This window comes from Musa acuminata, chromosome BXJ2-11 (genome assembly GCF_036884655.1).
Source record: "Musa acuminata AAA Group cultivar baxijiao chromosome BXJ2-11, Cavendish_Baxijiao_AAA, whole genome shotgun sequence".
Taxonomy (NCBI): domain Eukaryota; kingdom Viridiplantae; phylum Streptophyta; class Magnoliopsida; order Zingiberales; family Musaceae; genus Musa; species Musa acuminata.
In genome coordinates, this window is record NC_088348.1 from 11,766,863 (window position 1) to 11,838,951 (window position 72,089).

General features: G+C 38.0%; 1 protein-coding gene across 1 annotated transcript; it reads left to right on the forward strand.

Moving 5' to 3' along the window:
- Positions 1 to 14,819: 14,819 nt before the first annotated feature.
- On the forward strand, positions 14,820 to 16,140 carry LOC135626338 (LOB domain-containing protein 40-like). Its single transcript, XM_065131567.1, has 2 exons — positions 14,820 to 15,219; positions 15,311 to 16,140. Exons 1-2 carry the CDS (start codon positions 15,030 to 15,032, stop codon positions 15,931 to 15,933), a joined length of 813 nt encoding a protein of 270 aa, XP_064987639.1. The 5' UTR covers positions 14,820 to 15,029; the 3' UTR covers positions 15,934 to 16,140.
- Positions 16,141 to 72,089: the final 55,949 nt, after the last annotated feature.

Genomic DNA, 72,089 nt, shown 5'->3' on the forward strand with positions numbered 1-72,089 from the left:
ACATCCATCTGCCAGATCTCATAATCATAGTGTGCTGCAATAGCCAATAGAATTCTGATGGATTTTAGCATTGCTACGGGTGAGAAAGTTTCGTCGTAGTCAACACCTTGCCTTTGACGATACCCCTTAGCCACTAGCCTTGCTTTATAGGTCTCTACCTTTCCATCTACTCCGATCTTTTTCTTAAAGATCCATTTGCAACCGATGGGTACAATACCTTCGGGCGCATCAACTAGGTTCCAAACCTTATTGGAGTACATAGAATCCATCTCAGAATTCATGGCTTCTTGCCATTTCCCGGAGCCTATACTCATAATAGCCTCCTCGTAGGTCTGAGGATCAATATCCTCAACATCCTCTCCTCTAATATGTCCCACATATCTCTCAGGAGGATGAGATACTCAATCAGACCTACGTAAAGTTGAAACTTGTGTATTAGGTACCTGAACAGACTCGGGCTGTAGAGTGGTGCTTGAGCTTAGTTCTCTAACTTCACTCAACTCTATCATTCTCCCACTGTCTCCGCCAAGAATGTGTTCCTTCTCAAGGAACACTGCTCTCTTAGCTACAAAGACCTTTTGGTCCTCGAGATGATAGAAATAATACCCACAAGTTTCCTTGGGGTATCCCACAAATATGCATCGCTCTGTCCTTGATTCTAACTTATCGAGATTGTGTCTTTTAACGTGGGCTGGGCAGCCCCAAATCTTAACAACCTTAAGATCAGGCTTCTTCCCTTTCCATATCTCATATGGTGTAGACACTACCGACTTAGTTGGAACTCTGTTCAGAAGGTAAGTTGCGGTTTCTAGGGCATATCCCCAGAATGAGATGGGTAGGTCAGCGAAACTTATCATGGACCGTACCATATCTAATAAAGTACGATTTCTCCTTTCAGAGACACCATTGAGCTGAGGTGTGTAAGGAGATGTCCATTGGGATAATATCCCATGGTCCTTGAGGAACTGAGTAAACTCTATACTTAAGTACTCACCTCCTCGATCTGATCGAAGAGTTTTGATACTCTTTCCAGTCTGGTTCTCCACCTCATTCTTATACTCTCCGAATTTCTCAAAGGCCTCGGACTTGTACTTCATTAAGTACACATATCTATACCTTGAGAAATCATCAGTAAATGTAATGAAGTAGGAGTAGCCTCCAATGGCATGAGTTGACATGGGTCCACATACATCACTATGTATGAGTTCCAACAACTCAGTGGCTCTCTCTCCAGTTCCACTAAATGGAGAGTTGGTCAATTTTCCACGAATGCAAAGCTCACAAGTTGCATAAGACATATAGTCGAATGGATCTAGATATCCATCATTTAGTAACTTTTGAATCCTTCTTTCATGGATGTGACCTAGCCTACAATGCCACAGGTATGCACTGTTCAACTCATCTCGTTTCCTTTTGGACACATTTACATTCATGATATGTGGAGTGGTGTCTAACATAAATAAACCATTATGCAATGTTCCTTTCGTGATGATCTTATCATCTAATAATATCGAACAACCATTGTTCTCAAAAACAAATTTATATCCACTAACTGTTAAACATGAAATGGAGATAATATTTTTGATAATAGAAGGAACAAAATAACATGCATCTAATGCAATAAAAGCTCCACTAGGCAGATGTAGGGCGACCTCGCCAACAGCTAATACAGCAACTTTTGCTCCATTACCCATCTTGAGGTCCATCTTGCCTCTCTCTAGTCTCCTAGGCCTTGCCAGAACCTGCAACGAATTGCATATATGATAAGCACTACCGGTATCCAATACCCATGTGTTATCATAAGAGTCTAACAAATGGAGACTGATCATGAATGTACTTAAGCTTCATCAAGCTTTTGTTTCGCCCTTTCTGCAAGGTACTCTTTGTAGTTTCTCTTCCAGTGCCCATCTTTACCACAGTGGAAGCACTGGCCTTTTGTCCTTTGTTGGGTCTTTCTTAGCAACCTTTGCTTTACCTTGTTTGCCCTTGCCCTTTCCCTTCTTAAGGGACCTTTCTGCTTTCCTTTTCTTTCTGGTCTCACCAGTGTAGAGAACTGGCTTCTCTTTCTTAATAGTACTCTCTGCCTCCTTCAACATATTGAGGAGCTCTGGGAGAGTCACCTCAAGCTTGTTCATATTAAAATTCATTATGAACTGTGAAAAGGAATCTGGTAGGGACTGAAGCACAATGTCCACACACAAGTTATCCTCTAGGACCATTCCTAGACCTGTGAGTTTCTCTATCCACTCAATCATCTTTAGGACATGGTTCTGAACCAATGTCCCCTCAGTCATCCTAGCGCGGAAAAGGCTCTTGGATATCTCATATCGTTGAGTCCTTCCCTGTTCCTCAAACAATTTGCGGACATGTAGGAGAATGGATCTGGCATCCATCTTTTCATGTTGTCTCTGTAACTCTGGAGTCATAGAGCCCAACATATAGCACTGAGCAAGAGTGGAGTCATCAATGTACTTCACGTAGCGAGCGATCTCATCCTCGCTTGCCCCTTCTTCGGGCGTAGGCATCACTGTATCAAGGACGTACACGATTTTCTCCGCTGTGAGAACAATTCTCAAGTTACGGAGCCAATCCGTATAATTTGGACCAGTGAGGCGGTTGACATCAAGTATGTCACGTAAGGGATTTGAAAGCGACATTTTCTGAAAATAAAGATGTAGCAGAAATGAATAACATGCAGATTTTGCAAGAAATAAACTATCAAGATATGGACTTCTATCTTAATATGCTCCCACTATTTTACTAACGAGTCACGCAACATCCTCAGCACGTGAAACGGAAGTCTCCGGCAGACTTCTAGTGGGGATCATGATCCAATTAGCGTCTTAGTGTAACCTCGAGGGACTCGACCAATCACACTAAGCCTAAAAGGTAGGCAACTCTTGCCGATCACAACTCCTTGTGATTCCCGTCCTGTTCGGCCTCCGAATCACCATGGCCTCGAGGGACTCGACCAACCATGATGCTCGGTTAAGTCAACACCTTCGTTACAAGATGAGTCTGATTTGATGATATACCCTCGAGGGACTCGACCAAGCATACCATGCCCTCAGGTCACCGGTGACATCTCTATGTCGTAAGCAAGATAGCGAATCGCGATATAGGCGAGTCTCGAGGGACTCGACCAACTCAACCTACACCGGGAATCGGTTCCTACTCATAACGATGGAAGGCCACGTGGGTCAATCTAATTGTCTCACGTTTACCGACTTAATATTATCGAGAGATGTTTCTATGATTTGGTCTCCTAATATGACATGTCACATATATACATATTTAATATATATCTACATCGCATGCAAATATATATACATATCTAGTATGTGTATAAGCAATCACACCAGATGATCATGGACCACAACCTAATATGATTAGGCCCGAGCCAATAGGCCTAATCACTCACATCAAGATCTATGTGTGCAACGGTGCATCTCCATGCCCTGTGATCATCCATCTCGTCCTCGTCAGTTCCGTCGATATCTTGATGCATCTCCATGCATCACGATCGTCCGTCTCGTGGGTCCCGCTATCGCATCCACGCTCCCGCTGCGCCTCCTCGTGTGATTACAACTTAATCATAGGCACGCAGGCCCGACAATAAACGAGAAATATAATGAAGGCTCGCAGACCTCAATAATAATAATCACAAGTACACACATCACACGGTCCATGATCATCCGTCCACACATCATACATCACATGTATAAATAATCATCATCATGTAGACTACTAGATAATAATAAAAATAATAATCAACTAAACCTTTTAATTAATTAATATTTTCTGAAATCAGGGACATGTAGGGAATTTCTCAATTCCTAAGGGTATTTTCGTAATTTGGATAAAAGACAGAAATTGGAATTTCTCAAATTCCGAGGGGCAAAACTGTCTTTTGCCCAGAAAACCCTAATACCCTTTCCCCCATTCGCTGCTGACGCCGCCGCCACCCTACCGGCGGCGACCTGTGCGGCGGGGCGAGGGCACTGCCCTCGCCTGCAGGCGGCACGCCCGCTGGCGGCGATGCCGCTGCGGGTGGGCTCCCCCTTCGGGCGCCGCTGCCTCCGCAGGCGGTGCTGTCCCGCCGGGCGGCCGCCCCTGTGGGGGGGTTTCGCCCGCGGGAGCAGCGGCGGCAGGCGTCGCGCGTCGTTGCCCTGCGGCGGCAGGCGCCGCTTCCTTTCGGCGGCAGGCGCCGTTGCCCTGCGGCGCCTCTGCCCGTGGGTTGCCAGCACCGCCGGCAGCAAGCCTGCTGCAAGCAGGCCGCCGGCCGGCTGCTGCAGACGCAGCCCTTGCGCTGCCCGCCTTCGGCTGCGCTGCACGCACGCAGATCGAGGGCAGCAACTGTTGCTGCCCTTTCTCGCTTTTGCGTCAACGATTTTGACGTCAATATTCTTCCTAAACACAACACACGCAGTTCAAAACCAATCATTCGCACGAACATGATACCACTGTTGGGAAATCATTGGGGGCGACATCATATGCGCAGCGGAAGAACAAGAAAACAAAAATCCCCGATTCCCAAAAAGATGTTCGTCATCGAGCGAAGATTGGTGCGCAAAAATCCGCAAAACACAAAACTGCGTATAGAGATTGTGTTACCTAGGGAGATCGTATATCCCTGTTTCCTTGTAGATCCTTAGGAGAGGGTGAAGGAGGTCAAGCGTTCTCCTCTCTAGCGGTGATCCACACAGTAGGGTTGCGACGACGCTCCTCAAAACTCCATGCCTACTCTGAGGTGGAGAGGGAGAGGAGAATAGGAAAGGCAAGCAAAGACTCTAGCCTATGAGGCTGTGAATCCCTCCTATTTATAGAGATCCCGTGTCAAACCCTAATGGGTCCTTCCCTAGTGGGTATTGGATCTGCATCCAATAAGACAAGGGCTCCGTCGGATATCTCATATCCGAACCTCTACTCATCGCAATGCCTACCATATGTGTGTGACCCTCTAGGCCCAATATCGAGCTGGCCGTGAGTCATACCTATCAGAACTCCTTCTAACTAAGTGAATTATTATCTCTGTAATAATTCACTCGACTCATCGATTACGGACGTACTAGGCCACTACGCCGTAGTCCCCAGACGATACAGGGGAATCCAATCCATTGGACCTGTCTGTCCTTAGTTACCATGTACATATAGTCCCTCATCCATCTAATATCCCAGAGACCGTATATCGAGCATGGTGCTGTCAGACCCATACGGTTTCTACTCGAGTCTCGCTCTAATCGGATTCTCCCGGAGAACTCTTTCTCTCTCAACCCGAATAACCCTGGCCAGGGATTTGTCTGAGCAAGAACACATAGGATATTCCTCTCATGACGCCGAGAGTGGATGATCCTCTATTGACACTCAATAGCCCTCGTAAGGTCGACTACCACTCCCAATGACCAGCTGTACTAGATCTGGGGACAGCCAAACCTATAAGTCTGGTATCAAAGAGTGGAGCACTCATACAGGACATCCTTGGTGTCTCAAGTCTAAGGACCAGATACACCACTAGGACTACGGAATCGCTGTCTGACAATAAGGCATCATCAACCATCCAGCATTCCGTAAGCGGATCAATCAGTGAACTCATTCTCCAATGAGCACCTGTACTGTATCCCTAGTGTCCCTACACGAGCAGCTATGAGACCAGCTGCATCCATCATATGGACGGGTATACAGCACACCAGTCTATCCGGTTATTATGATGTCCTTCTCGAGTAACCTATGACCGGGATTACTTAGGATATGTGTTTAAAGGTGAATCGATCTCATTATCGTGATCTCATCACGATCCGATTCCCATTGCACAAATCCAAGGACATCACAATATATATATGCATTTATGCAATAGTTATAAAGTGATATACGTCAAAATATAATAAGCAAAAAGATTCTGTATCAAGTCACACGTGCCATCACTCACGTGATTGGCTTGCTGGGCACCTATGACTAGTAGCTTCGTCAGTAGTCCCACATGAGGATATCAATGGACCGACGGATCCAGCAACTAAGGCTTAAATAGATTGAAGGATGAGACGATCTTGATGCAGCCACAATTTATGAGCCGGATTTGGTATTGAACTAGGTTCTCCAGGGATGTTGAGCATGGCTGGCGGACAACTGAAGGAGCTGTCAACGTAGCCGAGCAAGTCGTATCCAAATAAGAGATTAGAATATTGAGCCCGCCAGGATGTATAGTTACCATCCTTTGATAACTTGAAAGGGATTAGCATGGCAATATTGACGAAGATAAGCCCCATAGGAGAAGTACTATAAGTCCCTGCAGAAATAGTAATTGGAATATCAAAAGAAGATAAGGAAGACATCCCAAATATTTTTGCCATTTTTTTTTTTACTGAAGGGTGATCTGAAAAGGAGGGCGGGAGGAGGCTTGTGAGAAGAGCAAGAGCATATCACTGCTGCTGCTGCTGCTGCTGCTGTTGTGGCAGAGGAAGATGCTGTAGGAGGAAGCTATAGCGATGCTGGAGGATGAAAAATCTGCAGCGATTAGGTGGAGAAATCTGTAGCGAGGTGGAGAAATCTGTAGAGTGGTGGAGAAATCTGCAACGAGGTGCTAAAATCTGCAGTGAGTAGGTGAAGAAATCACAGTCGATGAAGAGGGCCTAATCGTGGTAACCGACGAGGTAAGGGGAGCCCGCGATGGTCGCCCACTAGTTCTTTCCGTTAGGTGACCAAGGAGACGCTCGACACGGTGGCGAGCCACATAGTAGTGCCTAGCCGCCGCCTCCGTCGTTGCCTAGTACTCACTGGGCCGGTGTCAGGTTCTGCCACTCGTTTGAGTGGGTGGTGCTCGGGAAGCCAGCAGAGGTGCCACAACCGGTGAAGAAGAACTCGGTGCTCTCGGTGGGGCCATGTTTGCGCCGGTAGAGACCGACCGAGCGGAGATCGGACTGGCGAATGGGGAAGCGGGTCTGGCGGGGAAGCTGGTTCACTTCATTAGTGCATTTCTACTAAAGGCACCAATAATGATGTCGTGGACGTAGTTTGCGTTAATGTAGTCGATGATGGCCTTGGAGATATCACTGTCTTCCTGAAGACCGCGGCTTTGATACCATGTTAAAAAAGGATAGAAGATATAGATTATGGAGAAGTTGTTGTGTATTGAAGCTGTTCTCTCCCTATTTATATAGGTTAAGAGAGAGAATTTTCCTTAATAGAGTAGAGAGATTTCCTCGTACAATTATGAAAATCTTATCTGCTATCACCACTAATGACACCTACGATAAAGCATATAAGTGCTCATGCAATATGATGATCATATGATGATCCAATCCTAAATTTTATAAATCATGATTGTTTTAAATGAGCGTAATGCATTCAATTTTTAATTATTAATTAAGTATTTTATTTAGTTAGTTGGTGATTGATCGAACAGATTCGATAAGAGTGTCATAAAACTTGCATACAATAAGTTAGGTGTGTGGTAAATGCCAGTATCACTAGGGTAATTTAATTATTGAGTCATCATAACATTAAAACAATATGATCTGTATTAAAATAAAATATTTCAATAACCATTTTTATTCATAATTTAGAAAATATTCTTTAACAGCTCGATCCTTTTTATTCTAACTTCACAAGAAGGGTTCCTTGCACCATAAAAACAAAAAATTATACGTTTTGTATGCTATTTTCTTACCTCAATCTAATCGAAGGTACTTTGATTTAAGTACGAGAGAGCAATCTCATCCAATATATTTTAAGCACCACCTGTAAAATTTACAGGTTTGAGTGTACTCATTTAAACATTCACCTCAGATCGTTTTATCTTGTTAAATCTGACTCAACAGCTAGCATCGTCTACCTCAACTTCTCCAAAATTTCGCATACGATCCAAATTTGACATCGTAAAAATGCTTTCCTGGGGTTGACATCTCAAAGCTTTTCAAGTCGCCTTACATCATGAATCCATCCATCCATCCAAAGCTCGTCACTTAGTTTAGTGTCCTCAGCACAACCTTCCATATTAATTCATCATCACGGATTCCATGCAGGGTTGACATCTCAAAGCTTATCCTTATATATACGCACACTTGTTTAGCATAGTTTATTACATATGTTTAGATAACCTCGTCACCATCCCCATAATACTAACACTAGGTCCATGTAAGAAATCACTAAAACCAACTTATATTTCTAAATCATCATAATAGAAACATAATAAAAACTGATGCGGAAACAAAATAGCATACCTCTAGCCATTGTCGCCAAGAATTTCTACAGAGGTTTCTTCTTGAACTTTGGTACTTCTCGACTCAGAACTCTCGCTTTAGATGGTGTAGGAAAGTCTTTCGCTTCAAAGAGATGATTAAGCCCAGGGACCAAAATTCTTATATATATAAATGTTCTCCCATCAAGAACATTTATTATCACCAAATCATAACGTTCAAAAATTAATTCAAATTTGTAACGTTTGGACCATAATTAAGAACTTTAATGATATTAAATATTCAATTTAATAATAACGGTTTCATGCATAAAGAATAAAAAACTAAAATCATTTAAATCATAATAAATGAAGAAATTCATGATAATGAATTATGAATCATAATGAGAACAGTTATATTATTATTAAATTAAATATTTAATAATAACGGTAAAATTCTCCCACTTAGTCCATACGTTTATCTTAATAATTTGAATTAATTTTTCTTGAACAACTTTTTTAAGAAATAAATACACGGATCATAGCGATAAGTCCTCTAAGAGCGAGTATTATCATCCATGTATCACGATGTATTTAGTTTCTTAATCTTAATATGGTAATATTACTTAATGAATAAACCTTATGTTTATTCTTGGTCCAGTAACAATATATTTTCTCAAAATAATGTGCATATGAATGAGAAAATTGCATAATATATAAGAGTTTCAATATAATTACAAAGTGGAACCAAGTCCCATTTTCTCTACATGATCCTTGAATTTCAGAGGTGGCATGCCTTTAGTCAAAGGATCAGCAATCATCAATTCAGTGCTAATATGCTCAATGACCACTTTCTTTTCCTTTACACGTTCTCTTATGGCTAGATACTTAATGTCGATATGTTTACTTCGACTTCGACTTTTATTGTTTTTAGTCATAAAGACAGCAGCTGAATTGTCACAGAAAATTCTTAATGGCTTAGAAATAGAATCCATGATTCTAAGCCCATAAATGAAACTCTTAATCCATACACCATGTGAAGTAGCCTCAAAACAGGAGACAAACTCAGCTTCCATGGTAGAAGTAGCAATCAAGGTCTGCTTAGCGCTTCTCCAAGAAATAGCTCCACCGGCCATCATAAAAATATATCCTAATGTTGATTTACGAGAATCAACACAACCGGCAAAGTCTGAATCTGAGTAACCAATCATATCTAGATTGTCTATATGTATATACATAAGCATGTAATCTTTGGTTCCTTGTAGATACCTCATCATTTTCTTTGCAGCTCTCTAGTGGTCCATACCTGGATTACTCTGATATCGACCTAGCATCCCCACAATAAATGCAATATCAGGTTTTGTACAGACCTGAGCATACATAAGGCTTCCTATGATAGAAGCATATGGGATGTTTTTCATTGATTCCCTTTTAAAGTTGTTCTTTGGGCATTGGTTCAAATTGAACCTATCACCTTTCACAATGGGAGCAACACTTGGTGAACAATCCTTCATCCGAAATCTTTCTAAAAATTTATCAATATAGGTTTCTTGTGATAGACCAAAAATGCCTCGAGGTCTATCTCTATGGATCTTAATGCCAATGACATAAGATGCTTCACCCATATCCTTCATGTCAAAATTTATAGAAAGGAATTGTTTCACCTCATGCAGCAAACCCTTATCGTTGGTTGCAAGCAAAATATCATCTACGTATAAAACAAGGAAACATATTTTACTCCCACTAACCTTCTGGTATATGCATTGATCCATGGGATTTTCAACAAATCCGAATGAAGAAATCACTTCATGAAATTTAAAATACCATTGGCGGGAGGCTTGTTTTAAGCTGTATATAGACTTCCTAAGTTTGCAAACCAAGTGTTCACCAACACTAGAGGAGAAACCTTCAGGTTGTTTCATATAAACCTCTTCCTCTATATCTCCATTTAGAAATGTCATTTTCACATCCATTTGTTGCAATTCAAGGTCAAAATGAGCAACTAATGCCAAAATTATACGTAGAGAACCTTTCTTACATACAGGAGAAAACGTCTCCGTATAATCGATTCCCTCTTTTTGAGTAAATCCCTTTGCAACAAGTCTTGCCTTGTATCTCTCAATGTTGCCTAACGAATCTTTTTTAGTTTTAAAGACCCATTTGCAACCAATAGCCTTTGCTTCATTAGGCAACTCTACAAGATCCCAAACTCCATTGCTCATCATGGAATTCATCTCTTCTTTCATGGCATCATGCCACAAATTTGACTCTTTGCAACTCATGGCTTGTGAAAATGTTTCAGGATCATTTTTGGCTCCAATATTATAATTAGATTCTTGTAAATATACAACATATTCACTAGGAATTATTGATCTTTTATTTCTAGTAGATCTTCTTAATGTTGTACCAATGGTTCCTTGAGGAACTTGTGGTTCAACTAGTTGTTCAGAAGCTTATTGTAATTCCTGAACTGCTTGATCTATTAGAATACTATCAACAACTTGTGGAATTTCAATGATTGGTTGTTCAGCACTAGTTTGTACTTAAGGAGTGCTATGAACTATAACCAATCTGTCATTTGATGTGGAAGGTTGAGATTCTATATGATCATGTGCGGAAACTATGTTCTTGAAATGATTGCTCCCACTAATCACATCATCCTCAAGAAATTTAGCGTTTCTTGATTCCACAATACTAGTTGTGTGAGATGGACAATAGAATCTATAACCTTTGGACTTTTCGGCATATCCAATGAAATACCCACTAACAGTCATCGGGTCTAGTTTCTTCTCTTGTGGATTATATATCCTGACTTCAGACGGACATCCCCAAATGCGCATATGTCGCAAACTCGGTTTCCAACCTTTCCATAGTTCAAATGGTGTCTTTTGGACAGCCTTAGTTGGAACTCGGTTTAATATATACACAGCCGTCTTTAGTGCCTCAGTCCACAAGAACTTAGGAAGACTGGAGTTGCTAAGCATACTCCGCACCATGTCTAATAAGGTTCGGTTTCTTCTTTTTGTAACACCATTCTGGTTTGGAGAACCAGGCATAGTGTATTGGGCAATAATCCCATATTCTTGAAGAAACTTAGCAAAAGGACCAGGTGCTTGTCCATTTTCAGTATATCTACCAAAATATTCTCCACCCCTATCTGATCTCACAATTTTAATTTGCTTACCACATTGGTTCTCAACTTCAACCTTAAAGACTTTGAAGGCATCCAATGCTTCATTTTTGTTATGAAGCAAATATATATACATATATCGTGAGTAATCATCTATAAAGGAGATAAGTATTTTTGACCATGTATGTCCATGTTTGGACAACATATATCAGTATGAATTATCTCTAATAAGTCTGAACTCCTATTAGCATCCTTTTTGGACTTATTGGTCTGCTTTCCCTTAATACAGTCCACACAAGTCTTAAAATTAGTAAAATCAAGAGTACTAAGTACCCCATCTTTAACTAATCTCTTAATTTTCTCTATGGAGATATGTCCTAATATCCGATGCCATAATATAGAGGAGTCCTCATTAATATTACACCTCTTAATGCCAGCGTGAACATGCATTGAACTTTGAGTATTATCATTTTGTAATAAAATACGGTAAAGACCATCAGACAAAATACCATTCCCAACACAATCAGATTTATGTAATAAACAAAATGATGTTTCTTTAAAATTAAAGGAATACCCAAATGGTACGAGTCTGGAAATAGAAATTAAGTTTCGTGAGAAACTTGGTACATAAAAGGTTCTTTCCAATTTTAAAACAAAACCACTACTTAAAGTTAAAATGCATGTTCCAATTGCTTCCACATGTGAGCCCATCTTATTTCTTGATAAGATGCTTTGCTCACTTCCCACTGGCTTCCTTAGGTTTTGCATACCCTGCAAAGAGTTTGCAATATGGATTGTTGATCCAGAGTCAATCCACCAGGTGTTAATATTAACATTGACCATATTAGATTCATAACATACATATGAGGTTGGTTTACCTTTCTTTTCAAGCCATTGTTGGAATTTCGTGCATTCTTTCTTCACGTGTCCCTTTCTTTTACAAAAGAAACACTTTACTTCTTTCTTGATATCATCTTGGGGTGGTATTTTACCTTTTCCCTACTGATGAGCTTTCTGATTGGCTTGATGTTTGTCAGTTTTGTTTTTCCCTCGAGTGGTTACTACTAATGCATTCTCACCCAATTCCATCACTAGCCTCTCTTCTTCTTGAACACACATGGTCATTAATTCATTGATTGACCATTTGTCCTTATGTGTATTGTATGAAATTTTAAAAGGGCTATATTGAGGTGGAAGGGTGTTCAGAATATAGTGCACCAAGAAGGATTCTGACATATTAACCTCAAGTTTCTTAAGTTGAGCCGCAATATCTCGCATTTGCATTATGTGCTCACGCACACCCTTTATGTTGGTGAGTCTAAGGGATGAAAATTTCATAATAATGGTACTTGCTAGTGCCTTATCCGAAGTGACGGATTGTTCATCAATAGCTTTTAGTAAGTCTCGGACATTTTCATGCTGGTCAATAGAACCACGTATGCCAGCAGTCATCTTAGTTTTGATAAACATCACGCTGAGCCGATTGGATCGCTCCCATCGCTCATATAACATGATCTCAGTTGGAGTGTTGGTATTAGTGACTATAGGTGGTTCGTCTTTCCTGATAGCATAATCGATATCCATCCACCCTAAATGAAGGAGAACCCTCTCCTTCCATATCTTATAGTTATCATCACCATTAGGTTCATGAATATCACATCGAATATCAGAGAAATTAACAGTTTGAGAAACTACATAAAATCAAACATGCTTATGTCAAAATTTGAAGCTTAATAGACTAAATTACATGTTTTACCAATGTGAAACATGCAAAAAATATGAATCTCATGACATAAAAATTGTCTATCGGCTAAATTCTTAATTCAAATAGATTCATATGGTCTTTATGATAAAACTATCGAATTATATTCCAATTCATAATCTTATGGGTAAATTATGAAAATAATATGATATTTTATCCTGATTAATTATATTAAATATAATAAAAGATCCTATGGGATAACAATTATTATATAAAATATAATCAGTCACAATATGATGTCTAATTATTTATATGATCCTTATTTTAACTTTATATATAATTTTAATTAATTAAGGATGTTGTGGCTAATTCTTAATTAATTAAGATTATATAGATCACTAGACATTTTAAACATAAAAAATTTGCTCATAAGCATAATTTAATATAACTAAATATGCATACATAATATGAGCATTTTACCAACTAAAATGTTGAAAATGATATTTCCTTATGATTTTCAATAAAAATATATCAAGAAGTTTCCAAGAAGAAACCAAAATCAAATCATTTTCATGGCATAAAAAATGAAAACTCTTTCGTATCAAGGCAGAGGTCAAAAGGCTTTGATACCAAATGTAAGAAATCACTGAAACCAACTTATGTTTCTAAATCATTATAATATAAACATAATAAAAACTGATGCGGAAACAAAATAGCGTACCTCCAGCTATTGTCGCTAAGAATTTCTACAGATGTTTCTTCTTGAACTTTGGTACTTCTCGGCTCAGAACTCTCGCTTTAGATGGTGTAGGAAAGCCTTTCGCTTCAAAGAAATGATTAAGCCCAAGACCAAATTTCTTATATATATAGATGTTCTCTCATCAAGAACATTTATTATCACCAAATCATAACGTTCAAGAATTAATTCAAATTTGTAACGTTTGGACAATAATTAAGAACTTTAATTATATTAAATATTTAATTTAATAATAATGATTTCATGTATAAAGAATAAAAAAATTAAAATCATTTAAATTCCTGATAATGAATTATGAATGATAATGAGAACAGTTATATTATTATTAAATTAAATATTTAATAAAAACGGTTACAGTCCATTCCCACGGTCAAGAGTGTGTAGTCAAGCTAGATTATGCATGTATCTTAGGAAAGAAAGGAAAGATTGGAGGACGCGTGATAGGGTGGTCAGGGGAGCGTTAGGATGAGCATGACAACACAAAACCGCTTGACTCGCGTCGCCCCTCTGCGGCGCCCACAGTCACGCCCCGAAACCACAAACCTCCTCTTGTGTCACTTCCACAAAACCAGGAGTGTCAACAGCGAGCGAGAGAGAGAGAGAGAGAGAGAGAGAGAGGTGACTTTTCGTTATCTTTTACTTTCCTCTCTGTGACATTGGCTCCATCTGTAAGAGAGAGAGAGAGAGGGGGGGGAGGGGGTGGACAGAAAATGAGTTGTGCTGCTTTTTATCTCTTCTAACCCTCTCTCTCTCTCTCTCTCTCTCTCTCTCGCTCTGGAACTTTCCATCTTTTTTGTGGCTGGGGGCGTTCCAGGTTCTATGCGGCGATACCGACGCAGGGGGTCGTGAGCCGAACGTGGATGCCACGCGCTGAGATGCCATTCACGCCGGATTTGGACCCGTTTCCACGCCTTGCATCCTGCGTCGCCACGTCTCTTCCTTTGTTTCCGGTGCGTGAGAGAGAGGCATCGGGTGCGGTGGTGGATTCCCAGCTCCAATGGACGCGGAGACGTAAGAGTGCGGAAAGCACGCGGACGGCAGCCCGCTGCTTTCTTTATTTTTCGTGTAATGTGCACCGAACCTGCTTTCCTACTGTGGAAACCACTGGCCAAAACCCAATGCCTCTCCCTCCTATATATTCCTCCTTCTACGCCCTTCTCTCTCCTGCAGTCATATCAACCTCCCCTCCTCCCTCCCCATCTCTCCTTCAGCCGGTTGAGAGTGGTTCGATCACACTGCAGCTGCAGGGTAGCGGAAGATAGATAGCAGCATGAGGATGAGCTGTAACGGGTGCAGGGTGCTGCGCAAAGGGTGCAGCGATGACTGCAGCATCCGGCCATGCCTTGAGTGGATCAGGAACCCGGAGTCGCAGGCCAATGCCACCGTCTTCCTCGCCAAGTTCTACGGCCGCGCCGGCCTCATGAACCTCATCAACGCCGGCCCCGAACACCTCCGCCCTGGTAACCCACACACCCGCGTCCGACGCCTCGTCTTCTTGATAACGTCTTGTCTCCATGCTGATTCGTCGTTGTGGTTCGTGCTTTGGAGCAGCTATATTCCGATCCCTACTCTACGAGGCGTGCGGGCGGATCGTGAACCCAATCTATGGTTCTGTCGGGCTGCTGTGGTCCGGCAGCTGGCAGCTCTGCCAGGCCGCTATGGAGTCGGTGCTCAAGGGTTCTCCCATCGTTCAAATCCCTTCCGAGGCCGCCGCGGCCACGCCGGTGCCGCCGCTCAAGGCCTACGACATTCGCCACGTCGCCAAGGACGCCGAGCTCCACAAGGTCAACAACAACCGGACACGGTTCAAGCGGCCCGGCGCCAAGCCGCACCCTTCGCCGACCGCACCGGTCGAGCCCGCCGAGCAGCCAGAGCCCGCTGGGGCCGACCTCAGCCACGAGTCGGCCGCCAGCCACGCGTCCCAGCCCAACGCTGGCGGCAGCGGCGGGGACGGTGACGGCAGGGAGAACGAGAGCGTGTTCTCGGCGGATGCAGCGTCGCACGTGAGCCAGGCCGAGGAGGGCGAGGTGGGGTTGGAGCTCACCCTCGGGCTGGAGCCCGGGCTGAGGCCCGACCGCGCGATCCGGCCGGCGGGGGACTCTCGGTGCGACGTCAGCCGCTTGAATGCGGACACGTGCAAGGTCGACCTTTGCCTGCAGCTGTCTGTGGCGTAAAAAGGGAAGCTTTCAGCACCAGGATGAGACGGAGACAACGCGAATGAAAGTTTTGATGTTCTTGAGACGTCATTTAATGAACTAAACGTAATCAATCACAATTATCTCCCGCCTTTCCTCTCTTTTCATCTGCTTCCTTCTTTGCTCCTTGTAGTGTAGTTTCCTCACTTTTACATAAGAAATCGAGTTCAGAATCTTGCGGTCTAACTGTTAAGGATTTTATCTGTTAGATTAGCTGATACTTTCAAAAATACGTTTGATAAGTTTTTGAATCTTAAACATTTGATAATTCGATAAGTAAATTTGAAATATTATCATCAGATTAATGATTCAGAAGGTACGAACTTTGATCCAACACTAACTTGCTTATTAACGCGTGTAAACAAATGATGAACAGATGACTCAATTTATGATCTTTCCAATTGGCATATTTATAATAAGAAAAAAAACGAAACATGCTATATAAGCGCGGGAGAGAGAGAAAGAGAGCGCGCAAGATTGTCCTTCGTGAATTGGGAGGAGTATGGGGAGTGGATAGATTTGGAAAAGGCTGGCATGGGGGGAGGGTGGATTAATTTGGAAGCAGCGGCGACCTAGGATTACCCTTCTATGGCTCATCAGAAAGGCGACTGGCGACATACGAGGAACGGTGGGGAAGACACAGCAGAACAACGGGCGACTGGATGACAACAAAAAGCTTGGAACTCGATACAGTATCATGCTATCATTACTGACCAGTGTGCGACCTGAAGACTTTAAAGAGGAGAGGCTCATAAAAAGGTTCACCGCTGTGTCAGGGATAAGGAGGAGACTGCAGTGGGGTGTGTGTGGATAAGGAAGAGAGCTTGCTGTAGCTAAGGACAAAAATGATGGTCTCAAGGCTCTTCGGGAACGGGACTCCTTTTCCACCCCCGTCGAACCTCTTTCTGACGTCCATTTACGTTGGTGTGCTTCCGAACGGTGAATTCATCCACTGTTTGTTTGGACTGTTGTATTGGCAACTTCAATTGTTAGGGTTTCACGGTGACTCTTCACATCCAATCCATCATTTGCTTGTTTCTGAACAACTCTATTGTTTTTCTAATAGCAAGTGGCAAATGATGTCGGTACCACTGGACTGCAAACCAAGGGGAGCAGTCAATGGAATGTCTCGTGATTTGGCCATCAGTTTCTGAAAGCAGCATGCTTGTTTGAAACCATCTCTGGCCAGAACACTGTTCCAGGAAAACCTGGGGAATGAGCAGTGCAAAGGAACATGGAAAAGCTAGCAGCCTCCACTTGTTGACACTGTAGGCGACAGTGACTGCACCATTTATCGTTCATGGACAAGTTGCACCAAGGCAGCGCAGGTAGCAGAAATCTATGGCAATCTTGGTTCTGTATCCTATAAATCATTCTGCAAATTGTGATGAAACAATCAACCGACACATTCGTTCCTTACAGAGCCAAAAATTCATGTGGTATATTGTCTAGATAATAGCAAATAACCAAGTGCTAAATGATCACATCTCCTGGTTTCCTGCATAGTTCCCATCTGTGCAAAGCATCTCTCTTGAAGCAGTAGGTGTAAGTTGACAAAAAAATACTGTAGTAATATGTTGGTCTTATCTTCCAAACGTTCCTTCTTACAGTAGAAACTTGGGAAATGAGACTTTGCTCTCGTTCCTTTCTTTCCCAACTTGTTTACACCAACTTGCAAAATTGCTATCAACTTAATTTTGATGCAGCTTTCGGTGGAATGTGAGATTCCTATTAGGCATTCCAAGAAAAATGAACTAAGAGATGATATATATACTAGCATTACTACAATACTTGTCCAAACATCAACATTACGAAGGACAAACACTGCAAATACTTGAATTTTCTTTACCAAGAAACAGAAGTATTATGTGAATTCCTAATTCGATTAGGATGTGACCTAAGACATGACTTGCACCCTGATAGGTTGAGGATAGGACTGAATGATTCTGGTAATATGATGAACTTGGCAGCAGTAATAAACAGTATCTGAAGCAACTAAACAGAAACAGACAATCAAACAATGTTTTTGTTTTGATGCACTTGGCAAATTTAGTAACCTAGATTTGGTATCCTAGGATAATTATAATATTGATGTTTGAGTATATTAATGCTTCAGGTAGCATATGAATCCACAAGTCCAGATGTGTAGGATAAAAACTATGATATTGTGGATCCAACTTTTGCTTGCTTTGTTGCTTGTTAGATTATAATACTGACAACTTTATCTTTCCTTCCATATTACTGTATCAACCTTGTAGAACATTATAGAAGAAGTTTCTTAATCATGTTATTCCTCGCTTTAATTAATGGCGTGTGCCAGCCACATTTCATCTCTTTGTGATCTTTAGAAAACTTGGCTTATATATTATACAATCTTAACAAAATCAAGATCCAAAATTTGGGAGGGTAAAGTGATCATTCAACCTTCCTACACAACAGGCAAACTATGTTTGGGGGGTTCATCTACCTCTGCTAATGAATTAGCTTGCAACTTGTCTGTGATTGAGCACTCACCAAGAGTTTGTGCATAAAGAATGCCAAGTTGCCATCTCTCACCTACAAGCATTTAGCTCAGTCTCATTGTTTTATCTCCTTGAGGAGAATTTTCTTTTCCATTGACGTTCTTCCATGATGCAAGTTGGAAGTTCTTTACAGCCACCAACATGCTGCCCTACTTCTAGGTGCACTGCACAAGGGCTTTGTTAGTTTCTCTAGGACATGGGCATGAGAGGTGCACATGAATTTAGGGTTTTTCGACACATATTGTAGCAACAAGTGGCAGATGAGATGCTTCGATGGCAAATAACCAATTGGCACTTGTCAGCCATGTCTGCAAAGTGCCAGCAAGGTATCGATGGGTCTTTTCAAGTGCGAAATATTACGAATCTAAACCTAATCCAATCTAACATGTTGATGTTTTGGAGGAGGAGCCATAGAAATGACCAATAATAGAAGTATTTTTCATTTTGATGCCTAGTTTGATCATGTACCTAACCCATAAATGTTAGAAGTGTTGTGGATATAGCTATGCTTGGGTAATGTCACTAGCAAGATTCTTTGAGGGAGATGAGTGATACAATGTACCACCAAATTTATTGGGTCAAAAGATGCATAGGGGAACTTTATGCCAACTTGATATAGATTAATTTTTCCTACCTTAAGAAAGAAATATTGTGCTGACAAAGCAACATAAAAAATAGCAGGCAATTAGGTATTGTTCATCATAATTTTGATTGTAACATGTCTTTATATCTACAAGATATAATAGCTTTGTCCGGCCAGTTCATCAATCATAAACTTAATTGGATTCGTTGAAGACTCAGATTCCCTACATCAGCACGGTGATAATTTAGCGAGTCATATATTACATAAGTAACAAGTTATGTATTCGACCACCACAAAGTCATTCAAAATCTATGTAAAACCTAAAATTGAACCTCCCACTTGATAAAAAACTGTTGGATTTCAATCACTATATTTTCAGGGGAGAAGTCCCCTAAGCCATCAGCATAGTCCCATTTGCATAAATTAATTGATAGAGATTGTATATCCATCTATATGTTCAATATTAATAGTGAATTATCCACGCTATATTTGTTCAGTGAAAATATCTCTTAAACCACAACAAAGATTGACATCATTGGTCGACTAATTAAAACAGTCAATGCTTACTAATATATTTATGTTCCACACTTGCTATTTAATTAAGTTTGATCTTTAATGGCACTAGTCCAAGATATAGATAACATTCAAATTATATTTCGAAAATAGAAATAATGATCCTTAAGATCCCTCAGAAGTTAGGATTTCCTATGTTGCATCACTGCCTCATTTCACAGGATAAAAAAAATCCTTCTAATATGAGATGACCATGGCACATTATGGTAGCCAAATCATATTGCCACATCATGTATCTTCTTCTTCTTCTTCTTCTACTATTCCTCTTCTCGTCTACCCTCTTCACATACCAAAGGGGACTCACAAGAAGGACATTCTTTATGACATTGAGGTCGTCATTATCATCATCAGGCAACAAAAGGGGTCGCCCATCTAGGTGACAATGACAATGGAGAGGAAAAAGAGGGTGAGTTTGCACTAGTCAAATCACCATGTATTGTGTGGTAAGGTAATCTAGAAATTATGTTATATAACACTTGCAAATTACAACCTCAATCACATTGGCATTCTTATCCAAGGCCTGTTACGAAAAAAGAATTGGACAAAAGTTTTTATACAAGTAAAAGAAATTACTATTAAAACTATCAAATTGCTTTTGTTCCCACCAGTCCAATGGATTGTTTTTGGATAGTTCCTATACATCAATGCAAATGAGATGACATTCCAATATTATGTCTGTTTATGGAAGTTTAATAACTTCTAAAAGAAATACGACAACAGTTCTTGTATGTTATCCATCAAAAGATTCTTTGCCTAAAACTTAAGAGTCAATAAATGGATAATGAAGCCTAGCAATGTCAAACACATTTACATACTGAACAAGTTCAACATAAAAGAAAAGAAGTAATTACATCATTGATCTCTGTACTATATCAAGATATTCATCGAGTGTGTGTGTGTGTATAAATGATAATTGTTTATTCTATTTTGTCCCTATATTTTAATTTCTTGAAGCAATAGTCTATCAGTTGTTAAGTTTAACTGCATGGCTAACTCTAATGTTTGATCACATTAAAGTATATTCCATCTAAGTTTTTTTCTTTTGATATCTTTACCCTAAGTTACTTAGCTAAGTAATAATCAAACATATATTATAGTTATTTTCTTGTAATTATCTAGTGTTATGGAGATACCGATAGTGTTTGTCTTTTTCAAATCTCTTAAACTATAGGGACTTCAATTTTGTGAGAAATATCAATGGTATTTAATTTGTGTATACATATCCTAGTATAGTATTGTGGGAATTTCATAAGGATGTATGATCATATAAACATTAGATGAATACCATATTGTAATCATCATAAGGACCTTATTAAAATATGTATATTGATCTTTAAGTAGGAAACATATCCTAATTAACGAAGTTGTGAAAACAATCCAAGGACGAATATTTCTTTTTTGCTTGAAGTTACAAAAGCAATCCAAGAATACCAGTCCTTACTATCAAGATGAGTGATAAGATAATCAATTGCCACAGTGAGACAAACCTCTAAATGAAGCCATACAAAGCAAAGAGTCAAAAGAAACTAACACCATAATGTAGATTGACAAGTGGATTTTATTTTTTTTCAAAGGATAAATGATAAAAACGGGACAAGAAACCGTCAAGCTTCGAGATTTTGTGCCTTGAATAAAGAAACATATGGTGTGATGTTTGGTCAATCATATATTGGTCAAATGACCCTTTTATACATGGGTTTCATGCCTCTTTTAATTATTCAGTACCATATACGGTTGGTTATTTTTTATTATGGGTTTGTGCAATCCTCATTACCTACCATGGTAGTCAGCATTAAGAATATTTAATGCATTTGCTAAGAAATGACATCTAAATATTGAAGATAAAGGTTGTATACATCTATCCTTGCAAAGTTTGGAAATAGTGACTTTTATCTTTATCAATTTTATCATATCATGTATGTCTGACAAAATATTAAGATCCTGCACATATATCTCTCTTGCTAAAATCTCAGGTTAGCTGTGGCTGATATGAGTTAGAAATATTAAATGTAAAAACCTTTTAATTTCTTACTATTATAATAATTTTCAAATGGAATTAAATACTAAGATAGATTAATTACAAGGATATATATACATATATATATATATATATATATATATATATATATATATATATATATATATATATATATATATATATATATATATATATATATATATATATATATATATGTAACTTTAAAAAAAATTATCATTATATTGATAAGACCCTTAGGGTTTTATCATAGAAGAAGAGAGAAAAAAAGGAATGATCACTTCGAGGGGATCGGTCTCCTTTATCACTTTGAGGGGATCGACCTCCTACGGTTTGTCAAAAGATTGAATAATATTTCATTGATTTTCGAAAAAAAATAGATATATACCTATTTATAGAGTTCTACCCAGAGTCCACCAAGACTTGGACTCTAAATAAATAAATAAATAAGTATCAAATAAACCCCTATCCGACTCTTATTGAATTAGACAAACTCAATAAAATATTATTCAAAGCTCAGAAAATAAAGAGATTCTAACAATTCCTTCCCCTTCAAATCAACATTGTCCTCAAGGTTGATCACGTCAAACTCAGAAAACTTTCTTTCAGCACTTCAGTCATAGGGTATCTATGATGCATCATAACATCAAGTACGGTCTCCACTTTTTGATAATGTAGGTCGGCCTTTCAGTATAGTAATCGTTGTAGTCTTCTAAAGAACCCTCTCCACCCAATGGCTAGTGACAGTTGTGACCTTATTTGCCCTTAACGGTCACTTGCTTTCCATTAATAAAAAACTTCATGATTAGTTTAGAAAAATTTAAAGAAACATCATCCAGAGTTGATAGCCATTCAATTCCAAGCACCACTTTGAAGTCTTCTTAGGGTAGCAAAAAGAAGTCCATAAGCAACTCTTAGCCCTATATAATCAATTTTATCTTCGAACATTTGTATCACAAGTTAAAATCCATCTATCAGTGACCTTTACTTTGAATTTATCACAGCCTTCAATATGATAGGTCAATCTGTCAACAACTTTATTGTCCATAAAATTGTTAGTGCTACCTTATCAATCAAAACTATAATATGTTGATGTTCTAAAGTTCCTCCAACTTTCATAGTTTGCGGGTTAGAGTAGCCGGCTAATGCATGCACTATATGTATGATAGGTCTAACATCTTTATCAGAATCTATACCTTCATGATTGGATTCTATATTATTAGCTTTTGGTTCCTCCCTAATTGGTTCAATAATTAGAAATTGCCCTTGTTTATATCGATGCTCCCTACTCCACTTTTCATCATATTGCCAACACAAACCCTTCGCTGATCTTTCCTTAAGTTCTTCTCGGGTTAGTCTTTAGGTGTTAGGGTTTCGATTGAGAATAGATGGGGATGGTGGCTTGCTGATCATCTATTTATTATCACTTTTGTTTCAACGATTTTCTTTGCTGATTTTTTCTTCATGAAAACGTGTTATAGTTGTCATAGTATGGGGTTGGTGAGCTTTGACTTCACAACAGATATATAGATTAAGTCCTTCAATAAATATTCTCACAAGTTGTCTTTCAAACCAGTCTCTAGCTTGATTTGACAACCATTCAAATCTACTATGATATTCTAGTATTGTAGAAATCTTACGAATTTTAGCAAGCTGACAATCAACATTCTCATATTCAAATGGTCCAAAGTGAACGATAAGCCCTCTCTTGAATTGCTCCTATGAGGGGAACCTATAGCAGATTTCATACCAATCATACCATTGGATTGCATCTCCATCTAGTTGAATTGAAGCTATTTCTACCTTGGATTCTTCAAGAGTTCCATGAAAACGAAAAAAATTTTCTACCCTAGAGATCCAACTGGTCGGATCTCCATCTTCCCATCTTGGAAATTCCACCTTCATTCATGGATAGCTTGTGTCCTATTCTTGGTTCCTTTTCTCTATGTCTTCAAATCGGTTCAATGTAAGACTTGAACTTTCATCTAATTGAAACTTGTTGAAGCTCTCCAATATACCGTGAATCGGCACTAAGAGGAGGGGGGGTTATAAATTAGTGCTTATGTAAATTATGACGATTCAAAAACTTTGTTTGATGAAAATCGATATTGGAAAGATGTTAACTTGAAAACACATTCGTAAGCGTAGTGAAAGTAAGAAATCAGTTTGCAATGAAAATGAATAGCTTAAGTAAATGCAAACCAGATTTATAGTGGTTCGGTCATCGTGACCTACATCCACTTCCGATTCCTCTTCACTCGAGGCTACCGGCTTTCACTATCAATCTTCTTTCAATGGGCAAAGATCAACTATCCTTTTACACCCTTTTTTCTCCTTTCACAAGTTTAGGAGATAACCTTTACAACCACTCATCCCTCTCTTAAACTTCACCTAACACTTAAAGCTTGAGAGGAGTTCTCACAATATTACAATAGTATTTTATTTCTTTTTTGCTCTTAGTGTTTGTGTAAACTGAGCAGGGATGAGTGTGGTTTTTATAGGCCACAACCCCAAATGGATTCAAATTTAGAGGCAAAAATTTGAATCCCTGGGATTTCGGGATACTAGTGGTACCACCGCCAATACTTTTTGACACTAGGCGGTACCACTGTCAGTACTATCGCTTGACACCCTAACATTAGGCGGTACCACCACCTAGTTTGGGTGGTACCACCGCTAGACCTTTCTATAGGACATTGAATAAGCCAAACAACATGTCTAATTTAGCCTTGATTTAGGCCCAATTGGCCCCTAATTGAGTTGCCATTGTTTCACTCCAAGATTGACTCAATTAGACCTAAACTAACTCAATATAGATAAATTATTATAAAGCACTAATCATATGTTGTTCGGCATGTCATTGGTTCTTCCGGTGCTTCGTCTAATCCTACGCATTGTCCGATCCTGCGCATCGTCCTCTCCTTCGGCGTATTGCCCAATTGACATGTTGACTCCCGCAACTTTCGATCTCCTTAGCGCAATATCTGATCCTTCAGCCCGATGCCCGAACTCACGGTACGAAATCCTTCTATCGGCACGTCAATCGATTTTCCGGCCCGATATCCAATCTCCCGACATGTTCAACTCCAACCTAACATCTGATTCCTCCTGCTTCAATCAATTTGCCTCTCCTTGATCGAAGCTAGTCCTACATTACTCAAAACACAGATTAGATTACAAAGTCATCAATTGATTTCATCATCAAAATTTAATATTCAACAATCTCCCCCTTTTTGAAGATGACAATCAATTGATGATGGAGTTTAGACTAAACTCCCCTATCAATATGTCATATTGATAGAAACTTTGAATTCAAAAAATCATGTAATGTTTTAAAACATAAAAGTACATCGTACTATGCATGGTTCAACTCATCATCATATCTTCTCTCCCTTTGTCATCAACAAAAAGGAAAAGTGCATCTAGCAAGTTTTCGAGATATGCAAGTTTTACATCATGCAAGCTAGCAAATTTTACATCATTTTACAACATGCAAGCTAGCAAATTTCACATCATTTTAGAACATGCAAGCTAGCAAGTTTTCTTCTCTTTGAAATGTGCAAACTAGCAATTCTTGCTTCCTTTTGCAATATGCAATTTTGTAAGTTTTGCTTCTTGAGATGGACAAGATAGCACTTTTGCTTGAGATTGTAAGCTAGCAATTTTTCTTCCTTTTGTAATGTGCCAATTAGCAATCTTTCTCCCCGTTTGTCATTGTCCAAAGGAAGGGAATAATACAATATTATAAATATTTTTTCTTTTCATTAATTTTCAAACATGACATAAGGTATACAACCAATTGCAAATATATTGAAAATATATCAATATCAAAGATCATGAAGGATCAAGTCATGATTCATTTTGACAAGTCTCTTCTTTTGTAAATAGCAAAAAGAAATCTTAGGAGATCAAATACTAGGCAATCTTGATAGGAAATTTTAAGTCATGAATTTTGAGAAATTAAGAGAAAAATCATAATTCATAACTATTCTCTTTAACAAAAGGAAACATAGGAGAACAAGGATCTTGATTCATAAAAGATATCAAGTATCAAATTTCAAGATACCAAGAATTTAACATGCCTAAATTTAACATTCAAGCTTGCACTTTTTGCTTTCTTTTGCATCAATGTTCTAATCATAACACAAATACAAAGGAGTTATACATAATAAAAATCATATCATGAAAGATAATATCAAAGATCATATGAATACCAAAAGACATGATTCATTTTGACTAATCTCTTGAGATGCTAGCAATTTTCTTTCTCCCCTTATGTCATTGCAAACAAGAAAGAAGAAGAGGGGAGGTAAAAAATTTACATCAATGATCATGAAAGATGAATACAAAAGATCATCAGTCTCTTGTATTATCAAGAAAAACTTCAAAACATAAGATATCAATTTGATGATCAATGCAAAGGAGTAATAATGAATCTCAAGTTGAGAAATTAATATTATAATTTGTATAAATATCCTCTTAAATAAAAATATCATAGATAATTTTAAAAATATCGAGAAATCAAGAGAAGGATTATGTTTAAAAGAAATCTCCTTTTTGGTAAATAGCAAAAGGAAGAATCGTAATAAACAATCTTGATTCAAATGAAAAATGCAAGTCATTGAAAACTGAGAAATCAAGATAAAAATATGGATAAGTATTCTCTTTAATAAAATACAAGAGTCATATTAAGAATAAAGAGTAGGGGATTTTGATTACCATTAAGAAAATCTCAAGTTATAATTCCTGTTAGGATCGAGTCGGCACTAAGGGGGGGGTGAATTAGTGTAGCGGATAAAAACGTTGGTTTTGAAAATATTTCGTTCGATTAAAATCGATTTGGTGAAAGCATTTTTGTAAGGTAGTGAGAGTAGTAAGCAAGTAAGGCAGTTTGCAGAAAGGGAAAATAGTAAGAACAGAAATGCAAACCAAGTTTTATAGTGGTTCGGTCATCGTGACATATATCCACTCTCTATTCCTCTTCTGTCAAGGCCACCGACATCCACTAACAGTCTTCCTTCAATAGGCAAAGACCAACCACCTTCTTACAACTCTATTCTCATTTTGGTAGGCTCAGGAGAGAACATTTCCACCTCTCTTTTAGACCTAGACCTCTCTTCTCCCTTTAGAAGACTCTACTCTTCAAAAGAGATTGTAATTTTTCACTCAAGGATTCTTTCCCTCTTTTTAACTCACTTTCTTACTAGACCAAGCAGGAAAGAGTAGGGTATTTATAAGCCTCAAATGGATTCAAATTTGGAGCCCAAAATTCAAATCCCCGAGATTTCAGGGTACGGGGGGTACCACCGCCTGCACTGGATGGTACCACCGCTTGACAGCCTCGGAGACCAGGATTTTTGAGTTTTCGAACTCACAAGCAGTTCCACCACCTATTTTGGTGATGCCACCGCCTGACCCAACTTTTGGGTCACTGAATGGGCCTCCCAATGAGCCCAAATCAGTCGCAATTGGCCCCTAATTGAGTTAGCATGATTACACCAAAAGCTAACTCAATTAGCCTCGTAAACTATTTCGATCTTAGACAAATGATTAAAAAGCATGAATCCTTTGTTCGGCATGTCATTGGTTCATCCGGCGCTCATCCGATCCTTCGGCGCATCATCCTCTCCTTCGGCATATTGCCCAATCGGCATGTCGACTCCCACAACTTTCGATCTCCTTGGCGCAATGTCCAATCCTTCGGTCTGACGCCCGAATTCACAGCATGAGCCTTCTGCCGACATATCAACCGATCCTCCAGTCCGATGTCCAATCTTCTGACATGTTCACTCCGGCCCAATGTTTGATTCCTCCTACTTTAATCAATTTGCCTTTCTTTGATCGAAGCTAGTCCTACGTTACTCAAAACGCGGATTAGATCACAAACTCATCAATTGATTTTATCATCAAAATTCGAGATTCAACAATCTCCTCCTTTTTTATGATGACAACCAATTGATGACAGAGTTTAAACTAAACTCCCCCTATCAATATGTCATATTGAAATAAGGTTTCATTCAAATAAATGATGACCTTTTAGTCCAAGTTGAAACTATTTTAATCACATCATATGCAATACATCATATACATCATCATAATAAAATCATGAGTATTGCATGCATTTCCAAAACATAATGTATATTTTCAAAATCATCATTACATGCATGATTATCATACATAATTTCAAAATATCATTTTAAGCATAATATATATGATTATCATCATACCTTCGCCCCCTTTGTCATCAACAAAAAAGAAAAGTGCAACTAGCAAATTTTAGAGATATACAAGTTTTACAACATACAAGCTAGTAACAATTTTGAGTTGTGCAAGTTTGTAAATTTTGCTTCTTGAGATAGGCAAGATATCACATTTGCTTCTCTTGAGATTGCAAGCTAGCAATTCTTGGTGATGTTCAAAATTGCAAGTTCTTTCTTCTCTTTTGAGAAGTGCAAGATAGCAATTTTGCTTTCTAGCAAGTTTTTCTCCTTGTAATTTGTAAGCTAGCAAATTTAGCCAGTTTTACATCATTTTAGAACATGCAAGTTAGCAAATTTTATCTCCCCTTTTGTTATTGTCAAAAAGAAGGGAAGAATATAATTTTGTAATTCTTTTTTCCTTTACAATAATTTTCGAAGCGTGACAAAGATAAATAACAAATTTACATCAATATTCTAATCATTAAAAATGAAAGATCAAGTCATGATTTTTGACATATCTCTTTTTTTGTATATAGAAGGAATGGAAACGATCTTGATTCAAAAAGAAGATTCAAGTCTAAAAATCGAGAAATCAAGATCATGATCCAAAAAATGTATAAGAAGAATTTATGCATTTGGGAGATCTAACATGTCTAAGTTTATCATTCAAGCTAGCAAATTTGGTTCTCTCGAGATGCTAGCTATTTTCTTTCCCCCTTTTGTCATTGTAAACAAAAAAGAAGAAGGGAAGTACATATTGGTGTAAATGTTCAAGTCATCACAAAAAAAGATTAATTTGGTGATGAGATATACAATTTATGAATACAAAGGAATATCATTAATAAATCATGGCATGAAAGATTAATATCAAATCATGAATGCCACAAGACATGATTTATTTCAACAAATATCTTCTTTTATAAATAGCACAGAGAAACATAAGAGATCAAATGATATAATATCTTGATTCATGCATAAGAAATCTCAAGTTGTAAATCTCAAAAAATCAAGATAAAGCTCATTCAAATTCAAATCGTCAAATCATCATTTTCAAGAGATTCATACAAAAAGACATAGATTGATTCATTAATCTCTCCCCCCTTTTTTAAGAAACAAGCATTCTCCCTTTTTTTGTTTCAATTTAAGTGATTTGATTTCATATAAGCATGTCTTTGTCTTTTATGCCAAACAAAAATATGTATCATAATTTAAAAGCAAAGTTCATCATGACAAGATCAATAAGCCATATATCACAAAGATCATCATGTATAATTAAATCATTAAATCATCAAGCATAATTTCATTAATCATAAAGCATTTTTAATCAAAATCATTTTGAAAATCATTTTCGACATAAAGTAAAATGATTTATAAATTCAAATCATACAAATTGATCATTTTCAATTAAGTGAATTTAACTCGTCATGCAATTGTCATGCTTTAATTTTTTTTTAATATAAAGAAGCATGATATTTATTATATATTTTTATTTATTTATTTATAAATTTAAAAATAACTCAAGAAATGCATCATGTAATTTCGAAATAAAGTAAAGGGATTTTGGTTACCTCGTTGTCGAAAGCCGTTAAGGCATAATTTGCCACCTCGCCTTTGTTGGATTGTTCTTCATCTTCGGATGAACTTGATTCGTCCTAAGCTACCTTTAGTGTTTTCTTCTTCTTTTGTAGTTTCTTCTTTTTAAGTTCATTTTTACTTTTTGATTCTTTTTTTAAAATTTTTTAAGCTTTATTGTGAGAAGTTCAAAGTCATCATTATCATCATTACTTGAGTCATCACTCAAGTGGTATTCTATTGTTCGAAGTGTCAAATGTTGAATCTCGGATTTTGATGATGACAACTAATTGATTGTGTTTAAATGTTTGACTACATTTTGAGTGATACAGGTCTACTCGATCAGGATTAGACAATTAACGCAGGAGGAATTGACGTTGCGTCGGAGGAGATCACGTCAGGATATTGGATGGCAGAAGGCTTCGGGCGTCGGGCATCGGGCCAAGAGCGGAATTGCGCCAAGGATATCGGCGTTGTGGAGGTCAACCGCCGATTGGGCAATAAGCCGCAAGAGAGGACGATGCGCCGAAGAATCGGACGAAGCGCCAACCAATGACGTGCCGAGCAACAGAATGTCAATTCGCTTTATAATAATTGTCTAGATCGGAGTAGAGTTTTGGTTTGTGTGTGCAGGATTAACTATGATAACGATGAAGACATAAAGCGAAACAAAGTGCTGGAGTCAAGCGCGAAGGATTCGTTGGGAGTTCGAGAGTTCGACGGAAGTCCGAAGGTTCGTCGGGAATGCTGCCGGAACTAGCCGAGAATGAGTAGGGAGCTTGCCGAAGGGTTTTTCGGAAGCTCGCCGGAAGGTTCGTTGGAAGTTCGCGGAGCTCGCCGAGAAAGATCGGAGCTTACCAAAGAAGCTCGTTGGAACTCGCCAAGATCAAATCGTGAAGTCTAGGAGCTTGCCGGGAGTCCGCAGAATGGTTTCCGAGAGTTTATCGGAAGACCGTCGGAAGTTCGCTAGAAGCTCGCCGGAAGAAGTCTTGACTTGCGGACTTTGTAATAGCTTAGAAAATGTCTTTAAATTCGTAGTTAGCACATTAATTAGGGTTAGGATTAGGTGTTAATCCTATAACCCAAGTAGGGGCCAATTGGGCCCAAGTTCGGACTAGTTTGGGGCAAGATTGAAGCCTAACTAGTGGGCTGAAAACACTGTAGGCGGTGGCACCGCCTAGCTGGGCGGTGGCACCGCCCAACACCCGAGAGCTGGGCGGTGACACCTCCTAGCTGGGCGGTGGCACCGCCCAGCACCCGAGCGTTGGGCGGTGGCACCGCTTGGATGGGCGGTGGCACCTCCAACAGCGGGAACCCAAAGAGAATTCAAATTTTGAAGCCCAAATTTGAATCCTCTTGAGGCCTATAAATACCCCTCAAATCTCAGCTGAGAGAACAACTTTTTGAGCAGCAAGTGTTTGAGAGAAAAGCCTTAGAAAAGTGTTAGCTTGTCTTGTTTTCAATTTGCTAGTGTTCACCTCCTTCTTTCTTGTTGAAAATCTGTAAGAGAGTGAACCGCTTGTAAAAGTTGTAAGAGGGGTATTCACCCTTCACTTTCAAGAGATTTGCTAGTGGAAGGTGGAAGCCTCATCGAAGAGGGGCCTCGCAAGTGGATGTAGGTCACTTGACCGAACCACTTTAAAAACGGCGTAATCTCTGGTTTGCATTTCTTATTGTCATTTACATTACTGCAAATCTTCTTACTTGCTTTGTTTCATCATTACCTTTGCTGCGCAACTTTAAGAATACGCTTTCAAGTTAAGCTTTTCAAGTTCCGTTCTTATCGTACGAAAGATTTTACTAAAACCGAAGTTTTAATCCGCTGCACTAATTCACCCCCCCCTCTTAGTGCCACTCCGATCCTAACAATTGGTATCAGAGCCACGGTTTTCTACTTTGGTTTAACACCCAAATAGAAATGGCTCTTTATGGCTTTCAAGAGGGTCATTCTCTCATTCGTCCTCCCTTTTTCAATGGGACGGACTACACTTGTTGGAAAACTCAAATGAGAGTTTTCTTACTTTCTTTGGATTTGAATTTATGGCACATAGTCGAAAATGGATTTGAAATGTCTTCTCTCCCAATGAACCATTGGAATGATTTGGAGAAGAAGATGTTTTCTCTAAATGCAAAGGCTATGAATGCCTTATATTGTGCACTTGACAAAAATGAATTTAATCGTGTTTCGATGTGTGACTCGGCTTTTGATATTTGGAGAACTCTAGAGGTCACTCATGAAGGCACTAGCCGAGTGAAAGAGTCCAAAATCAATATTCTTGTGCATTCTTACGAACTTTTCCGGATGAAACCAAGTGAGTCCATCGGAGACATGTACACCCGGTTCACGGATGTCATCAATGGACTCAAAGCTCTTGGTAAAAGTTTTTCTAATTTTGAACTAGTCACTAAAATCTTAAGATCCCTTCCAAAAAGTTGGGATCCAAAAGTTACGGCCATTCAAGAGGCCAAGGACCTTAAAACATTCCCTCTCGAAGAACTTATTGGGTCTCTAATGACCTACGAAATGAACAATGTGACAAAAAAGAAACTCGAGAACAACCTTCCAAATGATAGGAAGGATTTGGGACATAGAACACATGAAGACCACTCGAGCATAAGCTCAAGTGATGGTGAACTTAAACTACTAATGAAACAAAAATTAAAAAGCAAAAAGAATGGAACTACTTGCTTTGAACGCAAGAAGAACAAAAGTTGGGATGAATTGAGCTCTTCCGAAGACGAGGAGAAAATCAAGAAAGGCGAGGTGGCAAACTATGCCTCACCCTCTTTCAACAATGAGGTAATCAAAATCCCACTAATTTATTTCGAAATTACATAATACCTTCTTGAGTTATTTTTAATTTAGTTTAGGATTAATTTTCTTGAAAATTGCTTGTGTTATGTTAATGCAATAAAATGTTAGATATAAATATAATGCTTATACACCTAGTAAGATTAATCTTATATATGTGCTTGAGAAGCAAGAATTTGTACTTTGATGATTTCCATATTAATTTTCAATGACGATGCATGACTTTTGAATGGAAGGTTTGATGATTTTTTTTATGAACCTTATCTTTGGTTTTCAAACATGATGTATAGTTTTGACATAAGAACAAAAATTTGAAGCATGCTAATATAAAGTCAATCATATAAAGTAAAACTAAAGAAATTTTAAATATCTATAAGAATCATTCAAAATTATGTTCAATAAAACCTTACTTGATGTTGTAATGAAACTATTGAAAGTTTTGATGCTATGATTTGATGATTTTATGCATGAGATTGTAAAGTTATACATGATGATTTTTTGGTCTTGATGGTTTTTATGACAAAATTCATTTTTCGATCCTAAATGTTGATGCACATTTTTATCTAGCATAAATGACATGAATTTAAATAACTAAAAAGAGAAAAGCATTGTTCTTGAAAATTATTTTTCTCTATCTTGTTGATTTATATGAATCCCTTGAAAATGATTTTGGTTTGATGATTTGAATTACAAATGAGTTATATCAAAATCATGATATTGATTTGACTTGAAGTAATGAGTTGAAATCATTTTTTTTTGGAATTATGTGTTGCACTTTTTTATCTTGATGATCTTTGATTTTTTTTTGTTTTAAAACGATGATGCATGGATTTGAAAGAAGAGATGCATGCATGGAATCAATCAATAAGTTGAAACAAAAGGAGGAAAGATTTTTTATTGAAAATTTTCTTTTTCTCTATCTTATTGATTTATACCTAAGAGACCAATAAAATTATTTATGTCATTTTGAATCTCTTGAAAGAAATGTTGAGATTTTGATGATTTAGACGATTTGAATTTAATGAGTTTTATCTAAAATCATGATCTTGATTCTGTGATATTTACAAATTAAGATTTATTATGAATCAAGATTTTTCATTAATCGATCTCCTAAGATTTTCTTTTGATTATTAATGAGTAGGTTTTTCAAAAAGAAATCATGTCTTCTGGTATTCACATGTTCTAATCCTTCATGATAAAATTTTTATGTAATTCCTTAAATTCATGAAATGTTTATCTCATCACCAATTATTTTCTTCTTGATATTCCTTTTTTGGTGATATAAAATCATGCATGAAATACTCTTGAGATTATTTTGATGCATACAAATGAAAAGTTATGATCATGCATGGTAGGATGCAATTTGACAAATTAATACCATTATGATTTGAAATATTTATAATTTGGAATGATGCATGCAATACTTATGCCTTTTATTATGATAATATATGTGATGTATTGCATATGATGTGAATCATGAATGCTTTAAATGATAAATGTCTTGATATCATGATTGATGATTTTGTTCTATGCATAAGATTTTTAAAATTATGCATAATGAATCTTGTAATTTACAGATTATCGATTTTCTTTTTACCATAATGAAAGTGCCTTATTGATCCTTGTCATAATAAATCTAGCACTTTCGGTTTTAAACATGATACATGTTTTTATTTGACATAAAAAAAAGGGAGGCATGCTTGAATGAAATAAATTACATGAATTGAAGCAACTAAAAGAGAAGAACATTTTTCTTCTTGAAAATTATTTTTTCTATATTATTGATTTTGATGAATCTATTTGTATTATTTTTATGAATCTCATAGATTATGAAAATGATTTGAATTTAATGGATTTTATTGAAATCATGATCTTGATTTCTCACAATTTTCTATTGAATGAATCAAGTTTGTTTTCTATTTAAAAGGATATTTATCAAAATTTTCATGGTCTTTTAGTATTCATGATATTGATAATTATATTTTGAAACTCTATGTAAATCAAGATTCTTCATCATGATTCTCTCGTTTTATAAAAGAGGAGATGTTCTATGTGAATCATAAGATTTTATATGCATGAATTGAGATTCTTTTTGCTATTAACTAGCAAGAAACTTGTTTTTGTAAACCATGACATGCTACTTGACATCTTGATAATTTATAACTTGAGTTTTCTTTTTGAATCAAGATTGTTTCCTATCATGTTTTCTATCTACAAAAGAAGAAATTTGTCAAAAATGTTATATGTCTTTTGACATTCATTTTTCATCTTTATTATTTACCCTTATCATGATTTGAATATTATAGTAAAGAGAAATGAATTACATGATTGTATTGTTATTCCCTTCTATTTGACACTGACAAAGGGGGAGCAAAACTTGCTAGATAGCAAATTTGCTAGCTTGCACAATTTGAAAAGAGGCAAAATAGTCCATCTTGCACATCTCAAAAGATGTAAAATTTTGCTAACTTTTTATGTGCAAAAGTTGATAGCTTGTATACTATAAATTTGCATACCAAAAATACAATCTTGTTTATCTCAAGATGCAAAACATACTAACTTGCACTTTGCAACGGAAGCAAAATTGCTAGCTCAAACATTGCAAAGGAAGCAAAAATTTGCTAGCTTACAATTTGCATATTTCAAGAAGCAAGAGTTGCTTTCTTGAACATCTCAATATTGCTAGCTTGCATGATGTAGAACTTGCTATCTTGAACATTACCAAAAGTGCTATCTTATATGTTGTAAAACTTGTATATCTAAAACTTGATAGCTTGAATGTCCCAAGCATTATGCATTACTTGCTAAATTTTCTATCTTCAAAATTGCATGATGATAAAAATTTAATATTATGTTTTTCATGCAATGGTTTGAACCCATATAATAAACACATAAGAGTAGCTACTTCTCCTTTTTGTTGATGACATAGGGGGAGAGGTATATTGATGACTTCATGCATTGAATTAAATATTTTATATATTTGCATGATAGTTTAAATTTTTTCATAACATGTGATGAATGTTACTTGGATTTGGGATAATCCAAGTGTTCTATCAATGGCATATTGATAGGGGGAGTTTAGTTAAACTCCGGGGAGTTAAGGTTAACTCCGTTAGTCATCAATTAGTTGTCATCATCAAAAAGGGGGAGATTGTTGAATCTCGGATTTTGATGATGACAACTAATTGATTGTGTTTAAATGTTTGACTACATTTTGAGTGATACAGGTCTACTCGATCAGGATTAGACAATTAACGCAGGAGGAATTGACGTTGCGTCGGAGGAGATCACGTCAGGATATTGGATGGCAGAAGGCTTCGGGCGTCGGGCATCGGGCCAAGAGCGGAATTGCGCCAAGGATATCGGCGTTGTGGAGGTCAACCGCCGATTGGGCAATAAGCCGCAAGAGAGGACGATGCGCCGAAGAATCGGACGAAGCGCCAACCAATGACGTGCCGAGCAACAGAATGTCAATTCGCTTTATAATAATTGTCTAGATCGGAGTAGAGTTTTGGTTTGTGTGTGCAGGATTAACTATGATAACGATGAAGACATAAAGCGAAACAAAGTGCTGGAGTCAAGCGCGAAGGATTCGTTGGGAGTTCGAGAGTTCGACGGAAGTCCGAAGGTTCGTCGGGAATGCTGCCGGAACTAGCCGAGAATGAGTAGGGAGCTTGCCGAAGGGTTTTTCGGAAGCTCGCCGGAAGGTTCGTTGGAAGTTCGCGGAGCTCGCCGAGAAAGATCGGAGCTTACCAAAGAAGCTCGTTGGAACTCGCCAAGATCAAATCGTGAAGTCTAGGAGCTTGCCGGGAGTCCGCAGAATGGTTTCCGAGAGTTTATCGGAAGACCGTCGGAAGTTCGCTAGAAGCTCGCCGGAAGAAGTCTTGACTTGCGGACTTTGTAATAGCTTAGAAAATGTCTTTAAATTCGTAGTTAGCACATTAATTAGGGTTAGGATTAGGTGTTAATCCTATAACCCAAGTAGGGGCCAATTGGGCCCAAGTTCGGACTAGTTTGGGGCAAGATTGAAGCCTAACTAGTGGGCTGAAAACACTGTAGGCGGTGGCACCGCCTAGCTGGGCGGTGGCACCGCCCAACACCCGAGAGCTGGGCGGTGACACCTCCTAGCTGGGCGGTGGCACCGCCCAGCACCCGAGCGTTGGGCGGTGGCACCGCTTGGATGGGCGGTGGCACCTCCAGCAGCGGGAACCCAAAGAGAATTCAAATTTTGAAGCCCAAATTTGAATCCTCTTGAGGCCTATAAATACCCCTCAAATCTCAGCTGAGAGAACAACTTTTTGAGCAGCAAGTGTTTGAGAGAAAAGCCTTAGAAAAGTGTTAGCTTGTCTTGTTTTCAATTTGCTAGTGTTCACCTCCTTCTTTCTTGTTGAAAATCTGTAAGAGAGTGAACCGCTTGTAAAAGTTGTAAGAGGGGTATTCACCCTTCACTTTCAAGAGATTTGCTAGTGGAAGGTGGAAGCCTCATCGAAGAGGGGCCTCGCAAGTGGATGTAGGTCACTTGACCGAACCACTTTAAAAACGGCGTAATCTCTGGTTTGCATTTCTTATTGTCATTTACATTACTGCAAATCTTCTTACTTGCTTTGTTTCATCATTACCTTTGCTGCGCAACTTTAAGAATACGCTTTCAAGTTAAGCTTTTCAAGTTCCGTTCTTATCGTACGAAAGATTTTACTAAAACCGAAGTTTTAATCCGCTGCACTAATTCACCCCCCCCTCTTAGTGCCACTCCGATCCTAACATCAAATCCTTCCTGTTTTTTGGAAGGTGGTTCTCATGTTCATCATATTCATCATATGCCATACAACTCATTTTATAGGTCATTAAAGACCCAATAAATTCTTCAATCAGGAAAGTATTCAAATCCTTGGCCTCTCGAATGGCCGTTACTTCAGGATCCCAATTTTTAGAAAGAGATCGTAAAACTTTATTAACAAGTTCAAGATTCGAAAAACATTTGCCAAGAGCTTTTAAGCCATTGATGACATCCGTAAAACGAGTGTACATGTCAACAATGGTTTCACTTGGCTTCATTCAAAATAGTTCAAAATAATGTATTAAAAGATTGACTTTAGACTCTTTTACTCTACTAGTGCCTTCGTGTGTGGTTTTAAGAGTGTTCCAAATATCGAAAGTGGTTTCGTAAATAGAAACATAATTAAATTCATTTTTGTCTAAGGCACAAAATAGAGCATTTATAGCTCTAGTATTGAAGGAAAAAGTTGTCTTCTCCAAATCATTCCATTCACTCATTGGATTAGAAGACTTTTGAAAGTCATTTTTGTTGAATCTCGGATTTTGATGATGAAGTCAATTGTCAATTGTTTGTCTAATCTGTGTGTTGAGATAAGTGTGCAGGATTAACTACGATGAAAGTAAGACATGCAGCAGGAGTTGCGCCGGAGTCATGACAATGATCACGTTGGGAGTTCAAGAGCTCGACGGAAGTTCGGACAGTCGTCGGAGGTTCTGCGGGAACAAATCCGAGAAGTCCAGAAGCTTGCCAAAGGAGCTCGTCGGAACTTGCCAAGTGGATCGTCGCAAGTCCAGGAGTTTGCCGGAAGTCCGTAGGAGGATCACCGAGGGTTCGTCGGATGATCGACGGAAGTTCGCCGGAAACTCGTCGGAAGAAGCGATTGACGCACCGGAGCAAGCTGCAGAATATGTCTTAGGAAATAATCATAGTTAGCACATTGATTAAGTTAGAAATGGGAGGTGATCCCATTAGCTTAATCTTGGGGCAATTGGGCCCCTGAAAGAATCAAATTGGGCCGAATGGATTAACCCATTCGGACCCTGATTGCTGTGGGAGGTGCAACCGCCCCAGCCAAGAGGTGGCATCGCCCCGGGCTCAGTCTCCGAGCGAGACTGGGCGGTGCAACCTCTTCTGTCAAGAGGTAGCACCGCCGGAGCTCAAGTTTCGAGCTCTGCCAGGCGGTGCAACCTCCCCAGTCAGGCAGTGCAACCGCTTGAGCTCGGTTTTCGAGCTCTGGCAGAGAGGTGCAACCGCCCCTGACAGAGGTGGCACCGCCCAGAGGCTCAGTCTTCGAGCTCTGCCAGGCGGTGCAACCGCCCCAGTCAGGAGGTGCAATCGCCTGATCCCGGAATTCCGGGAATTGACAGATTTGAGCTCCAAATTTGAACTGGGTTGGGGCCTATAAATACCTCACCCATTCAGCACTGAAAGCACAGAACACACACTCGAAATCTTGCTGTCTTTCTGTGGTTCTTAGAGCTCAAAACTGCTAGTTCTCCTCTTTCTATTCTTTAAAGTTTGAGTTGTAAAGAGAAGAGAGAAAACTTCTGTAAGGGTTGTCTCCTAAGCCCGTCAAAAGGAGTGAATCTGTAAGAGGGTGGTTGGCCTTTGCCTATTGAAGGAAGGCCTCTAGTTGACGTCGGTGACCTCGTTGGTGGAGGAAGCCAAAAGTGGAGTAGGTCAAGATTGACCGAACCACTCTAAATCTCGGTTTGCATTTCCTTTGAGCATTTTACCTTCACTGCAAACTTCTCAATAGCTTACTGCCCTCTGCGATTTTATGAACGAGTTTCAAGGTTCAGACGTAAATCTGTGTTTAGACGTAAATCTACTTTTTCGTATGATCATCATATTGCAGATTGCGTTTACGTTTTGAGCTTTACCATAACTGCACACTGCCTTTATACTCCTGCTTAAACTACGTCTTATCTAAACAAGTGATTTACGAATCAGCATTTAGACGTAAATCAGTTTCTTCGTACGAACGCCGGATTTCAGTTTACGCCGATATTCTGGTTTTCATCATAGCTGCAAACTGCTTGCATAGTTTGACTTTAACCTTGCTTAGTATCAACTTTCATACAGAAGTTGTTTTTATCATTCGAATGCAGCTTTCGATTTTAATCGCAGAAAGTTTTCCGCTACACTAATTCACCCCCCCCCCCCCCTCTTGGTGCTCTCGATCCTAACAGTTGGTATCAGAGCCCGGTTAACTCTCAAACGGATTAAAACCCAAGAGAGATGGCTTACGCTGGAAACCAAGAGGGCCATTCTATTACACGTCCTCCCATGTTTAATAGGACGGACTACACCTATTGGAAGACCCGAATGAGGATCTTTCTTATCTCTATGGATGTTGAACTTTGGAATCTTGTCGAAAATGGTTTTTCGAAGTCTTCTCTTCCAATAATCGATTGGAATGATTTGGAGAAGAAGGCTTTTTCTCTCAATGCAAAGGCTATGAATGCCTTATTTTGCGCACTTGATAAAAACGAGTTTTATCGTGTTTCGATTTGTAAAACCACATTTGATATTTGGCACACACTCGAAGTGACTCACAAAGGCACAAGTAGAGTGAATGAGTCAAAAATCAATCTTTTGTTACATTCTTTCGAACTTTTCCGGATGAAATCGAGTGAGACTATTGGCGACATGTTTACCCGTTTCACGGATGTCGTCAACGGTCTAAAAGGACTCGGAAAAAGTTTTTCGAATTTTGAGCTCGTAAATAAGATTCTAAGATCCCTTCCTAAGAGTTGGGATCCTAAAGTCACTGCTATTCAAGAGGCAAAAGATCTAAACAACTTCCCTCTTGAAGAACTAATTGGGTCATTAATGACCTACGAGATGACTTGCAAAGCTCATGAAGAGCAAGAAGACATCATTCCAAAGAACAGGAAGGATATGGCACTTAGAACTTTGGAAGACCACTTGAAAGAAAACTCAAGTGATGAGGACTGTGACGATGACTTGACACTTCTAACAAGAAAATTTAAAAAATTCATTAAAAGAAACAAGTTTAAGAATGACACTAAAAATAAACTTGAACCCAAGAAGGACCAAGTTATTTGCTATGAGTGCAAAAAGCCGGGACACTACAAGAGTGATTGTCCCCAAGCCAAAAAGAGAACAACAAAGAAGAAGGCGCTCAAAGCAACATGGGATGATTCAAGCACATCCGAAGAAGAGGAGTCCAACACCGAGCAAGTTGCTCATTACGCCTTAATGGCCATCGAAGAAGAGGTAACAAATTTATTAGATGCTGATTTATCTTTCGATGAATTATTAAATGCCTTCCATGACTTATTTGATGAATGCAAGATTATCAATAGAAAATACAAACTGCTAAAAAAGGAGCATGATAATCTTACTTGTGATTTTGATAAGTTAAAAACTGAATATCATGATAGTCTAAATTCATGTATCAAATGCCATGATCTAGAAACTCTCCAAAAAGAAAACCTGCTACTTAAGGACACCTTGAAGAAATTCGAGGTTGGTAGCAAGTCATTGAACATGATCCTTGCAAACAAGGGTCACGTTCCAAAAAGGAGTGGAATTGGATTTGTGAGAAGTCCTCACCTAAATCCAACCACCTTCATAAAAGGCCCCATCTTACATGTTCAACACCAAACCAAATGCAACTTTTGTTGCAAATTTGGAAACAAGACGCATTATTGTCCATTCAAGAAAATAAGTCCAAACAAACTGACTTGGGTTCCTAAAGGAACCATGATAAACTCTATGCAACATGATAAACAATGTAGATCTATCTTTGAGGCACCCAAAAGCAAATGGGTACCTAAAAATCATCCTTTCTTATAGAAACCCACACCATCGTAAGCTAGGAGCAAGAGATGATACTTTGATAGTGGATGCTCAAGGCATATGACCGGAGATCCATCTCAATTCTCTAAGCTCACTAGCATAGACGAAGGCTATATCACCTTCGGAGACAACAACAAGGGTAAAAACACAAATGTGACCTAGATACAATCCTGTTCAGAATTAGAAACGTATAATTCCCAAATTCACATATCCCTGGATTTTCGAACCCATCAATTTCATCCGTTCATAACCTTCAAATTTAACTCTGTATCATGAAATGACTAACTCTATCATGAACTTGCAAGACTTATTAACTTGAAGAAACTATCACAAACATGTGTACGACATTAAGAAAGTGCATGTTAAAAATCTACCTTGATCGTGCAAAAGTCCCTGTCTTAAAATGAAAATTCTTACGTAATTACGTAAGTAAAGTTGATTGCTGTGAATGAAAATTCTCCTCAAGACAAAAAAAATTCTCAGATCAGAACAAGTGCTCACCAGGCGGTGGCACCGCCCCAGCTGGAGGTAGCACCTCTAGCTGTCACATGTTGCGAGCGGTTGCACCGCTCCAGCCAGAGGTGCAACCGCCCGCAACTCTGCCCCTTTATAACTCAAGCTAGGGCCGGCGGTGAAACTGACCCCAACTCATTTCCTTCCCTCCTCTACTCTCCCAAGCCTCCTCCATCCCCATTTCCCCCATCTTAGCATCCCAAATACCCTTCATTTCGAAGCAAAGCATCAACATTCCTTCCCTCTCTTGAAGATCCCTCTCTTGAAGATCTCATTAAGGTACTCTCTAAGAAGCCTTTAAACTTTGTTTCTTGATTCATTTACTTTTGCTCATCACTATTATTCTAAACAACAGTAGTTATGGGATCTAGAAGATCCTCAAGGGACAAAGGAAAGAGGAGATTAGTAGAAGACTTTGATTCCACCCTTTTCGATTCAAAATACCATGCTGAAAAATTTTCCTCTTTTGAACTTAGGAGTGTCAACAAGGGAAAATACGTAGATTTCAGTGAGCTAAGAAACTTAGAGACAATCCAGTGGTTTGCAAACTTAGATCTACTCCCTATATTACAAATTAATGAACCCATCTATCCAAGACTAGTAAGATTGTTTTACAACAACATACTAGTAGATGAAGAAGAAAGGATGTCCACCTATCTCTTAGGACAACACATTTCAATTACGGATAGATTCATTTGCGACATGATAGGCATTCTCATGAAAAGAAGAGGACTTTACTTTAGAGGATCATGGGATGATGAAAATGTTGGAACAACATACGTTGAAGCCCTACAAACAATCTTTGCCAATCTGAACTTAGCATTTGTTCCTAAAAGTTGTGAACATTTACTGCCTCTAAACACTAAGGTACTTCATCACATCCTAACTAGCATCATTCTTCCTAAACAATATGATGAAGTAAGCCAATTAGAATTAGGAACTATGTATATGATCATGAAAGGACATGACATCTGTCTTGGTTATCTTATCCAACAAAACATGTTAGAACTATCTAAGAAAGACATGATGCTCCCATATGGTGGTATAATAACTAGAATAATGAAAGCCTACGATATTCTAATACCACCGGAAGAAGAAATAATAAAAGTAGATATATTCAGCATAATTAATAAAAATCTACTTCACCGATTAAGATGTTTTTATAGAAACGATAACTGGGTTAGAATGCCAAGAAGAACTGATCCCCCTCAACCTGAACCAGAATCGGAAACACCAGTCTTTAGGGGTACCCAATCTCCTCCGATCTGTCCCTTTGAGGAAACACATCCATTTGAGCAAACTCACACGTCATCTGTCGAAGATATTGGGATTCGGATGGACCGATTCGAACAAAGACAAGAACGGCTTGAACATCGACAAGATCAAATCCTAACTGAGCTGCAGCAAATTCATCGATAATTTGACTCTTTATTTAGGCACTTTAACTTTCCACCTCATGAATGAGCTTGTATGAACACAATCATCCGCTGTTGTTATAAACTCCTCATGATGGACTTTGTCTTTAATATGATATGTTGTAAACTTCGTATGTTACTCTTTATTTACCTTGATCTGTGAGCATATGCAAAGTTACAAACATCTCTTGTTATTTATCTCGGATTTTACATTGAAACTAAATGTTTTGAAAACCTTGTGCCTTGATAAATATAAAGTGACATACCAATGTAGTTGATAAGTAGTAATATGACATTGATACAAAACATCAACTAGCTGATATCTTTACAAAACCTCTAAGTGAAGAACAATTTGATTTCATAAGAATAGAATTAGGAATGTTGATGTGTCTGAATACTTAAACTAGTTAAAATTATTTTTCGGACTTTATTGAATGATCAAATCACTTGATTACTATTACATGCCTTGGTATCACTTGATCAAATAACATATTGGAAATTATGTTTTGTTCTTGAAAATCAGTAGCTTACTCATGTCCGAATGCATGGAAAAGTTCATTTCATTTTTGGATTTGCTTAACAATTTGAATGCTAAAAATCGGATTTTCCTGTACACTCTTATGTAATTTTTTTTTGGAAAAATGAGTTTCCTCTTTCATGCACAAAGAATTATAACATACAAGGAGAAGAGGTATTCAAAGCATTATACGTGTCATGCCTTCCTTTATGTGCTTGATAACCTGCTTATATTGTTCTCCTGGAATCACATCTACCATGCTTTTTGTTGATGACAAAGGGGGAGAAATATATTAATTGATATGTTTGCTATCACTGATGTTGATATGGTTGCTATCACTGATGCTATGATTAGGCCATACTTGCATCACCAAGAAATATATGATTGCTATATGCCCTGTATCAAGATATCAAACAAAAATTTGCATCATACGAGCTGATATCTTACCATGTGATGCAATGCTACACTTGCTAAAATATTCGAAATGTGTACATCATGCCCTATATCAAGATATCAAACAAAATCTTGCTTCACAGCTTTACATGTCGATATCTTACAATATGATGAATTGCTACAATAACCATCATTCAAACTTGTTATATTTGAAAATGAATGTCAAGCCTTGACATCATATTCAAAGAGATACATCATGATAGGAATCATGATGGGAATATGTCTCTTGAATTTATAAAGTTTTTAAATTCAAGAAGTATGACATATAGACAGGGGGAGTTAAGGTTAACTCCATTATCAATTGATTGTCATCATCAAAAAGGGGGAGATTGTTGAATCTCGGATTTTGATGATGAAGTCAATTGTCAATTGTTTGTCTAATCTGTGTGTTGAGATAAGTGTGCAGGATTACCTACAATGAAAGTAAGACATGCAGCAGGAGTTGCGCCGGAGTCATGACAATGATCACGTTGGGAGTTCAAGAGCTCGACGGAAGTTCGGACAGTCGTCGGAGGTTCTGCGGGAACAAATCCGAGAAGTCCAGAAGCTTGCCAAAGGAGCTCGTCGGAACTTGCCAAGTGGATCGTCGCAAGTCCAGGAGTTTGCCGGAAGTCCGCAGGAGGATCACCGAGGGTTCGTCGGATGATCGATGGAAGTTCGCCGGAAACTCGTCGGAAGAAGCGATTGACGCACCGGAGCAAGCTGCAGAATATGTCTTAGGAAATAATCATAGTTAGCACATTGATTAAGTTAGAAATGGGAGGTGATCCCATTAGCTTAATCTTGGGGCAATTGGGCCCCTGAAAGAATCAAATTGGGCCGAATGGATTAACCCATTCGGACCCTGATTGCTGTGGGAGGTGCAACCGCCCCAGCCAAGAGGTGGTACCGCCCCGGGCTCAGTCTCCGAGCGAGATTGGGCGGTGCAACCTCTTCTGTCAAGAGGTAGCATCGCCCCGGGCTCAGTCTTCGAGCGAGACTAGGCGGTGCAACCTCTTCTGTCAAGAGGTAGCACCGCCAGAGCTTAAGTTTCGAGCTCTACCAAGCGGTGCAACCTCCCCAGTCAGGCGGTGCAACCGCCTGAGCTCGGTCTTCAAGCTCTGGCAGAGAGGTGCAACCGCCCCTGACAGAGGTGGCACCGCCCAGAGGCTCAGTCTTCGAGCTCTGCCAGGCGGTGCAACCGCCCCAGTCAGGAGGTGCAACTGCCTGATCTCGGAATTCCAGGAATTGACAGATTTGAGCTCCAAATTTGAACTGGGTTGGGGCCTATAAATACCCCACCCATTCAACACTGAAAGCACAGAACACACACTCGAAATCTTGCAGTCTTTCTGTGGTTCTTAGAGCTCCAAACTGCTAGTTCTCCTCTTTCTGTTCTTCAAAGTTTGAGTTGTAAAGAGAGGAGAGAAAACTTCTGTAAGGGTTGTCTCCTAAGCCCGTCAAAAGGAGTGAATCTGTAAGAGGGTGGTTGGCCTTCGCCTATTGAAGGAAGGCCTCTAGTTGACGTCGGTGACCTCGTCGGTGGAGGAAGCCAAAAGTGGAGTAGGTCAAGATTGACCGAACCACTCTAAATCTCAGTTTGCATTTCCTTTGAGCATTTTACCTTCACTGCAAACTTCTCAATAGCTTACTGCCCTCTGCGATTTTACGAACGAGTTTCAAGGTTCAGACGTAAATCTGCGTTTAGACGTAAATTTGCGTTTAGACGTAAATCTACGTTTAGACGTAAATCTGCTTTTTCGTATGATCATCATATTGCAGATTGCATTTACGTTTTGAGCTTTACCATAACTGCACACTGCCTTTATACTCCTGCTTAAACTGCGTCTTATCTAATCAAGTGATTTACGAATCAGCATTTAGACGTAAATCAGTTTCTTCGTACGAACGCCGGATTTCAGTTTGCGCCGATATTCTGGTTTTCATCATAGCTGCAAACTGCCTGCATAGTTTGACTTTAACCTTGCTTAGTATCAACTTTCATACAGAAGTTGTTTTTATCGTTTGAACGCAGCTTTCGATTTTAATCGCAGAAAGTTTCCGCTGCACTAATTCACCCCCCTCCCCTCTTAGTGCTCTCGATCCTAACAATTTTCAATGATATTCTATATATTGAAATATAAAGAAATCAAGAAAGCTCTCATTCGAGTTTTCCAATATGTGTAATCCATCCCACTGAACATAGGAGGACAAATGATAGAAAGTCCCTCTTGAAATATGAAAAGAGTCATTTTTCTTGGTTGTTAAACCAAATGAGAAAAAACGTGGCTTTGATACCAATTGTTAGGATCGAGTCGGCACTAAGAGGGGGGTCAATTAGTGTAGCGGATAAAAACATTGGTTTTAAAAATTTTTCATTCGATTAAAACAGATTTCAACGAAAATCGTTTCGGAGAGATGTTAACTTGAAAGCATTTTCGTAAGGTAGTGAGAGTAGTAAGCAAGTAAGGTAGTTTGCAGTAAGGGAAAATATCAAGAACAAAAATGCAAACCAAGTTTTATAGTGGTTCGGTCGTCGTGACCTACATCCACTCCCGATTCCTCTTCCGTTGAGGCCACTGGCATCCACTAATGGTCTTCCTTCAATAGACGAAGACCAACCACCTTCTTATAACTCTATTCTCCTTTTGACAGGCTCAGGAGAGAACCTTTACACCTCTCTTTTAGACCTAGACATTGTTGAATCTCGGATTTTGATGATGAAATCAATTGATGGGTTAATTGATCTAATCCATATTATTGAAGTTAAGTGTGCAGGATTAACTACGATAGCCTGAAAACATAAAGCAAGGATATCGGAGTCAAGTTCGATGGACGTTTGAGAGTCCGAAGATTCATCGGGAATGTTGTCGGAACTAGCTGAAATTGAGTAGGGAGCTTGCCGAAGGGTTTTCGGAAGCTTGCCGGAAGGTACGTCGAAAGTTCGCGGAGCTCACCGAGAAAGATCATAGTTTGCCAAAGAAGCTCGTCGGAACTCATCAAGATCAAATCGTGAAGTCTAGGAGCTTGCCGGGAGTCCGTAGAATGGTTTCCAAAAGTTTATCGGAAGACCACTAGAAGTTCGTCGGAAGCTCGCCGGAAGAAGTCTTGACTTGCGGACCTTGTAATAGCTTAGGAAATATCTTTAAATTCATAATTAGCACGTTAATTAGGGTTAGTATTAAGTGTTAATCCTATAACCCAAGTAGGGGCCAATTGGGCTCGAGTTCGGACTGGTTTGGGCCAAGTTTGGAGCCCAACCAGTGAGTTGAAATAGTATAGGCGGTGGCACCACCCAGAACCGGAGAACTGAGCGGTGGCACCGCTAGACTAAGCAGTGGCACCGCTAGACTGAGTGGTGGCACCGCCCAGCACCCGAGAGATCCGGCGGTGGCACCACCAGTACACTGTCAGTGTCAGACACTGACAGGCGGTGGCACCGTCAGCCTCGGAAACCCGAGAGAATTTAAAATTTGGATTCCAAATTTGAATCCTCTTTGGGCCTATAAATACCCCTCAATTCTCAACTGAGATTACAACTTTTGTGAAAGCAATAGATTGAGAAAAGGGTCTTAGAAAAGTCTTTAGCAAGTCTTGTCTTAAATTGCTTGAGTGTTCACCTCCGTCTTCCTCTTCAAAAATTGTAAGAGTGTGAACCACTTGTAAAAGGTTGTAAGAGGGGTATTTGTCCTTCCCCTTCAAAGAGATTTGCTAGTGGAAGTTGGGAGCCTCATTGAAGAAGGCTTCGCAAGTGGATGTAGGTCATTTGACTAAACCACTTTAAATTGGCGTGTTCATTGAATGTGTGAGTACTTACTTTTCTGCAATCGTTATCTACACAACAGCAAGTTTCTGGTTTTTACTTTACTCAAGTTACAATCAAAGCGAAATCTCCTTACATTTTACGGAATCATTTTCGAACTTACAAGTTTTAATCCGCTGCACTAATTCACCCCCCCCCCCCCCTCTTAGCGCCGCTCTGATCCTAACAGACATCTCTTCTCCCTTTAGAAGAACTTTCTAAATACTAGGAAGAAGGGACTCTACACTTCAAGAGGGATTACAATTTTTTACTCAAGAATTCTTTCCCCCTTTTAAACTCACTTTCTTGTTATACTAAGCAGGAAAGAGTGGGGTATTTATAGGCCCCAAATGGATTCAAATTTGGAGCCCAAAATTCAAGTCCTTGAGATTTCGGGGTATGGGCGGTACCACCGCCTGACAGCCTCGGAGACCGAGTTTTTTGAGTTTTTCAACACACAGGACATTCCACGGCCTGTTTTGGCGGTGCCACTACCTGTTCTAGCGATGCCACTGCCTGTTCTGGCGGTGCCACCGCCTGACCTAACTTTTGGGTCATTGAATGGGCCTCCCAATGAACCAAAATTAGTCCCAATTAAGGTCCAATTGGTCTCTAATTGAGTTAGCATGATTACACCAAAAGCTAACTCAATTAGCCCCATAAACTACTTCGATCTTAGACAAATGATTACAAAGTATAAATCCTTTGTTCGGCATGTCATTGGTTCATCCAGCGCTCGTTTGATCCTTCGGCACATCGTCCACTCCTTCGGCATATTGCCCAATCGGCATGTTGACTCCCGTAACTTCTGATCTCCTTGGCGCAATGTCCAATCCTTTAGTCTGATTCCCGAATTCATGGCATGAGACTTCTGCTAGCACATCGACTGATCCTCTAGCCTGATGTCCAATCTTCTGACATGTTCACTCTGGCCCACTATCTGATTCCTCTTGCTTTAATCAATTTGCCTCTTCTTGATTGAAGCTAGTCATGCGTTACTCAAAATGCAAATTAGATCACAAACTCATCAATTGATTTCATCATCAAAATCCGAGATTCAACAATTCTGAGAATTCAAGATCATGATATAGATGAAACTCATTCAAATTCAAATCGTCAAATCATCAAAATCACTTTCAAGAGATTCAAAATGACATGAATAGATTGATTAATCTATTATTGAAAACTCGATAAGATTTTAGGAATAGAGACATTTACAAGAATAATGGATTCCTTATTTTTTATGTGTTTCAATTTATATGATTTATTTTATACAAATATGCCTTTGTATTTTATGGCAAACAAAAATATGGATCATCATTTAAAATCGAAAAACAAGATTTATCACAAGAGTCATCAAGATCAATAGACCATAAATCATAAAAATCATCATTACTTTAAATTATCATGCATCATTAAATTATCAAGCATTATTTCATTAAACATAAATCATTTTTAATCAAAATCATTTTGTTTGTTATAGTAATGTATTTTTCTTCTTAAGTGAATCTAACTCTTCATACTTAGTGCTAGGAGTTAACATACAATTGTCATGCTCAATTTTTTTAATTTTTCAAAATCACTAGAAAAAGAAGCATGATCCCCCCTTTTTTTGTATTTTATATACTAATTTAAAAATAACTCATTAAAAGTATCAAGTAATTTCATAGTAAAGTAAAGGGGTTTTGGTTGAATCACTTACCTTATTGTCGAAGTTGCCAAGGCGTAGTTTGTCACTTTGTCTTTGTTGTTTTGCTCCTCGTCTTCTACTAAACTTGTTGAATCTCGGATTTTGATAATGAAACCAATCGATATGTGTTTATGTTTTAATCTGCGTTTTGAGTGACGCAGGATGCTTCGATCAGGATAAGACAATTAAAGTAGGAAAAATCTTGTTGTGCCAAAGGAAAACATGTAAGAAGATTGGACGTTGGGCCGGAGAAATGGTTGACATATCGACAGAAGGCTTCGGGCCGTGGATTTGGACATCGGGTCAAGAAGAGCGGATATTGCGCCAAGGATATCGGAGTTGTAGAGTCAACTAACCGATTGGGTAATAGGCCGCAAGAGAAGACGATGGGTTGAAGAATCGGACGAAGCGTCGATGGACCAATGACATGCTGGACAACTTGATTAATGCTTAGTATTAATTGTCTAGATCGAAGTATGTTTTACATGTGCAGGATTAACTATGGTAGCAAGGCATGTAGCAAAATGAAGTCCCGGAGTCAAGGACGCGATTTCGTTGAGAGTTCGAGAGTTCGTCGGAAGTCCGGACGTTCATCGGAAGTTCTAGCGGAACCAACCGAGAAGTCTCGGAGCTTGCCAGAGAAGCTCGTTGGAACTCGCCAAGAAGATTGTCGTGAAGTCCATAAGCTTGCCGGGAGTCCGCCGGAACATTGCCGAGAGATCGTCGGAAGTTCGCCAGAAGATCGCTAGAAGAATAGACTTACTGACTTGTTTAGCTCAGATTATTTCTTAGATTTCATAGTTAGCACATAATTGGGTTTGGATTTGAGCCAACCCAATTAGGGCCAGCTAGGCCCATGTAAGTACTGTGTTGGGCCCAATAAGAGGCCTAAACAGTACCCTAATAAGTCTCATTGTCATGGCACAGTCTTCGAGACTATGTCAAGCGATGGTACCGCCAGTCTGGGCGATTATACCGCACCTAGCAGGGTGCCAGGCGGTGGTACCGCTAGTTTGGGCAGTGGTACCGCCAAGCACATCCCCCCAAGCGATGGTACCGCCAGACCTAGGCGGTCGTACCGCCCAAGGTAGTGTCAGCGTCAGACTGACACTAGGTGGTGGTACCGCCCAACGGAGGTAGTGGTACCACCCATGCCCAGTGAACTCGGGATGGGAAAGTTTTAGGCTCCATGTTTAAATCAACTTGAAGCCTATAAATACCCCTCTCATCCTTGGTTAAAGCACATAAGCATAGAGAGTCTAAAAGCAAAGAAACGTTGCTGCAATCTCTTTAGAAATTCCCTCCTCCAAGTCTAAGTGTTAGAATTCTATTTAAGAGAGGAGAGTGAGTGCTTGTAAGGGTTATCTCCTAAACCCGGTAAAAGGAGAAGAGGGATGTAAAAGGTGATTGGCCTTCGCCTATTAAAGGAAGGACTCAAGTGGACGCCGGTGACCTCGTCGAAGGAGGAAGCCGAAAGTGGATGTAGGTCACGTTGACCGAACCACTCTAAAATCTGATTTGCATTTTATTTGTGTAATTTATCTTTACTGCAAACCTCTTTAATTTCTTACTGCTTTTAATACATTTACAAATGGGTTTCAAGTTAAGATCTTTACGAAAAGGTTTTCGTCGGAATTGGTTTTTATCGCAACGAAGTTTTTAAAGACGTGATTTTTCCGCTGCACTAATTCACCCCCCCTTAGTGCTAACTCTCGATCCTAACAATTGCTATCAGAGCCTCGTGATTTCTCAGTTGATTTAACACCCAAGAGAAATGACTCTTTATGGCTTTCAAGAGGGTCACTCTCGCATTCGTCCTCCCTGTTTCAATCGGATAGGCTACACTTATTGGAAATCTCGAATGAGAGTTTTCTTGCTTTAATTGATTCTCGATTTATGACATATAGTCGAATCCGGTTTTCAAAGGTCTTCTCTTCCAATGAACCATTGGAATGATTTGGAGAAGAAGGCTTTTTCTTTAAATGCAAAGGCAATGAATGCCTTCTTTTGTGCTTTGAGCAAAAATGAGTTTAATCGTGTTTCTATATGTGAAACTATACATAAGATTTAGCATACACTAGAAATAACTCATGAAGGCACAAATAGAGTAAAAGATCCTAAAGTAAATTTTTTGATGCACGATTTTGAGATTTTTTGTATGGAACCAAGTGAGACTATTGCAGACATGTACACCAATTTTACGAATGTCGTCAATAGTCTAAAAGCACTTGGTAGAACTTTTTCAAATTTTGAACTTGTTAGTAAATTTTTATGCTCACTTTCTAAAACTTGGGATTCAAAAGTAACGGCTTTACAAGAATCAAAAGATTTGAACCATTTCCCTCTCGAAGAACTTATCGGGTCATTGATCACATATGAAATGACATGCAATGCACGTGAAGAAATTGAGAATCACCATCCAAAGAACAAAAAGGATTTGGGACATAGAACACATGAAGACCACTCGAGCATAAGCTCAAGTGATGGTGAACTTAAACTACAAAAGAAATTTAAAAAGTTAATGAAATAAAAATTAAAGAACAAAAAGAACACAACTACTTGTTTTGAACGCAAGAAGAAGAACACAAATTAGGATGAATTGTGCTCCTCCGAAGATGAGGAGAAAATCAACAAAGGCATGGTGGCAAACTATGCCTTAACGGCGTTCAACATTGAGGTAATCGAAACTCCCTTAATTTATTTCGAAATTACATAATGCTTTTCATGATGCATTTCCTTTTTATTTTGTTGAGAATTAATTTTCTTGAAAATTACTTGTTTGATAATGAAAATACAAAAATTAGGAATCATGCTTATCATTCTAGTAATTTTGAAATTAATCATAAAAATTACATGTTTAATAACAAAATGATTTTAGTTAAAAATGCTTTATGCTCAATGAAACTATGATTGATGAATATGCTTTATGTTTAATGATTTCTTTGGCTTGTATGCCTTATTATAATGAATGTTTGTATCATGCTTTATGATTTTTATGCGTGAGGACTTGAAGTAATAATTTGAAATCATATGTCTTGGAATTGTGTTACACTTTTTGATCTTGATGATTTTTTATCTTTCCGTTTTAAACGTTGATGCATGGTTTTAAAATAAAGAACAAATATTTGAGCATGCTAATATAAAATCTATCACACAAATTGAAACTAAAGAAATTTAGATATCTTTAAGATTCATTCGACATTATATTCAACAAAACCAAGCTTGATATCTTAATGAATATATAATGATGATTTGAAAGCATGCTTAACGAGTTTATATTTCGAACTTATGCATGATAGTTTTTGCGATCTTTGAAAGTTCTTTTTGTTTGGTGTTAATGAATGATGCAAGGATTTGAAAGAAAAGAACATGCTTTTATGAAATCAATCACTTAAAATGTATCACATAAAAAGGAAAATATATTATTGGATTTAAAATCATAAATCTATTTATGTTATGAATTTTGTGAACCATGAAATTGATTTTGATGGTTTGAATTTAATGGGTTTTATCGAAATCATGATCTTGATTTCTCAAGATTTATAACTTGAAATATTTAATGAATCAAGATTTCTTACTATTTATTATCTTACATTTTGAGAAAATTTTCAATATGAATCATAAGAGTTTTTATGCATGAATTGAAATCTTTTTTTTCTATGTTTCCTTTTATGATTTACTAAAGAGAATATCTTTTTCAAAATTAATGACTTAAAATTTCATTTGAATATCTTTTATTATTTGATCTCCTAAGATCTCACTTTGAATATTTAAAGAGGAGAATTTTCCAGAAAAATCATGATTTTGATGATTGAAGATTTGATATGCATAAATTGAGATCTTGCTCTCCTACTATTCTTTTTGTTATTCACTAAAAAGATGACTAATTCTAATAAACCATGATATGCTATTTGACATCTTTTAAGGTTTATGACATGATATGCTATTTGATATGCATAAATTGATACCATCATGATGTGAAATATTTATGATTTGAAATGATGAAAGCAATACTTATGCTCTTTATTATGATGATATGATGCATATCATGAATGCTTTAAATGATGAATGTTTGGTATCATGATCAAAATGTTGATAAATGCTTAAAAATTTTAATATTTTAGTATCATGTATGATATGCTCATAATGATGATTGATTTATTTTTCGATATCGTGCATGAAAAATGAAATGTAAGGTTTTGAAATTATGCATATTTCAAGTTGAAACGATAATGATACACAAAACGATAACGATACTGACATAATCTGAAAATTGATATGAAGGGTCTTTCATTCTTTTTGACAATGATAAAGGGGGAGATAAAAGATGCTAGCTCGCACAATTCAAGAAGAAAGCAAAAATTGCACTTCTCAAAAGAAAAAAATTGCCATCTTGAACATCAGCAAGAATTGCTAGCTTGAAATCTCAAGAAGATGCAAAAATATGCTATCTTGCACATCGCAAAGAAAAGCAAATATGTCAATTTGCACATCTTTAAATTTGCTAGCTTGTATGTTATAAAACTTGCATATCTAAAACTTGATAACATGAATGTTTTAAGCATGATGTAACACTTGCTAAATTTTCTAGCTTCAAATTGCATGATGATAAAACTTGATATTATGTTTTTAATGTAATGAGTTGAACTTATATTTCCAAACAGTTGAAAGTTACACTTCTCCTTTTTGTTGATGACAAAGGGGGAGAAGTATGTTGATGTCATGCATGATTTGATCATGACATGTTGCTTGGATTTTTGAATCCAAGAGTTTATATCAATATGGCATATTGATAGGCGGAGTTTGTTTAAACTCCGAGAGTTTGGTTAACTTCGTCATCGATTAGTTGTCATCATCAAAAAGGGGAAGATTGTTGAATCTCGGATTTTGATATTGAAACCAATCGATATGTATTTATGTTTTAATCTGTGTTTTGAGTGACATAAGATTCTTCGATCAGGATGAGACAATTAAAGCGGGAAAAATCATGTTATGCTGGAGGAAAACATGTCAGAAGATTGTATGTCAGGCCAAAGGAAAGGTCGACGTATCGACAGAATGCTTCGGGTCATGGATTAGGGCATCGGGCCAAGAAGAGCTGATATTGCGCCAAGGATATCAGAGTTGAGGAGTAAACTGACTGATTGGACAATCGGCCGCCAGTGAGGACGATGTGCCGAAGAATCGGACGAAGCGTCGAGGGACCAATGACATGCCGGACAACTTGATTAATGCTTAGTATTAATTGTCTAGATCAAAGTGTGTTTTACATGTGCAGGATTAACTATGATAGCAAGGCATGTAGCAAAATGAAGTCCTGAAGTCAAGGATGTGATTTCGTCGGGAGTTTGAGATTTCGTCGGAAGTCTGGACGTTCATCAGAAGTTCTGGAGGAACCAGTTGAGAAGTCTCGGAGCATACCAGAGAAGCTCAACGGAACTCGCTAAGAAGATCGTCGTGAAGTCTAGGAGCTTGCCGGGAGTCCGCTAGAACATTGCCGAGAGATCGTCGGAAGTTCGCTAGAAGATCGCCGGAAGAATAGACTTACGGACTTGTTAGCTCAGATTATGTTTTAGATTTTTGTAGTTAGCACGTAATTGGGTTTGGATTTGAGCCAACCCAATTAGGAGCCAGCTAGGCCCATGTAAGGACTGTGTTGGGCCTAATAAGAGGCCCAAATAGTGCCCCAAGAAGTTGTTAGGATCAAGAGCACTAAGAGGGGGGGGGGGTGAATTAGTGCAGCGGAAAACCTTTTACGATAAAAACTGCGTTCGTTCGTTAAAAGTGATTTCGGTAAGAAAGCCGATTCATAAATCACTTTAACTTTTGTTTAAGCGAGATGCAGCAAAGATATAATTGCAGTTTGCAGTTATGATTCAAATCCGATAGTAGGCGCAAACTGAAATATGATATTCGCACGAAGAAACTGATTTACGTCTAAATGTTGATTTGTAAATCACTTGATTAGGCGAGATGCAGTTTAAGCAAGGATATAAAGGCAGTTTGCAGTTATGATAGAAATCAAAACGTAAACGCAAACTGAAATATGATGATCGTACGAAAAAACATATTTATGTCTAAACGCTAATTCGGAAAGTGCAAAGCTTGAAACCCGATCGTATATGCGCAGAAAGCAGTAAGCTTTAGAGGAGGTTTGCAGTAAAGATAATATGCTCAAAGTAAATGCAAACCGAGATTTAGAGTGGTTCAGTCAATCTTGACCTACTCCACTTTTGGCTTCCTCCACCGACGAGGTCACCGACGTCAACTAGAGGCCTTCCTTCAATAAGCGAAGGCCAACCACCCTTTTACAGTTTCACTCCTTTTGACGGGCTTAGGAGAAAACCCTTACAGAATTTTCTCTCCTCTCTTTACAGCTCAGAACTTGGAAGAAAAGAGGGAGAAGAACTTTTGGCTTTTACAACAATTTTGAGCTCTAAAAATCACAGAACAAGATCAAAATTTCGGTGTTAGTTCAGTGCTCTTTCAGTGCTGAATGGGTGGGGTATTTATAGGGCCTAACCCAGTTCAAATTTGGAGCTCAAAACTGTCAATTCTCGGAATTCCGGGATCAGGCGGTTGCACCTCCTGACTGGAGCGGTTGCACCTCCCAGTCTCGCTCGGAGATTGAGCCCAGGCGGTGCAACCTCCTGCCTTGGGCGGTTCAATTGCCTGGCAGAAATCAGGGTCCGAATGGGTTGATCCATTCGACCCAATTTGGGTTTTTCAGGGGCCCAATTGCCCCAAGATTAAGTTAATGGGATCACCTCCTATTTCCAACTTAATCATTGTGCTAACTACGATATTTCCTAAGACATTTACTGCAACTTGCTCCGGTGCGTCAATCGCTTCTTCCGGCGAGCTTCCGGCGAACTTCCGTCGATCATCCGATGAACCCTCGGTGATGCTCCTGCGGACTTCCGGCAAACTCCTAGACTTGCGACGATCTACTTGGCGAGTTCTAACGAGCTTCTTTGGCAAGCTCATGGACTTCTCGGATTTGTTCCCGCAGAACCTCCGACGACTGTCCAAACTTCCGTCGAACTCTCGAACTCCCAACGTGATCATTGTCTTGACTCCGGCGCAACTCCTACTGCATGTCTTACTTTCATCATAGTTAATCCTGCACACTTATCTCAACATATAGATTAGATAACAAATGACAATTGACTTCATCATCAAAATCCGAAATTCAACAATCTCCCCCTTTTTGATGATGACAATTAATTGATAATGGAGTTAACCTTAACTCCCCCTGTCTATATGCCATACTTGAGATAAGTAATTTTAGAATTCAAAACCTTTGAATTCAAGAGACATATTGATAAGTTAAAATCATGTAAACTTATCAATACTCCCATCATGATTCCCATCATGATGTATCTTACTGAAGATGATGTCAAGGCTTGACATTCATTTTTAAATTTTACATTACAAGTTTGAATGATGGTAATAGTAGCAATTTATCATATTGTAAGATATCAACATGTAAATCTGCGAAGTAAGATTTTGATATCATTACATGATGCACACATTTCAAAAGTTTTAGCAATTATTGCATTTCATCACATGGTAAGATATCAATACGTAAAATTACGATGCAAGTTTTTGTTTGATATCTTGACCTGATACAAACAAGGCATAATGCAAATTATCATAGCATCTCTTGGTGATGCAAGCATAGCATTAATACTCATATATTTCTCCCCCTTTGTCATCAACAAAAAGCATGGTAATTGTGATACTAGGAGGACAATATAAGCAAATTTTGAGCATAAGTGTGATAATTGTTCATGCCTTTACTCGGTTCATGTTATTTTCCAATAGTAAGTAATAGGAAATCAATTATACAAGCATATAAAGGAAAGCATGATATGTAGATCACTTTGAATACTTCTTCCTTTTTATTTGTTATAATCTTTTTGCATGAAGGAGGAAAGCCATTTGTGATACCAGCTATTTGTGAGTTTACTTTGGGTAAAGTTAAAAACCGATGAGAGATTAAATCATGCTTCAGGTATCAAGATATGTATGTGAAACAACTCTTTGCAAGTAAAAACATAATCATCCATATTTCAAGATGAAATTCATAAGCAGGAATCATTTCATCAAATCCATTTCAGAAAAATATTTTTCACATATAAGTGTATGAGAAAATCCGATTTTTAGGATATCAATTGTTAAGCGAATCCAAACATGAAATGAACACTTTCATGCATTCGGACAAGACTATGCTACAGATTTTCAAATACAATCATGAAGACAAAACATGCTTATTGTTATGGAAATTTTTGTATTAAGCACATAATTTCCAACATGTTATTTTGGCATGTAATGGCAATCAAGTGATTTGATCATTCAATTAAGTCCGAAAAATAATTTTAACTAGTTTATGTATTCGGACACATCAACATTCCTAATTCTCTTCTTATGAAATCAAATTGTTCTTCACTTAGAGGTTTTGTAAAAATATCAGCTAATTGATGTTTAGTATCAATGAACTCTATGATTACATCATGATTAGTAACATGATCTCGTATAAAGTGATGTCTAATATCAATATGTTTTGTTCTCGAGTGTTGTATAGGATTCTTTGTTAGGCATATTGCACTTGTGTTATCACATTTAATGGGAATATTTTTAAGATGAACTTTATAATCTTCTAAGGTGTTTTTCATCCATACAACTTGTGCACAGCATGCACTTGCTGCAATATATTTAGCTTCGGTTGTTGATAGTGCAACCGAGTTTTGTTTCTTAGGTGACCAAGAAACAAGGGCATGTCCTAAAAATTGACATGTTCCTGATGTGCTTTTTCTATCTAGTCTACAGCCAGCAAAGTCCGCATCAGCATAAGCAATTAACTCAAGATTCTCTGATTTTGGGTACCATAATCCTAGATTTGTGGTACCATTAAGATATCTAAGTATTCTTTTAACTGCTTTGAGATGAGATAGCTTAGGGTTTGATTGAAATCTAGCACAAAGTCCTACACTGAACATGATATCTGGTCTAGTTGCAGTGAGGTAAAGTAAACTTCCTATCATATCCCTATAAGTTTTTTGATCGAAGCTTTCTCCACTTTCATCAATTTCTAACTTAGTGGAGGTGCTCATAGGAGTGTTAATAGCTTTTGAGTTATTCATATTAAACTTTTTCAGCAAATTCATAGCATATTTAGTTTGACTAATAAAGATGTCATTGCTTAGTTATTTGATTTGTAAGCCTAAGAAGAATGTTAATTCTCCCATTAAACTCATTTTGAATTCAAGACTCATAGTTTTAGCAAAAGATTCATTCGTAGAACCAAAGATAATATCATCAACATAAATCTGAACAATGAGAAAATTATTTTCAAAATTCTTGATGAACAATGTAGTATCAACCTTGCCTTTTGTGAAATTATTTTCAATAAGAAAAGAACTAATTCTCTCGTACCAAGCCCTCGGAGCTTGTTTTAAACAATAGAGAGCTTTAGTTAATCTAAACACATGATTAGGGAGGCTATTATTTTCAAATCCAGGAGGTTGTTCAACATAGACTTCTTCGGAAATAAGCCATTAAGAAAAGCGCTTTTAACATCCATTTGAAACAACTTAAAATTATTACTACTAGCGTAGGCAAGGAGCATCCTTATGGCTTCTAATCGAGCCACAGGAGCGAAGGTTTCTTCGTAATCGATACCTTCTTCTTGGTTGAAACCTTTGGCCACTAATCTAGCCTTGTTTCTAACCACGATACCATATTCATCTTGCTTGTTTCTAAAAACCCATTTAGTACCAATAACTAAATGGTCATTTGGTCTAGGAACAAGCTTCCACACCTCATTTCTCTTAAATTGATTTAATTCATCTTGCATTGCGATAATCCATTAATCATCTTTCATGGCTTCGTCAACACATTTGGGTTCAATTTGGGAGAGAAAAGCGGCGTTGGAACAAAAATTTTTAAGAGAAGAATGTGTTTGAACCCCCTTTGATGTGTCTCATAAGATTAGCTCCTTAGGATGAGCATCTACATACTTCCAATCCTTGGGTAAGGATGTTTCGGAAGTGGATGCATTCAAGTTACTAGTTGGAGACGGGGTTTCATTTAAATTTAACGAATCAAAATTAACATCATCATCAAAATCGTTTTTCCTGATTTCGGAAATCTCATTAAAGACAACATGAATGGATTCTTCAATAATTAAAGTTCTTTTATTGAAGATACGAAAAGCTTTAGAAACCGAAGAATAACCAAGAAAGATTCCTTCATCGGATTTAGCATCAAATTTTCCTAAGTTATCTTTTTCATTCAAGATAAAGCACTTACACCCAAAGACTTTAAAATATGAAACATTGGGTTTTTTGTTGTTCCATAACTCATAGGGAGTTTTGGTGAGTAAGGGTCTTATTAGAACTCTATTCAAAATATAGCATGCAGTATTTATGGCTTCGGCCCAAAAATATTTGGGTAGACTATGTTCATTCAACATGGTTCTTGCCATTTCTTATAAATTTCGATTTTTTCTTTCTACTACTCCATTTTGTTGAGGATTTCTAGGAGTAGAGAAATTATGGTTGTATCCATTGAGTTCACAAAATTCTTGGAAATCATGGTTTTGAAATTCACCACCGTGATCACTTCTAATTGACGAAATCATAGAACCCTTCTCATTCTGAACAAGTTTACAAAACTTGGTAAAATATCTAAAGCATTCATTTTTCTGTTTTAAGAAGTAAATCCATGTGTATCTGCTATAGTCATCCACAATGATGAAGGCGTATTTGCTACCTCCTAGGCTTGATGTAGCGATTGGTCCGAACAAGTCCATATGGATCAATTGTAAGGGCCTAGAGGTGCTTATTTGATTCTTAGATTTGAAACTGCCCTTAATTTGTTTACCTAATTGGCAAGCATCACATACATTATCTTTGATGAACATGATATGAGGAATTCCTCTTACAAGTTCTTTAGATGATATTTGAGTGATTAGTTTCATGCTAGCATGACCTAATCTTCTATGCCATAGCCAAGCATCTTCATTCAAAACCGAAAAACACATTTCATTACACAAATCATTGATGTCAATAGTGTATACGTTATTTTGTTTTAATACAATCATAGACGTGTTTTTATGTGGTTTTTTAATGATGCAAGCATTAGATTCGAATCTGACAATATATCCTTTATCACATAATTGACTAATGCTCAAGAGGTTATGTTTTAAATCATAAACTAACAAAACATCTTCGATAAAAAGTTGGATTTGTTACCTATGGTTCTTTTGCCAATGATTTTACCCTTGTTGTTGTCGCCGAAGGTGACATAGCCTTCGTCTATGCTAGTGAGCTTAGAGAATTGAGATGGATCTCCAGTCATATGCCTTGAGCATGTAACATCCCCCATTTTTGAAAATTTCGTAAAAGGTATGTTTGTAAAAATAAGGATTATTTAATAATTATTTTATATTCAATGATATTATATTAAAATTTTATGGCTAGGGACCTAAGAGTAAATATTAGAAGTTTGATATAATTTATGAAAGATTCAGATTTAAGTTAAAAAAAAATAAATATAGTGGACATGTCACTAGCTAACCTAAGGTTGGTGCCACTTATCTTTGCTCTAAAGATGACACCTAGCCCCTTTCATGCATGCATGACACCTTGCAACTTTTGTATTAGCCAAAACCTAAATAATTAGATGAAAGGTTAAAGAAAACAAACCTGAAGAGTTGCAGCCAACGTGAGTTTGAGAGAAGAAGAAGAAGAAAAAGAAGAAGAGCTTGAGGTTTTTCATCAAATTTTCTCACATTTGGGATTCAAATAATTTGAAGGCAAGTGTTCTAACCCCAATCCTACAGTAACCTTAATCTCTATTTTTATTTTTATTCTGCAAAATTTGAAAGATTTCAATTGGGAACCAGACCTTCTTTCGTTTTGATATAAAGTTATGAATCTGTAATTTTTTGGTAATCTGACCTCTATGCAATGTTTCGGTCATAACATTTTGTAATAAACTCTGATTTAGACAAAACCTGTTCCATTTGAAAGTAGATAAGAAAATCTTTATTTTGATATAAAGATCGAATGATTTGGAGTTTAAATGCCTACTAAGACTTCTGTTTAAATTAACCCTACAGATTCTGCAAAACAGGGACTGAAATTTCTGACCTCTTGTTGCTTAACTACTTATAACTTTCTGTTGTGAACTCAGATTCATACAAAGTATGTTTTATTCGAAGCTAGACTCAAAATGCTTTCTGTATATACCTGATTTGAAATTTTTGGAATACAATTGCTAACTGAAACATCTGCTTTCATCGACCCTATGGATTCAGTAAAACAGAGCTAATATTTTCAGACCTTTCGCTACGAAATTATCTGTAACTCCCTGTTGTAAATTTCAAATCTTGTAAAACTTAATTTGCCTAAAACTAGATTGACAAAGCTTTCTAATGACACCTATTTTGTATAAATTGGAGCATAATTGGTTATCCAAATAGTTCATACAATGTTCCTATCAAATTCTGCCAGAATCGAGCTTTGGTCGATTTCGGCTTTCCTTGTTACTTCCCTTTGGAAATCGATTTTGGCAAAAACTCTTACTTCAGTTAAGCTTTACATTATTACCTTAAATTCCTATATACTTTTGTCCTTTATTTATTTGTATATCCGCAGCTATCATCTAAAGATCATGTTTGCATCGTAATGATTCGGCACATGCATCCCATTGTTCCGCATTTTGCTTTCGATATGTGCCTCTTCCAATTTCATTTCTTTGGAAATTGAATTTATCTAACTTTATTATTTTAATTGAGCTATATGTGATTTCTTGAAATCCTTGTATGCCCTTGCTTTTGTTTCCTTTCAAATCTAAATACATTTATGAAAGATTATGTTTGTATCGTATTGACTCGAAAGGCATATGTACATTTCGTTGTTCCTCATGTGCTTCCAATATATGCTAATTTCATTATTCATACTGTCCCTTTGTACTCTGGTGTTTGTGGGATAAATGTGAACCTTTGCTAGAAATGGTAAAGGGAGTTATGATTAGAGCCCGCGATGCTCTGCCGGCCCCCTATGACTTCAATCAGACGTGGGAGACTTATGTTTGTTGGTCATTCAGAAATGGATGGACCATATTATGTTATGATCCCACTTCACCTTCTATGTGTTTGATATGATATCCAAAGCTTTGACTATGTTTCTATGCATGCTTCGGATAAGAATGAAATGAATGCATCGTCATGTGACATTTGAGCTTCTATTCATGTTTTGTTCTTTGATATATTTATGAAATGTTATAAGTCTTTGTTATACCTCGAAAACTACCATATGTCATCGATATGCTCCTTATGCCAATGATATGCTCCAATTACCTTTCCTCGATTGTATGAATAAAACGTGCTTCGAACGACATGATATTGAAATTCTGCATTCAAACAAAACATGCTACTGTTTCATCTTGTATCTCTGCTTTGTATTTTGATACCTCATTTGTTTGAAAACTGTCCTCTTTGCTATGGATATGTTAGTCAATTGCTGAGCTTTATATGCTCACCCCGTTGCTATATAAATTTTTCAGGATAGCTTATCGCTCACTAAAATGTGTAAATTGGGTTGAGGCAGTGGAAGACTAGAAGATTTTGGGGCAAATATTTTGTACTTGATAGGTTGATGTTGTATAAGTTCTTTTTGGGTATAATGAAATATAAATGACAAATCTAGATTGATGTATCTTGTAAATATTTGAAATGTATCTCTTACGTCAGGATTTTGGAAATGTTAAGTCTAAACTGTGTACTGATATAAACAAGTAGTACATGTTGGCTTTGTGAGTGCATTAATTGCTGCGCTTATGGATTTATGATATAGTTATGGTTTAGTTAAGTTGAGTTTTGGATTTTAAGAATTATCTAGTGACATGATGTATGATTATAAACTGCACAGGTTTTGTGAATTGTGGATTGTAGAGGTGAATGACTTGAATGTTTTTCTTAGTGACCTCAAATGTGTGATTGGATCCTGGATTGTTTGTTGAATTAAATATTATTAATCTTGAATTAGGTTCACACCTCCTAAATGAGAATTAAATTCGGGAGGGGCGTGACAGAGCATCCACTATCAAGGTACCATCTCTTGCTCCTTGCTTGCGATGGTATAGGTTTCTACAAGAGAGGATGATTTTTAGGTACCCATTTGCTTTTGGGTGCCTCAAAAATAGATCTACACTGTTTATCATGTTGCATAGAATTTATCATGGTTCCTTTAGGAACCCAAATTAATTTGTTCGGACTAATTTTCTTGAATGGACAATAATACGTTTTGTGTCCAAGTTTGCAACAAAAGTTGTATTTGCTTTGGTGTCGAACATGTAAGATGGGGCCTTTTATGAAGGTGGTTGGATTTTGGTGAGGACTTCTCACAAATCCGATTCCACTTCTTTTGGGAACGTGACCCTTGTTTGCAAGGATCATGTTCAATGACTTGCTACCAACCTCGAATTTCTTCAAGGTGTCCTTAAGTAGCAAGTTTTCCTTTTGGAGAGTTTCTAGATCATGGCATTTTATGCATGAACTTAAACTATCATAATATTCAGTTTTTAACTTATCAAAATTACAAGTAAGACTATCATGCTCCGTTTTTAGCAATTTATATTTTCTACTAACGATCTTGCATTCATCAAATAAGTCATGGAAGGCATTTAATAATTCATTAAATGATAAATCCGTATCTATTAAATTCGTTACCTCCTCTCCGATGGCCATTAAGGCGTAATGAGCAACTTGCTCGGTGTTGGACTCCTCTTCTTCGGACGCGCTCGAGTCATCCCACGTTGCTTTGAGCGCCTTCTTCTTTGATGTTCTCTTCTTGACTTAGGGACAATCACTCTTGTAGTGTCCCGGCTTCTTGCACTCATAGCAAATAACATGGTCCTTCTTGGGTTCAAGTTTATATTTTGTGTCATTTTTAAACTTGTTTCTTTTAATGAATTTTTTAAATTTTCTTGTTAGAAGTGCCAAGTCATCGTTACAGTCCTCATCACTCGAGTTTTCTCTCAAGTGGTCTTCTGAAGTTCTAAGTGTCATATCCTTCATGTTCTTTGGAAGGATGTCTTCTTGCTCTTCATGAGCTTTGCAAGTCATCTCGTAGGTTATTAATGACCCGATTAGTTCTTCAAGAGGGAAGTTGTTTAGATCTTTTGTCTCTTGAATAGCAGTGACTTTAGGATCCCAACTCTTAGGAAGGGATCTTAGAATCTTATTTACGAGCTCAAAATCCGAAAAACTTTTTCCGAGTCCTTTTAGACCGTTGACGACATCCGTGAAACGGGTAAACATGTCGCCAATAGTCTCACTCGATTTCATCCGGAAAAGTTCGAAAGAATGTAACAAAAGATTGATTTTTGACTCTTTCACTCTACTTGTGCCTTTGTGAGTCACTTCGAGTGTGTGCCAAATATCAAATGCGGTTTTACAAATCGAAACACGGTTGAACTCATTTTTATCAAGTGCACAAAATAAGGCATTCATAGCCTTTGCATTAAGAGCGAAAGCCTTCTTCTCCAATTCATTCCAATCGATCATTGGAAGAGAAGACTTCGAAAATCCATTTTCGACAAGATTCCAAAGTTCAAAATCCATAGAAATAAGAAAGATCCTCATTCGGGTCTTCCAATAGGTGTAGTCCGTCCCATTGAACATTGGTGGACACGTAATAGAATGGCCGTCTTGGTTTTCGGCGTATGCCATCTCTCTTGGGTTTTAATTCGTTTTAGAGTTAACCCCGCTCTGATACCAATTGTTAGGATCAAGAGCACTAAGAGGGGGGGTGAATTAGTGCAGCGGAAAACCTCCTACGATAAAAACTGCGTTCGTTCGTTAAAAGTGATTTCGGTACGAAAGCCGATTCGTAAATCACTTTAACTTTTGTTTAAGCGAGATGCAGCAAAGATATAAATGCAGTTTGCAGTTATGATTCAAATCCGATAGTAGGCGCAAACTAAAATATGATATTCGCACGAAGAAACTGATTTACGTCTAAATGCTGATTCGTAAATCACTTGATTAGGCGAGATGCAGTTTAAGCAAGGATATAAAGGCAGTTTGCAGTTATGATAGAAATCAAAATGTAAACGCAAACTAAAATATGATGATCGTACGAAAAAACATATTTACGTCTAAACGCTGATTCGGAAAGTGCAAAGCTTGAAACCCGATCTTATATGCGCAGAAAGCAATAAGCTTTAGAGGAGGTTTGCAATAAAGATAATATGCTCAAAGTAAATGCAAACCGAGATTTAGAGTGGTTCGGTCAATCTTGACCTACTCCACTTTTGGCTTCCTCCACCGACGAGGTCACCGACGTCAACTATAGGGCTTCCTTCAATAGGCGAAGGCCAACCACCGTTTTACAGTTTCACTCCTTTTGACGGGCTTAGGAGATAACCCTTACAGAATTTTCTCTCCTCTCTTTACAGCTCAGAACATGGAAGAAAAGAGGGAGAAGAACTTTTGGCCTTTACAACAATTTTGAGCTCTAAAAATCACAGAACAAGATCAAGATTTCGGTGTTAGTTCAGTGCTCTTTCAGTGCTGAATGGGTGGCGTATTTATAGGCCCCAACCTAGTTCAAATTTGGAGCTCAAAACTGTCAATTCCCGGAATTCCAGGATCAGGCGGTTACACCTCCTGACTGGAGCGGTTACACCTCCTAGTCTCGCTTGCAGACTGAGCCCAGGCGGTGCAACCTCCTGCCTTGGGCGGTTCAACCACCTGGCAGAAATCAGGGTCCGAATGGGTTGATCCATTCGGCCCAATTTGGGTTTTTTAGGGGCCCAATTGCCCCAAGATTAAGTTAATGGGATTACCTCCCATTTCCAACTTAATTATTATGCTAACTATGATATTTCCTAAGACATTTACTGTAACTTGCTCCGGTGCGTCAATCGCTTCTTCCGGCGAGCTTCCGGCGAACTTCCGTCGATCATCCGATGAACCCTCGGTGATGCTCCTGCGGACTTCCGGCAAACTCCTGGACTTGCGACGATCCACTTGGCGAGTTTCGATGAGCTTCTTTGGCAAGCTCATGGACTTCTCGGATTTGTTCCCACAGAACCTCCGACAACTGTCCGAACTTTCGTCGAACTCTCGAACTCCCAACGTGATCATTGTCTTGACTCCGGCGCAACTCTTGCTGCATGTCTTACTTACATCGTAGTTAATCCTGCACACTTATCTCAACATATAGATTAGATAACAAATGACAATTGACTTCATCATCAAAATTCGAGATTCAACAGAAGTCTCACCGTCGTGGCATAGTCTTCGAGACTATGTCAGGCGGTGCTATCGCTAGTCTGGATGGTGGTACCGCCTAGCACTACTCCCCAGGCGATGGTACAGCCAGACCTAGGCAGTGGTACCACCCAGGGCAGTGATAGTGTCAGACTGACACTAGGCGGTGGTACTGCCCAACATAGGCGGTGGTACCGTCGTGCCCGAGGAACTCGGGATGGGAAAGTTTTAGGCTCCAAGTTTGAATCAATTTGAAGCCTATAAAGACTCCTCTCATCTCTGGTTAAAGCACACAAGCACAGAGAGTCTAAAAGTAAAGAAACACTACTGCAATCTCTTTAGAAATTCCCTCCTCCAAGTCTAAGTGTTAGAATTCTATTTAAGAGAGGAGAGTGAGTGCTTGTAAGGGTTATCTCCTAAACCCGGTAAAAGAAGAAGAGGGGTGTAAAAGGTGATTGGCCTTCGCCTATTAAAAGAAGGACTCAAGTGGACGCCGGTGACCTCGTCGAAGGAGGAAGCCGAAAGTGGATGTAGGTCACGTTGACCGAACCACTCTAAAATCTGATTTGCATTTTATTTGTGTAATTTATCTTTACTGCAAACCTCTTTAATTGCCTACTGCTTTCAAGACATTTACAAATGGGTTTCAAGTTAAGATCATTATGAAAAGGTTTTCATCGGAATCGGTTTTTATCGCAACGAAGTTTTTGAAGACGTGATTTTTCCACTGCACTAATTCACCCCCCTTCTTAGTACCGACTCTCGATCCTAAAAATTGGTATCAAAGCCTCGTGATTTCTCAGTTAGTTTAACACCCAAGAGAAATAGCTCTTTACGGCTTTCAAGAGGGTCACTCTCTCATTCGTCCTTCCTTTTTCAATGGGATAGACTACACTTATTGGAAAACTAGAATGAGAGTTTTCTTGCTTTCATTGAATCTCGATTTATGGCACATAGTTAAATCCGGTTTTCAAAGGTCTTCTCTTCCAATGAACCATTGGAATAATTTGGAGAAGAATGCTTTTTCTTTAAATGTAAAGGCTATGAATGTCTTATTTTGTGCTTTGAGCAAAAATAAGTTTAATCGTGTTTCTTTATGCGAAACTGCACATGAGATTTGGCACACACTAGAAGAAACACATGAAGGCATGAATATAGTAAAAGATTCTAAAGTAAATTTTTTGATGCACGATTTTGAGATGTTTTGTATGGAACCAAGAGAGACTATTGGAGATATGTATACCCGTTTTATGGATGCCGTCAATAGTCTAAAAGCACTTGGTAGAAATTTTTCAAATTTTGAACTTGTTAGTAAATTTTTATGCTCACTTTCTAAAATTTGGGATTCAAAAGTAACGGCTTTACAAGAATCAAAAGATTTCAACCATTTCCCTCTAGTAGAACTTATCGAGTCATTGATCAAATATGAAATGACGTGAAATGCACGTAAAGAACTAGAGAACCACCTTCCAAAGAATAGGAAGGATTTGGGACATAGAACACATGAAGACCACTCGAGCATAAGCCCAAGTGATGGTGAACTTGAACTACAAAAGAAATTTAAAAAGTTAATGAAATAAAAATTAAAGAACAAAAAGAACGCAACTACTTACTTTGAACACAAGAAGAAAAATACAAATTAGGATGAATCGAGCTCCTCCAAAGACGAGGAGAAAATCAACAAAGGCATGGTGGCAAACTATGCCTCAACGACTTTCAACGATGAGGTAATCGAAACTCCCTTAATTTATTTCGAAATTACATGATGCTTTTTATACTGCATTTCCTTTTTATTTTGATGAGAATTAATTTTCTTGAAAATTACTTGTTTAATAATGAAAATGCAAAAATTAGGAATCATGCTTATCATTCTAGTAATTTTGAAAATAATCATAAAAATTATATGTTTAATAACAAAATGATTTTAGTTGAAAATACCTTATGCTCAATGAAACTATGATTGATGAATATGCTTTATGTTTAATGATTTCTTTGGCTTGTATGCCTTATTATAATGAATGTTTGTATCATGCTTGATGATTTTTATGCATGAGGACTTGAATTAATAATTTGAAATCATGTCTTCGAATTGTGTTACACTTTTTAATCTTGATGATTTTTTATCTTTCCGTTTTAAATGTTTATGCATTGTTTTAACATAAGAACAAATATTTGAGCATGCTAATATAAAATCTATCACACAAATTGAAACTAAAGAAGTTTAGATATCTTTAAGAATCATTCAACATTATATTCAATGAAACCTTGATGTCTTAATGAAAATATAATGATGATTTGAAAGCATGCTTAACGAGTTTATATTTTGAACTTATGCATGATGGTTTTTGCGATCTTTGAAAGTTCTTTTTGTTTAGTGTTAATGAATGATGCATGGATTTGCAAGAAAAGAACATGCTTATAAGAAATCAATCACTTAAAATGTATCACATAAAAAGGAAAATATATTATTGGATTTAAAATCATGAATCTATTTCTGTTATGAATTTTGTGAACCATGAAATTGATTTTGATGGTTTGAATTTAATGGGTTTTATCGAAATCATGATCTTGATTTCTCGAGATTTATAACTTGAAATATTTAATGAATCAAGATTTCTTACTCTTTATTCTCTTGCATTTTGAGAAAATTTTCAATATGAATCATAAGAGTTCTTATGCATTAATTGAAATCTTTTTCTCCTACGTTTCCTTTTACGATTTACCGAAGAGAATATCTTTTTCAAAATTAATGACTTAAAATTTCATTTGAATATATTTTATTATTTGATCTCCTAGGATCTCTCTTTGAATATTTAAAGAGAAGAATTTTCCATATGAATCATGATTTTGATGATTGAAGATTTGATATGCATAAATTGAGTTCTTTCTCTCCTACTATTCTTTTTGCTATTCACTAAAAAGAAGACTAATTCTAATAAACCATGATATGCTATTTGACATCTTTTATGGTTTATGACTTGAATTTTATTATGTAAAATTCCTTGTATTCATGAAGTAATATCTCATCACCAAGTTCTTCTTGATATTCTTATGTGATGATATGAATGCATGAAATATTCATGAATTTATTTTGATACATACAAATGATAAAAGAGAGAAAAGCTATGATCTTGCATGGTAGGATGAAATTTGACAAATTGATACCATCATGATATGAAATATTTATGATTTAGAATAATGAAAGTAATACTTATGCTCTTTATTATGATGATATGATGCATATCACGAATACTTTAAATAATGAATGTTTGGTATCATGATCAAAATGTTGATAAATGCTTAAAAATTTTAATATTTTAGTATCATGTATGATATGCTCATAATGATGATTGATTTATTTTTCGATATCGTGCATGAAAAATGAAATGTAAGGTTTTGAAATTGTGTATATTTCAAGTTGAAACGATAATGATGCACAAATAAGTTTGGTACTTACCTTTGTCATAATCTAAAAATTGATATAAAGGGTCTTTCATTCTTTTTGACAAAGACAAAGGGGGAGATAAAAGATGCTAGCTCGTACAATTCAAAAAGAAAGCAAAAATTGTACTTCTCAAAAGAGAAGAAATTGCCATCTTGAACATCATCAAGAATTGCTAGCTTGAAATCTCAAGAAGATGCAAAAATATGCTATTTTGCACATCGCAAAGAAAAGCAAATATGCCAATTTGCACATCTTTAAATTTGCTAGCTTGTATGTTATAAAACTTGCATATCTAAAACTTGATAGCATGAATGTTCTAAGCATAATGTAACACTTGCTAAATTTTCTAGCTTCAAAATGCATGATGATAAAACTTGATATTATGTTTTTCATGCAATGAGTTGAATTTATATTTCCAAACAGTTGAAAGTTACACTTCTCCGTTTTGTTGATGATAAAGGGGGAGAAGTATGTTGATGTCATGCAAGATTTGATCATGACATGTTGCTTGGATTTTTGAATCCAAAAGTTTCTATCAATATGCATATTGATAGGGGGAGTTTCTTTAAACTCTGGGAGTTTGGTTAACTTCGTCATCGATTGGTTATTATCATAAAAAATAAGGAGATTATTGAATCTCAAATTTTGATATTGAAACCAATCAATATGTGTTTATGTTTTAATTTGAATTTTGAGTAACGTAGGATACTTCGATTAGGATAAGACAAGTAAAGCAGGAAAAATCATGTTGTGTCGGAGGAAAACATGTCAGAAGATTAGACGTTGGGCCGAAGGAACGGTCGACATATCGGTAGAAGGCTTCGGCCCGTGGATTCGAGTATCGGGCCAAGAAGAGTGGATATTGTGCTAAGGATATCGGAGTTCGGAGTCAAATGACCGATTAGACAATAGGCCGCAAGAAAGGGCGATGTGCCGAAGAATCGGACAAAGAGTCGAGGGACCAATAACATGCGAGACAACTTAATTAATGCTTAGTATTAATTGTCTAGATCGAAGTGTGTTTTATATGTTCAGGATTAACTACGATAGCAAGGCATATAGCAAAATGAAGTCCTGAAGTCAAGGATATGATTTCGTTGGGAGTTCGAGAGTTCGTCGGAAGTCTGGACGTTCGTCGGAAGTTCTGGCGGAACCAGCCGAGAAGTCTCGAAGCTTGCCAAAGAAGCTCATCAAAACTCGCCAAGAAGATCATTGTGAAGTCAAGGAGCTTGCCTGGAGTCTGCTGGAACATTGCTGAGAGATCGTCGGAAGTTCGCCAGAAGATCGCCGGAAGCTCGCCGGAAGAATAAACTTACGGACTTGTTTAGCTCATATTATGTCTTAGATTTCGTAGTTAGTACATAATTGGGTTTAGATTTTGGCCAACCCAATTAGGGGCCAGCTAGACCCATGTAAGGACTGTGTTGGGCTCAATAAAAAGCCCAAATAGTGCCCCAAGAAGTCTCATCGTCGGTGCACAGTCTTCGAGACTGTGTCAGGTAGTGGTATCGCTAGTCTGGACGGTTGTACAGCACCTGGCAGGGTGCCAGGCAGTGGTACCGCCAGTCTGGGTGGTGGTACCACCCAGCACTGCCTCCCAAGTGGTGGTACTACTAGACTTGGGCTATGGTACCGCCCAAGGCAGTGCTAGCATCAGACTAACCCTAGGCGGTGGTACCGCCCAACGCAGGCGGTGGTACAGGCCATGCCCGAGGAACCCAAGATGGGAAAGTTTTAGGCTCCAAGTTTGAATCAACTTGAAGCCTATAAATACCCCTCTCATCCTTGGTTAAAGCACACAAGCATAGAGAGTCTAAAAGCAAAGAAACGCTGCTACAATCTTTTTAGAAATTCCCTCCTCCAAGTCTAAGTGTTAGAATTATGTTTAAGAGAGAAGAGTGAGTGCTTGTAAGGGTTATCTCCTAAACCCAGTAAAAGAAGAAGATGGGTGTAAAAGGTGATTGGCCTTCGCCTATTGAAGAAAGATCTCTAGTGAATGCCGGTGACCTCATCGGAGGAGGAAGCTGAAAGTGGATGTAGGTCACGTTGACCGAACCACTCTAAAATCTGGTTTGCATTTTATTTGTGCAATTTATCTTTACTGCAAATCTCTTTAATTGCTTACTGCTTTCAATACATTTACAAATGGGTTTCAAGTTAAGATCTTTACG

Coding starts and splice junctions, on each gene's coding strand:
- LOC135626338 (XM_065131567.1), top strand. CDS start 15,030: ATGAGGATGAGCTGTAACGGGTGCAGGGTGCTGCGCAAAGGGTGCAGC. Junction 15,220..15,310: donor CCCCGAACACCTCCGCCCTG/GTAACCCACACA, acceptor GCTTTGGAGCAG/CTATATTCCGATCCCTACTC.